General features: G+C 61.8%; 3 protein-coding genes across 5 annotated transcripts; 2 read left to right on the forward strand and 1 right to left on the reverse strand.

Moving 5' to 3' along the window:
- Window positions 1-12,779: 12,779 nt before the first annotated feature.
- LOC140903691 (beta-centractin) lies at window positions 12,780-32,900 on the reverse strand. 3 transcript variants are annotated; one of them, XM_073325386.2, is made up of 11 exons: window positions 32,718-32,900; window positions 28,019-28,083; window positions 26,776-26,851; window positions 25,594-25,719; window positions 24,702-24,826; window positions 24,005-24,221; window positions 23,619-23,711; window positions 23,135-23,309; window positions 21,717-21,778; window positions 21,162-21,202; window positions 19,594-20,843 (listed from the first exon to the last, which is right to left on the reverse strand). In XM_073325386.2, exons 1-11 carry the CDS (start codon window positions 32,763-32,765, stop codon window positions 20,741-20,743), a joined length of 1,131 nt encoding a protein of 376 aa, XP_073181487.1. In that variant the 5' UTR covers window positions 32,766-32,900; the 3' UTR covers window positions 19,594-20,740. The 3 variants fall into 3 exon arrangements, with proteins under 3 accessions (XP_073181488.1, XP_073181487.1, XP_073181486.1); XM_073325385.2 differs by lacking the exons at window positions 28,019-28,083; window positions 32,718-32,900 and adding an exon at window positions 27,709-28,012; XM_073325387.2 differs by lacking the exons at window positions 19,594-20,843; window positions 21,162-21,202; window positions 28,019-28,083; window positions 32,718-32,900 and adding exons at window positions 12,780-12,830; window positions 27,709-28,012.
- COX5B (cytochrome c oxidase subunit 5B) lies at window positions 13,867-18,217 on the forward strand. The gene is made up of 4 exons (XM_073325389.1): window positions 13,867-14,050; window positions 16,772-16,842; window positions 17,383-17,482; window positions 17,972-18,217. Exons 1-4 carry the CDS (start codon window positions 13,939-13,941, stop codon window positions 18,082-18,084), a joined length of 396 nt encoding a protein of 131 aa, XP_073181490.1. The 5' UTR covers window positions 13,867-13,938; the 3' UTR covers window positions 18,085-18,217.
- A 1,298-nt stretch (window positions 32,901-34,198) lies between the features above and the next one.
- On the forward strand, window positions 34,199-38,917 carry LOC140903692 (E3 ubiquitin-protein ligase MARCHF5). The gene is made up of 6 exons (XM_073325388.2): window positions 34,199-35,205; window positions 36,280-36,482; window positions 36,824-36,954; window positions 37,249-37,432; window positions 37,809-37,978; window positions 38,563-38,917. Exons 1-6 carry the CDS (start codon window positions 35,183-35,185, stop codon window positions 38,728-38,730), a joined length of 879 nt encoding a protein of 292 aa, XP_073181489.1. The 5' UTR covers window positions 34,199-35,182; the 3' UTR covers window positions 38,731-38,917.
- The last annotated feature ends 28,993 nt before the right edge of the window (window positions 38,918-67,910 follow it).

Consider the following 67,910-nt stretch of genomic DNA (forward strand, 5'->3'; position numbering starts at 1 on the left):
TCCGGTCACTCGATTTCTGACCTAAAAGTGGCAATTCTTCAACAAAAAAACTTCAGAAACAGACTCCAAGGAGAGACTGCTGAATTGGAATTCATTTGCAAACTGGATACAATTAACTTAGGCTTGAATAGAGACTGGGAGTGGATGGGTCATTACACAAAGTAAAACTATTTCCCCATGTTTATTCCCTCCCCCCCCCCCCACACTGTTCCTCAGACGTTCTTGTCAGCTGCTGGAAATGGGCCCCCTTGATCATCACTGCAAAAGGTTCCCCCCCACCCCACTCTCCTGCTGGTCATAGCTGACCTTCCCTGATCACCCTGGTTACAGTGTGTCTGGTAACACCCATTGTTTCATGTTCTCTGTGTATATAACTCTCCCCACTGTATTTTCCACAGCATGCATCCGATGAAGTGAGCCGTAGCCCACGAAAGCTCATGCTCAAATCAATTGGTTAGTCTCTAAGGGGCCACAAGTCCTCCTGTTCTTTTTGTGAGAGGAGAGCGCCCCCTAGTGAGCCCCCGGCTCCTTGCAGCACAGCGCCCCCTAGTGCGCCACTGGCGTTTAGAGCCAGCGCTCAGGGTGAGAGGAGAGCGCCTGAGCCCCCGGGGCCCCAAAGCACAGCGCCCCCTGGCGCCATACTGGGGGGCAGGGTCAACACCAACAGGCTGGTGAAATTCTCTGTGGGATTCGGAGCCCAGGGAAAATGCACCGAGGGCCGGATGCGAGATCCCCTTGGGAGTCTCCCGAGAACCCTTGGGGCCCTTCCACACGGAGCCAGGGGTGACTGCCCGGCGCTCCTGCCCCCTGCCTGGCCGTCTGACCCTGATCCTGCGCGCACTGTCCTCCCCACTGGCTTCACCCTCTGCCCCTGAGCCCCCCCACATCCACATGGGGCACCGGGGGGATAACCCAGCCGGCTGGCACGACCAGGGGGCCTGGGCAGAGCGGGGCAGAGCTGGCGTGAGTGCACATGTCAGATGCAGGTTAGCTCCGTGACATGCCCAGCGAGCCCTCGGGGTCCTTCCTGCAAAGCCTCCGGCCGCCCTCCCGGCACCCTGCCCAGAAACTACCCCCCAATCAGACAGACCTGCCATTGCCAGCTCCCCACCCTCCTCCAGCACAGAGTCCAGCCCCCAGGCCAGCTATGCACAGCGCTCCGGCCAGAACCCCCAGCCGTCAGCGCCAGCTACACACCCCTGTGACATTCGGTACCTCGGGGGAACGCCTGCCCCCCCCCCCCGGTGTTCATCTTTGTAACACGACTGTGTGGGATCCAATGCAAAGTTTGTCATGTCGGGTGTCTTCGGAAGACTCGTGATGCCCTGAGCATGGTTGTTCTAGTCATGTGACAGTGATTGTTGCTGCAGAAATGTTATAGTAAAGGTTGGAGCACTGGCCTGCTAAACCCAGGGTTGTGAGTTCAATCCCTGAGGGGGCCATCTAGGGATCTGGGGCAAAAATTGGGGATCGGTCCTGCTTTGAGCAGGGGGTTGGACTAGATGACCTCCTGAGGTCCTTTCCCACCCTGGTAGTCTGTGATTTCATGGATATAGTTAGGAGGCTGAAAATGCGTCCTCATGGCTTAAAGCAAGCCCAGGCAAAAACGCTCCAAGAGCAAAAAGAACAGGAGGACTTGTGGCACCTTAGAGACTAACCCATTTATTGGAGCGTGAGCTTTCCTGAGCTACAGCTCACAGAGGGGCAGTTCACACCTCATCAGGGCAGGTGTGAGACAGACCCGGCCCAGCCTCACAGGGACAAAGGACGCTGGCCTAGCCAGCAACAAAAGGATCAGTTGGACTCTGGAGTGAGTCACCCCCCTTCCTTTGGTCAGTCTGGGACTGTACATATCAATTTCTTTGTTAAATTGACGCGCTCATAAACGCTTGCAGCGTCCAGCGGGCACAACTGGACACGGCAAGACGGCGGTTCCCAGGGTTGTGTCTGGGACCGGAGATATTGTGTGTCATTCACTCGCAAGTAGCTGGGAGCCCCTTACATGGCAGAGGCTGAGCGTGAGCAGCCCAGGAGTGGGGGTTCTCCCAGCAGAGCAGGGTGAGGCTGGCTCCCAGAGTCGAGGATTGGGGGACCTAGCAGATCACCAGTCTGGATATCACCAGAGGGGAACGTCACAACCCCCCATCAAGCACAGAGGCCCCAGCCACCGGGGCCAGCTACACACCACCCTCCAGCCAGTGCCAGCTATACCCCTCCAGCACAGAGCCCCCAGTGCCAGCTACCCCCCACCCCCCGGCACAGAGCTCCGTGGCAGGCTGGCACCGGAGGGGCAATTCTGGAGTGAACTCTGGAGTGGAGGCTCCCTCAGAGGAGGCTCCCGGCTTGGCTCCAGCCCCAGCTCTTCCTGCCCAGGGCAGCCCCGAGCTCTGGCTGCCAGCCGCGGGGGAGAGGGGAGAATGCCAAGGGACCGCAGGACGTGGGCCTGCAGCGCCGAGACCTGGCCTCCCTGCCTGGGGCCCTGACGGCTTTGGGGACACTTTCCTGTGGCCTCCAGGGGCTGCAGGGGCACCCCCAGCTGCCAGGATCACACTGGTGGATTTCAGGGGTGCTCCGTGGGATCGGGGCCGCAGGGAGAACGTGCCCAAAGCAGCAGCGTCCCCAGCCCGTTCAGTTCTCTGCGAGCCGCGCGAGCAGAAACCCCAGCGAGGCGGGTTTGTGTTGGTGCATTAAGAGGACGATCAAAGCCCTGGGAGCAGCCGCTCACCGTGTTTCCACCTGCTTTTCAAGGGCAAACCAGGCTCGGCGGCTGCGAACAGAGCGAGGCAGCGGATGGGCCCCCGGGCAGGCGGCTTGCGTCCTATCCTGCCCGGGCCCCGGGAGCTGCGGCGTTTACTCCCACCGGGGCGCTCGGCATTTGCAGAAGAGAAGACTCTTTGTTCCCCTCGCTAGGAACAGCTCTTCTGTGTGTGCCCCGAGCTCCTTTGCTCGCACGCACGCCTGCACATGCCACACACTTCTGACACACACGTGCACACACACAGCCCCTCCCCCCACAACTATACACAACTCGTGTGTCCTGTGGGCTTTTGATTTCGGTGGGGATCAGTCCTGCTTTGAGTAGGGGGCTGGACTAGGTGACCTCCTGAGGTCCCTTCCAGCCCTGACAGTCTAGGATTCTGTGATTCTACAGGACAGACAGGCCGTGCAAATCCCTCGCACACACGTGCTCTGCACAAGGCACAAGTCCCAGGCAGGCCCCGTACAGGGAGATGCAGCCAGGAGGACGGGGGGGCTCTGCTGGGCCTGCTCCTGCATCCTGCCTGGGGCTCTCAATGGGCCGATTGACGCGCTCGGCTCCTGCCGGCCCGACTGCACCCCGGCCGGGGGTGGGGGGGCGCACCACTCCCCAAAGAGCTGCCTGTCCGGCTGGGGGGATGAGGCCAGATCTCTCCCGAGCAAGGGGGGAGGCACAGGAAGGGGGGGTCTGTCCCCTGCCACCGGGAATCAAGGGCGCCTTTGTCCCCTGCCGGAGACGACCCGGGGCTGACGAAGTGGGTTCAATCCAGACCAAGTCACAAGGGAGCTACGGGTGCTGGGTTGAGGCTAGTTGTCAGCCCCCCTCAGTCCAGGGGAGGCCCACAGCAGAGCAGGGAGGCCCTGGGGCTGGAGCAGAAGGGGCTGGGGGCGGGACTGACGGACATTAGCAGATATAGGGCAGGGGCAGCTGCTGCGTTACACCCAGGGAGTGTTTCTAGCAGTGCCCTGATTCCTGGGCAGCGCCAGTCACCCCGCACAGGCTCCGCGCGGGCAATGCCAGGCCCAGGCAGGGGCTGGAGCTGCGGTTCTGACGCTCCTGCGGCCGCGACAGTGGCTGGGGTGTTACCTGCACCCATTAGGGCACCCCACCGTTTCCCAGTCCATCGGGCTCCAGGCGAAAAGCACCCACCCTTACCCAGTGCGTAGGGCTCAGGATCACCCTTTCCCAGTGCGTAGGGCTCCGGGTGCAACTAACCTGGACCCACACCCCTTCCCAGAGCGTAGGGCTCAGGATCACCCCTTCCCAGTGCGTAGGGCTCAGGATCACCCCTTCCCAGTGCGTAGGGCTCCGGGTGTAACTACCTCTGCAGGTGTGCAGGTCCTGTTACCAGTGAAAGAGCCTTACGCGGTCATGCCCTACATCACCTCTATTGATTAACAATCACCCAGACCAGACGGCACACGCCCCAAAAACAGTGCTCACCACACCCAATAACTTTTCCTGCTGGCCAGGCAGGATCAGTCCATCCGGGGGACTCCAGTTTCTGCCCGGTGTCATTGGCAGGGTGTTGAAGTCTGGCAGTTCTGATCTTTGGGGCTGTGTCCTGGAGTTGATTCCCAAAAACTTCCTTTTGGACCCCATTTTATACAGTGAAATTTGAGTCCTTTTTAGGTGCACCTTGACCAGTCATTATACTGAAATTTTACTAACCAATCCTAACACAGTGTAACAAAAAACATCTGATGAAGTGAGCTGTAGCTCACGAAAGCTCATGCTCAAATAAATTGGTTAGTCTCTAAGGTGCCACAAGTACTCCTTTTCTTTTTGCAAAATTCTCTAGCCAATCCTACCCCACCACCTTAATTAACTCACACCTAGCAAAATTAATTATGTATCAGACAGAAACAATTCAAGAACCAGACAGAGACCAGACAGAGAAACAATGGGGGAGTGGGGACCATAAAGACAAAACAATGAAGCAATGAGGGTTTCACAACAGACGCCATCGAACTAAGTTTTCTTTAACCATCTTAAGAGCTGGGTCTTTATCTGGTGGTCGTGGGGGCCATTGGGACGGGGTCTCCTCCTCACCAGCCGGATCTGACATTGTTTTACTGTCATGTAGCTGGACCGTGCGGATCTGACTTCCTGCGTCTCAGCTAACGGCAGCTGCTTGGCTGCTCTTCGGATCTGGCTGCAGCCGAAGGCCGTAGGCTTTGAGCCTCACAATATGGCTACAGGAAAAGGCCTGATCCTTACGGGGGGCGGCAGGTGCCGAGCAGGACTAACCCTCCCCGAATCGCTGCCCGCTCAGCACTGTGGGAAGGGCTGGCTCAGCTCAGCGCCCCATTGCCTTGGCAGGCACGTGGCAGCACCTACGACGGGCCAGCCGCAGCACCAGCTCCACGGAGCGGTTGCGGGGCCGATGGATGGGCAGGGGAAGGAGCCCTGCGCATCACGGGGCTTGTGGTTAAGGGACAAGGCATTAGGACTCCTGGGTCCTAGTCACGGCTCAGTGCGACCTTGGCAAGTCCTGGCCCCTCTCTGTGCCTCAGTTTCCCCAGATGTACGTTGTTATTAAGCATTTACACTGCTGTGGGGCCTAGTCCAGCTCATTGTGCCAGGGGCTGTACACACCAACAGGCCACAGGCTGGGCTGCTGCTGCTCCCCTCCCCAGCGTCCGGGAGGCTCCACGGAGATCTCAGGACGCCAGGGCCTGGAGAAGGAAGCGTCGCTTGGACTCTGGGTGGATCTGCCCAGCGAGCGGCAACGAGTCCCAGAACCCGGGCTCCCCACTCTGACCTTCAGAGCCCCAGTCCAGGCCGCCAGGGCCACACAGTTGCTGGGGGCACCAGAGTATGAGCCTGGTTGGCCTGTCAACGTGGGGGCCAAGACGCTGCACGGACTCACTGCGGGGCCTGGGGCCCATTGATTTCAGCGGCAGGTGCGAGGCCCCGGGATCCGGGCCTCAGCCCCGTCCCTGTCCCTAGTGCGGGGAGGCTACATGCGGTAAGGAGGGAGCTGCTCAGATATGCCAGGCTGGGGCCAGATGAGCCTCAGTTTCCCCTCCCTGGGTCCATTTAGTGTGTGAGCTTTTCGAGAAAGGAGCTGGTGCTGTGGGCGAGATGCCACCATCGTGAGCGAGCCCAGTGGCCAGCGAACACCTTGGGTCCCTCCTGCTCCCCAGCTGGGGTAGCCAGGTGTCCTTCCCCCGCCCTCAGCTGTGCACTGCTGGCCTGCCCGCTGGGAGGGGCTGGGGGGGCATCAGCCCCCCAAGGGCCCAGGTCTGGGCTCTGCTACACAGCAACAGCTGCAGATTGAGAGCAGGGCTGGGCCCGTCAATTAGCAGCGCCGAGCGGGGCTGAGTATCAAGCAGGCGCCGGCGGGTGGCTGCCTCGGCCCGGGCCAGCCTCCTGCCCCCATGGCCGAGCCCAGCCAGCGAGCGACTCCTCGGGGACTCAGGAGCAGACCCCGCGCCCCGGCCCCACCCAGCACAGGCTGCCACAGAGCTGGTAACCTGCCTCACCCCCTGCTGGAGTAGTCATGAGTGTGCGCACACCGCCGCACACTTCCACACGCAGCCCGCATGCATTTACACACTTCCACACGCAGCCCGCATGCATTTACACACGCAGCCTGCATGCATTTACACACTTCCACACGCAGCCCGCATGCATTTACACACACAGCCCGCATGCATTTACACACTTCCACACGCAGCCCGCATGCATTTACACACACAGCCCGCATGCATTTACACACTTCCACACGCACCCCGCATGCATTTACACACGCAGCCCACATGCATTTACACACTTCCACACGCAGCCCGCATGCATTTACACACGCAGCCCGCATGCATTTACACACTTCCACACGCACCCCGCATGCATTTACACACGCAGCCCGCATGCATTTACACACTTCCACATGCAGCCCGCATGCATTTACACACGCAGCCCGCATGCATTCACACACTTCCACACGCAGCCCGCATGCATTTACACACGCAGCCCGCATGCATTTACACACTTCCACACGCAGCCCGCATGCATTTACACACGCAGCCCGCATGCATTTACACACTTCCACACACAGCCCGCATGCATTTACACACGCAGCCCGCATGCATTTGCACACTTCCACACGCAGCCCGCATGCATTTACACACGCAGCCCGCATGCATTTACACACTTCCACACGCAGCCCGCATGCATTTACACACGCAGCCCGCATGCATTTACACACTTCCACACGCAGCCCGCATGCATTTACACACGCATCCCACATGCATTTACACACTTCCACACGCACCCCGCATGCATTTACACACGCATCCCGCATGCATTTACACACTTCACACGCACCCCGCATGCATCTCCACGCACCTCCAAACACGCATCTCCACGCACCCCGCACACACCTACACACCCTGTCACACATGAGCACAGACACTCCTACACACACCAGCCTGTGCACATAGCCCCCGGGAGCCCCCAGAAGCACACACAGTCACACGGGTGCCCACTCAGACATGCCCACGCGGGACCATGCCTCCCACAGCCCCTCCCGTCCCCCCACTAAGCTGCTGCCAGGGGCATGGGGAAGCCAAAGGAGTGACAGGAGGAACGGCGCTAGGGGGCGCTGGGCTGCAGGGCGCGGGGGGCTCATCGGGGGGCGCTCTCCCCGCTCAATGAGCGCTGGCCCCAGCGTGGCACTAGGGGGTGCTGGGCTGCTGAAGGCAGCGTCCGTCAGACGGGACAAAAGCCAGAGCATCGGAGGATTCCCAGGAGAGCCTGGGACAGGCAGGGACCCTCCCATCCCCCTTCCCACCCTCCTTGCAGCCCCAGCAGCGTCCCCCGAGCCCAGGGGCAGCGGCACCCTCCATGCTCCACACCAGAGGTGGCTGCACCTGCCCCTTCCTGGCCTCGGAACTGCCCTCGGAGGGCGAAGGCGGGTTAATGAGCAGTCCCTATGTTCAGCCCAGGCCGGCTGGGGGCTGGGGCTCCCCCAGGGTACCCTGGCGCTGCGGGTCGCAGTGTGGGAAGGGGAGAGGACGTTGCACAGGGCCGGCACCGGGAGCTGACAGCAGTGTCGCCCCCGGGGGCTCCTGATCTACTGCGGGGGTGGGCAAGGGGGTCCTGGCCCTGGAATCTCAGTGCTGGCCCATGGGATGAACAGGTCTGGCGAGGTCACCGTGCCGGGGATCCCAGAATTAGGGTGTCTGCCTGTCCCTCGGCCCGGCAGCTGGGTGGCGCCTGGTGGATGCTCTGCTGGGTCAGCCCGACTGAGGGGCACAGCCACGCCCAGGAGGGGCTGGGCCCCTTTCCCACCGGGGCTAGCCCTGGAGCTGCGTTGCCAGGGGCGTGCAGACAGCACCTCCCCCTGCACGGCCCCGCTCAGACCTTGCCCGCACTGGGGAACTGGGCCGTTCGGCTCGGCCCCCTGCAGCGTGTCCTGCCAGCATCAAGCCGGACCTGCAAAAGCCACATGCATTGTGGGTAGGGGTCCCCTGCGCAGCCTTGTGGGCCGCTGTTGCAGTGTATTGTGGGACAGCCCCACCCCTTTCAGGGAACTGGGTGGGGGGGTTGGGGTCAAATGCCCACAAATCCCTCCGCTCCGTCCCATAACCTGCGGCCTTCTCGCCCCCAGACCTGGGGCTCCTGCACGGACCGGCGGGGCTCTCCGGCGAGGGATTCGTCCGTGTTTGCGGAAGCCAGCAGCCGGGCTGCGAGGGTGAGGGGCCCATGGAGACAGCGAGTGCTCTGGCCCACCTGCTGCAGGCGTTCACACCAGCCGGGCTGGGTCCCCACTCTGAGCCCCAGGCGGCGGGATCCCATCGAGATGCCAACCTGGGAGGAGCAGCTGCGGCTCCAGAGCCTGGGGATGCAGACGGCTGCGTCCTTGGAGCCAGGTGCCGAGCTCCAGGCTCTGCCAGGGGAGGAAGGGGGCGATGGGTCACTCTCTGGGTGCCAGCACCCCGGATCGCTACCGCTCTGTGAGCCATCGGTTTGGAGTTGGAACCCCTCCCGTGGGGGCAGTCGTCAGCCAGGCGTGCAAAGCCATTGAGCATCTCCAGCTGCTCAGCACTGTCCCCCTGGGGCTGGGCGATCCCCAGAAACCAATCGATGGATTCAAGGCAATGGGCTTTTCCCAGCCTCTGGTGGGCAATGAGTGCCCCTCCCCCTGGGCCGCTGGGGGGTGGTTACACGGAAGTCTCAGGGGTGGCTGCAGCATGGGTGCCCTTGGCTCGCACTAGCCCAGCGACAGATACCTCGGACGATCTGGCAGCACCGACGTGTTGCAATGCAAGGAAATGCTGCCACAGAAACGGCACCCGGGGCGCAGCTGGGCTACGAATCAGCCTGGCAGGAACCACTGGGGACGCTGGGCAAGACTCAGGGCAGTTCTATCCCGGCAGCTGATGCGTCCCTTGTCTTGTCTTCTGAGGCTGCCGGCAAGAGTGACCGACACCCACGGCCAGCGACCCGCCGACAGGTGGAACCAGGGCTCTGGGCCGATCCCGTCGGGCCATTGGGAGTCCCAGCATGGCTCTGTGGTGCCACCTCCTGGTCGCCATGCGTGGGACGGAAATAACAGGCTTTGAAATGTTCCTTTTTCCACGGACAGCCCCTCCAAAGCCACGGAGAGACCCCCGGTAGCTTGGTCCCACGCACTGATGGGGTGGGAAACCAGTGTCGCCTGGTTAGATGGAAACCAGTCCAAGCTAAGCGAGACTATGTCTAGGTCTTGAGAGGTGGACTACGGTGTGACGTTGCACTCCCATGCTTCATAAAAACAGGTTTATAAGTGTGAATATGATGGAACGGGAATAAGCTCCATGCAAAAAGTCTCTTGTAAGGTATCATTACAAAGCTTATGATCTACCGAGCATGGTCATCCTATTTGTATGTATGTATCATTCTTGTATCTAAAACTAGGAACATGAAGTATAACTCTGAGGTCCTATTGTAGTTATGCAAATTGTAGTACTGTAGTGGGCCATTAATGGTGGTTTAAAATCTTGATAGCTCCCATTGACTAGGACAACTGGTTGTAAATGGTTTATTTACCTGCAAGCCTTCCTGTGTACACGTGGGCCAGCCCTAGAAGAATGGAGGGGGGGTCTCACAGGACATGTGAACATGTCACCTGATACTGGAATCCATCTTAAACCTGGTACTTTTTAGGAGAGGTGGGAACCCAGAGAGACAAAAGGTTCCCACCTTGTGCCAAAGATATAAAAGGGGGTGGAAAAGAACCAAGTGGGGTCCCAGTCATGAGAAAACCCCTGCTTTTCACCTAAAATGCATGCTGGAACTAACAAGGACTGTACAGGGGAAAGTACTGGGCCCAGACTAGGAAGGAGTGTAGTCTGTGAAAGAAGCTTATTGGAATATCTCTAAGGGTGAGATTTACCTGTAATCAGTTTCTTAATGTATTAGGCTTAGACTTGCCTGTTTTGTTTTATTTTGCTTGGTAACTTGCTTTGTTCTGTCTGTTATTCCTTGGAACCACTTAAATCCTACTTTTTATACTTAATAAAATCACTTTTGTTTATTAATAGAATCGCAGAATCATAGAATATTAGGGTTGAAAGGGACTTCACGAGGTCATCTAGTCCAACCCCCTCAGATCTAGTCCAACCCCCTGCTCAAAGCAGGACCAACACCAACTAAATCATCCCAGCCAGGGCTTTGTCAGGCCTGACCTTAAAAACCTCTAAGGATGGAGATTCCACCACCTCCCTAGGGAACCCATTCCAGTGCTTCACCACCCTCCTAGTGAAAAAGTTTTTCCTAATATCCAACCTAAACCTCCCCCACTGCAACTTGAGACCATTACTCCTCGTTCTGTCATCTGCCACCACTGAGAACAGCCGAGCTCCATCCTCTTTGGAACCCCCCTTCAGGTAGATGAAAGCAGCTATCAAATCCCCCCTCATTCTTCTCTTCCGCAGACTAAACAATCCTGGTTCCCTCAGCCTCTCCTCATAAGTCATGTGCTCCAGCCCCCTAAGCATTTTCGTTGCCCTCCACTGGACTCTTTCCAATTTGTCCACATCCCTTCTGTAGTGGGGGGGGGGAACCAAAACTGGACGCAATACTCCAGGTGTGGCCTCACCAGTGCCGAATAGAGGGGAATAATCACGTCCCTCGATCTGCTGGCAGTGCTCCTACTAATACAGCCCAATATGTCATCGGCCTTCTTGGCAACAAGGGCACACTGCTGACTCATATCCAGCTTCTCATCCACTGTAATCCCCAGGTCCTTTTCTGCAGAACTGCCACTTAGCCAGTCAGTCCCCAGTCTGTAGCACCCGGTGCTCCTGCCAGGGCCCCGATGGCCAGTGACTAATCCGCCCCTGCAGTCTGACAGCTCTATTCCGAGTGGGACCTGCGGACGCTCGGTCTCATTTCGGGTTTGTCTCGGCTGTCGGCATTTTCACGTGACTGGATTGTCACTCGCTGTTTCTGACTCTGCTTGCTGGGACTTGCAACGCTCCGTTTGTGCCATGACTCCCGTGGCTTTGGGAACAGGACGCCGTCTGTTCAGATCCCTTCCCTTCATGCCATTGCTTGTGCCCATGGAATAGCGATGCTGGGTGTGGCATGAGATGCTCCCAGCCGTTTACCAACAAGAAAGAATTCAGCTCATCCAAGCGCCTTGCCATGGAGGGAAACACCTCAGAAAATGGAGGCACAGAGGGCCTGGGGGGGAATTTGCCGAAGGACACCCAGCGGGTTGTCCAAAGCCACGTAGATCCCAGGGCTCCTGGCTTCTTTTTCTGAGCGTTAGCCCGAATATCGAGAAGCCCAGAGTTTAAAGGGAGATGATCCCGCCACTGGTTACAGCTTAACAAAAATCCTCCCACGTGCTAATTACTTTAGATTCATCTTCAGTCCTGATCCTCCACAGTGTGGAGAGACGCTCTCAAACCCCTCTGGAGCCATGGGAGCTGACAAGGGGCTTGACACCTATTCCGAGGTGCAGGCTCGGGTCCTTCCAGCCCATGCAGCTCCCCTGTCCGATCCTCAGCGCCCGCAGTGCCCATGGATGGCAGTGGGTGCTTGGGAGTGGTGCCCCCTCTCAGATCGGCCCGGACAGTTGCACAGGGCGGGGATGAGAGAAGCGGTTTCTGTTTCTCCACGAAGAGCCAGCTGTGAACTCAAAGTCTCATGACAGCTCAGTCAGCAGCACGGTCTTCCAGCTCCGCCAGCTCCTAGCCGCGGCGCTCCGCTGCCTGCTGCTGGTGAGTGCGGGCTCGCTGGGGGAAGAGGTGGAATGGGGGTGGGCCGGGGGTGGAGCAGGGGGAAAGGCTAAGAGGTGGGGCAGAGGGGGTTGTCTGGAGCCCCACAACCCCCAGGGATGGCCCTGCCCCTTGCAGTGGGCGCAGCCCGCGTGGGGTCCGGCCAGGGGATAGGGCTGGCCGCCGAAGCTGGTGCTGCCATGTATGCCCCAAATTTTGTGGTGCCCTAAGCAGCTGCGTATTTTGTGTATGGCTAAGGATGGCCCTGGCTGGGGTAACTGGGACTGCCTGTCTGTGGCTAGCACAAGTGGGAAAGCCAAGGCCTGGCTTCACCGTGCCATTCCCACAGCTTCCCAGCAATCTCCATGGAGGCCCTCCAGTGTGAAACAAACGGGAGCAACCCAGAGGCCAACCCAGCCCTGGGTGTCAGCCCAGCCCAGCCCGTCGGCCTCGCAGCCCAGGTAAGAACGTCACTGAGGCTGCGTCTTCACTAGAAATGCTGCTGTAGCCACTCACTGCAGCGCTGGAGGGGTTCGCCCATCGGCGTAGGTGGTCTACCTCCCAGAGCAGCAGTACTGGGCGCTGTTTATGCTGGGGGCTAGGCTGGCTTAACTATGTTGCTCAGGGGGTGGACTTAGCCTCAAGCCAGTCTACAGCTAACAAGGAGACGAAAGCCTGGTCCAGGCTCCTGGGCGTGACTTATCACCAGTGTAGACAGCGCTCGGTACCGCCTCTCGGGGAGGTGGAATCATTACAGCAGGATTTCAAGCGTACACAAGCCCAGAGCTGCCAAAAGATCTGCTCCGGTTCAACGAGGAATGAAGTCAGGGAAGTGCTACGTTCGACAGGAGGGCAGAGATGATCCCAATGGTCCCTTCTGGCCTTGGATTCTAGGGACCTTTTACCAAGAATGATGATTTTGATTGTACTCTCAAAGCCACCTCTCGGAGGAAACAGCCACACTGGTCCTGTATTGGTCAATACTGCCCACGTGTCGCCTTCAGCTCTCATCAGTCAGGCCCCCCACAACGACGAGCTTGCCTCCCACTCAGTGTGGTGGTGCTGTCTATTGGCCTTCTGGTGTGGGAGCCGTCCAGGGTCGCCGTTCAAAGCTTTTCCCGCCAACCCCAGGCAACGGAACGAAAGCGAGCGAGCCCCGGGCGACCCGGTGACACCAGGAGCGGGGGCTGCGGAGACTTGCTGACTCTCGCACGGCTCTTGGCGCTGCAGGGCCCCAGGAGGGAGCCGGGAGGTGGGGCCCGGCCGGCCTTGGCCATGTCACTTGCGATACAGCAGAAGTGGCCCCGCGTCTCCGTCTCTGGGCCTCCGATTGCGGGTGCCTTGAGCCTGACTGAGCCCCTCGGCCCCGGCCGGTTGTCCTGGCGGGCCGGGCCGGGCCGGGCCTCGCTCTCCCTCTGCCTGGCATCACGCCGGGTCTCCCAGCGCCCGTCTCGACTGAACCTCGCCCCCCCCCGGTATTGCCGCAGCACCTCGGGGTGCCGGCCGGGGGCAGCCCCGGGTGCAGGGCGCTGCACGCAGACGGGCCGGGGACGGGTGCGAGGGGGGGGCCAGCGCTGCGCGGGGGGGCCATGTGGGGGAGGCAGCGGGGAGGCCCATCCCCCCCCCACTGGGTCCTCCTCGCCTCTGGGCCTCTCTGCCCCCCCCCTCGGGTGAGCGAGTGATGGACCTGCCGGGGGGCGGGTCACCCCAGCGGGGGGCGGGTCACCCCAGCGGGGGGCGTGGCCCGCGGGCCTGTCCCCGCCCATCCTCCATCACGTGGCAGGGAGCCGCCCGCCCGGCCGAGCCTCGCTTCCCGGTCACGTGACGGGCGGAGCGGCGCCGACCGGTCACGTGAGGCAGCAGGGGCGCGGGCGCTCACGTGCCCCGGAAGTCCCGCCCTGTTTCCGGCCATCTCCCGGAAGGAAGCCGCCGTCGGCGGGCGCCCGGCTCAGTCTGTCCGCTCGCGCCATGGCGTCAAGGTTACTGCGTGTGCGCGGCGCGCTGCGGGCCCTGCGCCGCCCCCCGCCCGGGCCGCTCCGCGCGCCCGGCCCCGCCCCCGCCCGCGGCCTGGCGGCTGGAGGTGGGTGAGCGCGCGCCGGGCCGGGGCCTCGCGGCGGGTCCCCCGGGGGCTGCCGGGTCAGAGCGGGCGGGGCTCCGCGGCCTGGGGCGCCCCCCCCTGGGGCGACGGGGCGGCCCCGCCTCTGGCCGGCCGGCTCATGACCCCCCCCCCCCCGAGAACAGCCCGAGCTCCCGGCCGGGCCCGGGGCTTGAGAGAGACTCGGTCGGCGGAATCGCTGGAGCCCGGGGCTGGCGGGGACGGGGCGCGGCGGGGACTGGAGGGAGGGGCCCGGAGGGGGAGCGGGGGGCCCGGAGGGGAGGCGGGACTGGAGGGAGGTGGGGGAGGGGGAGCGGGGGGCCCGGGGGGGAGGCGGGACTGGAGGGAGGTGGGGGAGGGGGAGCGGGGAAGGGGCCCGCAGGGGGAGCGGGGGGCCGGGAGGGGAGGCGGGGGAGGGGCCCGCGGGGGGAGCGGGGGGCCGGGAGGGGAGGCGGGGGAGGGGCCCGCGGGGGGCCCGGAGGGGAGGCGGGGGAGGGGCCCGCAGGGGGAGCGGGGGGCCCGGAGGGGAGGCGGGGGAGGGGCCCGGAGGGGGAGCGGGGGAGGGGCCCGGAGGGGGAGCGGGGGAGGGGCCCGGAGGGGAGGCGGGGGGCCCGGAGGCCCGGAGGGGGAGCGGGGGGCCCGGAGGGGAGGCGGGGGAGCGGGGGGCCTGGAGGGGAGGCGGGGGAGGGGCCCGGAGGGGGAGCGGGGGGCCCGGAGGGAGGCGGGGGAGGGGCCCGGAGGGGAGGCGGGGGGCTGGGAGCGGGGGCCCCCCTGGAGAGAGGCGGGGGAGGGGCCCGCGGGGGGGCGCACGTGGCAGTGCCGATCTCTACCCCGCTCCCCTGGGTTGATGCGCCGTTTGGCTCCTGACAGTGAGGCTGTTTCCGGGGGTCCAGGGCGGGGGTCCGGACAAGGGTCCTGGTGCCAGACCGGCTCAGCCCAAAGGTCCGTCCAGCCCCGTGTCCTGTCCGCCGGCAGCGGCCAGGGCCCGGCGCTTCAGAGGGAATGAACGGGGCAACTTCCGCTCCAGCTTCTGGCTCTCCGAGGTTTAGGGACACCCAGGGCACGGGGCTGCGTCCCTGCCCATCCTGGCTAATCCCCATCGGGGGACCTGTCCTCCGTGAACTTCTCCAACCTTTTCTTTAACCCTGTGATACTTCTGGCCTTCACAACAACATCCCCAGGCAAGGAGTTCCACGGGTTGACTGTGCGTTGGGTGAAGAAATACTTCCAGCAGATTTGTTTTAAATCTGCTGCCCCTTAATGTATCTGGGGCTCTGTATGCACTGCAGTCTGCGCTGGCAGACATTTTGTTGCTAATTTACACGGACCTGCATGGCGGTGGGTACGCACAGCGCTGCGTTGGCAGGAGAGCGTCTCCAGCCGACACAGCTGCTGCTGCTGCCCGTCGTCTTAGAGGGTCTGCACCAGCCATGACCGCGGCCACCGCTGTGAGCTCTGTGGTGTAGCCACAGCCTGGGTGACACCTGGTTCTTGTGTTAGGTGAAGGGGGAAATGACATTTCCCTAGTCACTTTCTCCTCCCCAGTCAGGATTTTATAGCCCTCTATCATATCCCCCGCTCAATCCACTCTTCTCCAAGTCCCAGTCTTCTTAATCTCTCCTCATACGGAAGCTTCCATACCCCTAATTTTTGTTGTCATTCTCTGTACCTTTTCCAGTTCCAGTGTATCTTTTTTTGAGATGGGGTGATTCATTACACACACTGAATCTATTTCCCCATGTTAAGTGTCCTCCCACCTTCTTGCCAACTGTCTGTATGGGCCACCTTGATCATCACTACAAGTTTTTTTTCTCAATTAGCCTTACTCCACCTTTGCATGTTCTCTGTGTGTGTGTATATATATGTGTGCGTGTATATTTTTTTTTACTATATGTTCTATTCGATGCATCCGATGAAGTGAGCTGTAGCTCACGAAAGCTTATGCTGAAATAAATTGGTTAGTCTCCAAGGTGCCACAAGTCCTCCTGTTCTTTTTGGAATAACATTGTTAGCTTTTTTTGATGGCTGCTGCACATTGAGTGGCTGTTTTCAGAGAACTATCCACAGTGACTCCAAGATCTTTCTTGAGCAGTAAGAGCTAATTTAGACCCCATCATTTTGTATGTAGAGTTGGGATGATTACTTTGTGCATTACTTTGCATTTATCAACATTGAATTTCATCTGCCATTTTGTTGCCCAGTCACCTGGTTTTGAGAGATCCTTGTGTAGCTCTTCTCAGTCTGCCTGGGACTTAACTATCTTGAGTAGAGCCTTCTCCTGTGTCACTGGTACCTACATGTACCACAACCACTGTCTACTCCCCAGCACTGCACATAGGCCTGTCTCGATGTCTTGAGAGAGCTGCACCCTTTACACCTGGGAGGCAAGTCCCGCTGCGATGCTCCCGGTCATCATAACCCAGCTAGATTTCTAATGATCAAATCCCTTGTTGCTATTTATTACCCATCTCTTTCGAATAACTGGGGGTCTCCTCAGTGTGAGAGGAGACAGTGACACGCCTGGAAGGAGGGTCCCAGCTATGGGATGGTTTCCCTCTGCTCCTGCCCGATGGTCTCCTGCCCTGGGACAACACCTCCCAAGCAGCACAGAGGTGTGCGTGGAGACCTGCTTGTGGGGTGGGAGGGATCCTGTCCATGACCAGAGGGTCATCACGCTCTGCTGTTGTCTTTATCTCCGATGCCCAGGTATCCCCAGCGACGAAGAGCAAGCGACAGGGCTGGAGAGGAAAGTCATGCAGGCCATGGAAAAGGGACAGGTGAGCAGAGCTACCCTGAAATGGGTCTCCTAATCCCAGTACCTTCCCACCGATACGCCATAGTCAGCCTCTTCTCTAACTCAGCTTCCTTCATCCACTGTTACCAAGCCGGTGAACCACTGCACCATCCTCTTCTTCCCCCCATGGTGCTCCTTACCTCCAGGCGGGGGGGGAGGGGCGGCCAGTCTCACTGTGCGACAGGCCGGTTAAATCACTGACAGCGTTTGGTGGAGTTTGGGGGTGCAGGGCTGGGGTTAGGCCATGAGGGGATCCTGGTTTTAGAATGACACAAGCTGAGCTAAGCAGGAGCTCCTCTGCCACCCATGTCCCTGGGGTAGCACCGTGCGGTGCCGAGTGGCATGGGAGCAGCTTCCTGAGTTGGGCTGGCGGTGCTGCTCCTGGGCGTGGGAGCAGAGCCAGGGCACGGTGCTGGGGGATGTGGGCTGGTGGCCCAGTCAAAGCTCGGGTCTGAGGCAGAGGAAGGTGCAACAGCAGACCGCCTCCCTCACTCCCTGGCTGATGATCCTGCGCTCCCTGCAGGATCCCTACAACATCCTCCAACCAAAGCGCTATGCTGGGACCAAGGAGGATCCCAACCTGGTCCCCTCCATCTCCAGCAAGAGGATCGTGGGCTGCATCTGTGAGTGACGCGTCATCCAAGGCGGGGGGGACAGAGGCTCTGGGCTGACCAGTGAACTGCCTTCTTCAGGGCACCCTGTGTGGCAGGAGGGCCTGGCCCTGCGGTGCTGCAGGGGAAGTGGGGAGCTGGCTGCTGGGTTCGGACAAGGCTTCACTCTGGTTTCCAGGGCCAATGGCTGGGCCTCTGAGCAGCCTGGGGGTTCCAGCCTGCTCCCAGAGCTGTGGGAGCTGGGCCAGCTGGAGTCGGTGTTTCCTGGCCTGAGGGGAGGGAGTAAAAGCCAGGATGCCTGGGTCCTGTTCCTGACACCTGAGCGTGGCGGCCTGGCTCGGGGCCTGGAGCGGAGTGTGCCAGGAGGGCACGCTGCACTGCTGGGGGGAGCCCATCTCCCTGATTAGCGGCTGCTGTCAGCCCCCATCCGGCCTGCTGATTAACAGCCCCGCACTCCACCCCGGTGACCTCAGACTGTCTAACCCCTTTCTCCCTGCCCAGGTGAAGAGGACAACAGCTGCGTGATCTGGTTCTGGCTGCACAAGGGGGAGCCCCAGCGCTGCCCCTCTTGCGGTGCCCATTACAAGCTGGTCCCCCACCATCTGCCGCACTGAGAGGGTGCCCTGACCCCCGTGGGACCATCTTGTCTCTGCTCTGTGGGACCCCAGGCCGAGCTGCTTGCTGCTTTACAATGTCGTGTTGTCTTGGAGCCAATAAAGAGTTGGTGTGTTAAAGGCGTTGCCTCTACCCATGTCTGGCCTGCTTCCTTAGCCCCAGTGTCCAGGCCAGCCTGCTGCTACGCTGGGCACCGGCTGGAGGGGCCCACTGGTGCTACTCTCCCCAGCAACCTCCCTCTGACCTGCAGCGGGGCATCTCCTGTGCTGGCCTCAGTGGGGCACTCCCCCCCAGCTGCATTCACTCATGGCTCTGCCAGAGGGTAAAGTGAGGCTCTTGCTGTGTGCCCTGGGGAGCCCTGGGTGGTGTCGCTCAGCAGGGGGAAGAGCCAGCAAGGGCCACAGTGCAGCTGGCCCAGGCTGGAGAGAATCGTAGGGGAGATGCCAGGCTGCCAATCCCTGCCAGGGCGAGTGGAGCTGTCCCAGGCCCTGCAGTAGGAGCTAGGTGGTTTCCTGGGTTGAGGGCAGGAAGTAGGCTCAGGCATGTGCCCAGGGCCTGGTGTTCACAAAGCCCCATGCCAGAGTTTGCACCCAACCCACTACACCTGTTTCTGCCCCCTGGAGATGGGCTCCCAGAGGCAGGGAGCTTGGCCCCAGTGGGTGCTTGAGAGAGGAGACCCCAGCCCTGCTTTGGCTTGACACCTTGTGTGTAGCCTCCAGCAGAGCCCCTGCTCTAAGAGCAGCCCCTGCCCCCTGGGCACAGCCTTCCTCTTCAGACTGCCCTGCTTACAGCAGGGGGCAGCCACTGTGCCCAGCCCCCTGCAGCAGTGGGGAGGGGGGCGTGTGGCTGATGGGAGTACTGCTGTGCCCTTCTTAGCCCCCCATGGCTCTCCAGCGCCTCGAGCAGGGCTAGGTATAGCTACCCAGTGGGCCCAGCACGGATGCAGCGTGTCGCTCAGGGTAGTGTGCCCTTGGCACAGGCGAGCAGCAGCCCCTCACCCCAGAGCTTTGGGGGGGCCCCCACTTGGCAGCAGCTGCTTGGACCCCAGAGACCTTCACCCACCCAGAGCTTGGCTCAGCAACCCAAGAGGAGGTTGCCCTCTTGTGGCAACTTTGACACTCCCCAGGGATGCACAATGGGGACATTTTGTGCACACCATCCCCCGTCAGGCATAGCAATTCCCCCGTCCCCCTCTGCTGCTCAGCACAGCCCTGCTGGGGGCAGCAGGAGAGGGGCACGTAGCCCCCGCCAGTAGTTCTGCTTGCTGCCAAGACAAAGGGGCAGGGGGAGGGATAAGGCCCTGGCCAGCACGCAGGAGAGCTGGGTGTAAGGCTCTGCTCTGTGCCAGGCACAGCTGGGCCCTAGAACCACAAGCCCCCAGGGCTACTCCTCATCCAGCCCCCCTTGAGCCTGTGAACAAGACCCATCTCCAGCCAAACCAGCTCCTCTTACTTCCCCCGCTGAGCTGGGAGGAGGGGCTCTAGGACAGGCACACAGGGCACGAGGGGTTAATTTATAATTATTACTATAATGAATTTACAAAAAAAAATACAGGCAACTGTGTTCAGTTTTGTACATTGCAGCTGGGCGTGGGCAGGGGCCTCCAGGGGGTCCGGGGCACCAGCAGCCGCTCAGCAGGGAGGTACCAGGAGAAGCCGAGATCCAGACACAGGCCACTAGCCCGGGGCAAGAGAGCTGAGCTCTGCCCCGCCAGGCACCCCACAGCCCCTCGCCTCGCGCTGGGGCAGGTGATTGAGTTGCTGCCCTTTAGGAAAAGTTCAGGGGTTCACCCCCTTTCCAATCCAGGGTTGGTACTTGCCCCACAGGGCCAGGCACGCCACTGCCCTGGCCCCAGAGACCCCCTCCAGGCACCGGGCAAGGGGCCCTGGCTACCAGCGGCTGTGGTGTGGCTAATGCCGGGGGCTAGTGTAGCACCACGAGGCAGCTGCTCTCCAGGCTTTGATCACACGGCTCTGGCGAGCTAGGGGCTGTGACTCCAAGGCTGCAGCCGGGGCCGGCAGCCACAGCCCTGCCTGGGCCAGAGCCAGCCGCACCCCAGCTCGCCTCCACAGCGGGAGGAATCTGCCCCCATTGGAAGGAGCTTGGCCCCAGCAGGGCCCAGAACGGGGGGGGCCGAGCCCACCCATCCTTGTGGCACCAGGGCTTTGCTCCAGGCCTCTGGGGGTGGCTCCCACCCCTCCTCAGCAGCAGGGGCTGAGGGCAGCCAGGGGGCGCTGGATCCATGTGCCCCAGGCAGGCTCTCCTAGGGCTAGAACTAGGAGCCCCATCTACCCTCAGGCCGAAGCCCAACTCCCATGGGGTCGCTGCCCCCAGATGCCCTGGCTGGGCTTCCAACGATCACTAAGCAGGCTAGGGCACTCTGGCCCCATCACACAAAGCCCCCGGCCACAGGGGCTCTGAAGGCCCCAAGGGGTCGAGGGCTGAGGCTGCCAGCCTCCCCACAGGTGCGGCCAGGGCAGCAGGGATCAAGGCCCTGGGGGCCGTGTGCGCATAGATGAGCGGCTCGGAGGGGTCCAGCTGAAGGGGGGAGCGAGGGGGCTGACGAGGCCCCGGGAGCGGGGCTGGTGCTAGCAGCCCTGGATTGGAAAGGGGTAACGGGAGGACATGCCCCCAGCTGCCCGCTGGCCCCACACCCTAGAACGTCTTGCGGTGGATGGCCCGCGCCCCGTCCTCCTCGTACTCCTTCTTGGACACCCACATCTTCTTGAAGGTGTCCAGCGAGGCCAGGATGGAGCCGCTGCAGGGGAGAGCCAGAGTCACCAGGGGCTGGAGGCACATGCCCCCGCCCCCCCCCCGCCCTGCGGGGACAGGGCCCAACCAGCCCCCGACCCACAGGGGGCAGAGGGGCTTGCCCCCCCCACTCTGGACAGAGCAAGTCTGCCCTGGGCCCAGCACGGCTCCCTCCCCCAGTCAGGGCTTCTCCTGGTCCCTGGGCCACGCAGAGGGCACCCACGCCAGGGGCCCCTCCCGCAGCGGCACTGGAGAAGTCTCCCCTTCCCACAGCGGGCCGGGCGGGTCCCAGAGCAGGGGGCCAGGCCCTGGGGCAGCCACTCACCCGATCCACGTGGAGTACAGCCGCTCCTGCGGGGCAGAGATCTGGAAGGAAGCAGAGAGTCAGCCCGGAGCCCAGCCTGCAACAGACCCCCCCCACCCCCCCAGGAATGGGGCTCAGCGCCCAGCTGACAGGTCTGCCCTGCTGTGCACACCCCCCATAACACAGCCCTACCAGGGCACCCCATCCTTGGGCCCACCCTGATCACAGGGGGATTCCCTCGAAGCCCCCTCCCTCCCCCCAGATCCAGGGGGCAGCGCCTCAGGACAGTTCCCAGCATGGCCCAGGAGGCTGAAGTCGCTCGGGGACGTGCAGGGAGCCGGGAGAGCAGCAATGAGCTGTGCCCAGGGGGCAGGACTGGCCCAGGCAGGAGGGTCCCAGGCTGTGGAGCAGGCAGGGGGTTGGACCCAGGGCAGTTTGCGCCATGCACACCGTAGCTTTGTGCCCTGGGGGAAGCAGCGGTGCCCGGGTAATCACAGCAGGAGGGGCTGGGCATGAGGGAGGGGATCCCAGGGGAAAGGGATGCTGGGGGGGCCCCTGGGCATTGCCAATCCTCACCTTAATTTTGACATCTTTTGGGGCGAGTTTCTTCACCTCGCTGAGCAGCCGGTCCCCAAACCCTGAAGGGGGAACACGGGCGTGAACCCAGCTGCCTCAGAGAGAGCCCCCAACCTGCCCCCACCCCACAGGGGTCCCCATGCAGCAGCTGGAAAGCTGGGCGCTAGGGCGCCACCCTATGGCCCTGGGGGAGCGGCATGGCAGCCCCTGGCTTCAGGTACCAACCTGGCCTCCCCAGGGACGAGGAACCAGGCAGCTGCGGGGGGACTGGCGAGAGTTACGCCTCCTGCTGCCTCCCACAGGGAATTACCTCGTTCGCGGCCTCGCCCCAGGGCTGCACAGCTGGGGCCTAGGGGTGAGGCTCCTGGAACACAGGCCGGGTCTGGGGGCAGGAGGGGGCTCCCCACCCCCAGGAGCTGAGCTGTGTGTCCGCCTGGAATGGGGGCTGAGCGCTCTGCTCAGCAGTCAGCACTAGGCCACGCTGCCCAGCAGAGGCTACCCCGAGGAGCCAGCTGGCCCACCCGCTTTCCACGCCGATTGCCCAGCGCTTGATGAGAGCCCAGCTCCAAACTGGCCAGCGCCACCCCAGTGTGCAGAGACCCCGGGCAGGGTAAGGGGCCTTGACAGATTCCACCCGGGAGCGCCAGGCACTATGGGAGGAGGGGCGTGGCCGGACCATTGCGTGGCCAGTCGCAGGCACAAGCTCAGGGAGTCCCAAGCTGAGGTGAGAGCGCCCTCTAGTGGGCAGAGCTGGGTCCTGACCTGGGGGAGCACATGACTCAGTTTCCCCTCTGGATGCTGAGGGGTTCCCTGCCTCCCCTAGGGACTGAGGGATCATCACTGCTGGGAAAGGCAGGGGGTGTCGGGGCCCTCCCACCATGCTATCTGAGCTCACAGGGGAGCAGGGGGGACGCTTCCCGGGGGGCCCTGATGACATCCTGCCTCCATGGGGCAGAGCTTGTGAGGTCATCAGAGACCCCACCCTCCTGGCTGCGCTGTCCCTAGCCAAAGGGTCAGGAGAGTTGGAGCCAGTTGCTCACTAGACGTGCAGAACGGATCCTTCTCAGCCCTGCTGGACGCTCTGGGAGGCCCCCACCCCCATCAAAATCCCTCAGCGGGGCAGAGGATCCACAGCACCCCCCCAGTCCCGAAGCAGGGGCCTCGCCCCAAAACCCTCCAATTACAGCAGGGGCAGCAGGGGAGCGGCATCGGCAGAGGCTCAGCCCGAGGGTCAGGAAGGAATTGCCCCCCTGCCTTGGAGGGCCGAGAGGGTCAGGGGACCCCTGCCACTGATGGCCAAGGCGCCAGGCTGGCCAGGCCACGGGCCGTGACCAGCCCCCGGGCGCCGTGCTGTCTGGGCCGGGGGAGGGAGAGCCCGGCTTGGCCCACGCAGAGAGGGCAGGGCGCCGCGGCCATACCTTTGAAGAGCGTGGAGCCGCCGGACAGCACGATGTTGGCGAAGAGTGTCCGCCGCAGGTCCAGGTCGGATTTCTGGATGGCAAAGGCCAGGACCTCATGGATCCCCTCACTCTCGTCCCCCACCAGGTCTGGCTGGAAGAGCAGCTCAGGGGCTCGGAAGCGGGCCGGGCCCACCTGCCAGAGAGTAACGTTAGTCCCGCGCCGCAGGGTAATGGGGCTGCGACTCTGGGCTCTCACCAGCTCCTACATCTCTGCCTTGGCTGCCCCAGGATCCATGGAGCCAGCCCCCAGGGAGAAGCTCTGCTCCCCGAGACACGGAGCACCGCGTGCCCAGGACACCACACTGCCTAGCCCCAGCCGCCAAGCCAGGCCCGGCTCCCGCAGGCCCCACACACAATCCACCGAACCCAGCCCCAGGCAAGGGGAGCTCCCGGCCAGCCAGCGACCGGAGCCACCAGGGCACAGAGATCTCCTGACACTTACCTCCAGCGTGCTCCCGTCTGGCAGGCTATAGTGTACCTTCTCCGTCTCCAGCGCCTCGTCCTTCTGGGGGTTAATGGACAGGTAGCAGGCCCGCTGTGCCGGGGGAGAGCAGGTGAGCGGCCGGTCCAGGACTTCCCTGCCCCCCTCCCCGCCCCAGCCATGAGGCTCAGAGCCTGAGCTGGCAGGAACCCCAGCCTCCGTGTCACGACTGGGGCACAGACAGGCAGGGTCTTGCCCCAGGACCCCCAGCAGGGCAGGTCGGAAAGCTCCAGCGCTGGGCTAGCCCTCCGGCCACCCGGCAGCGCTCAGCACGGAGAGCGAGATGGAGAGCAGCGCAGCCTGCAGCGAGGCCCAGCCCCAGGGCAGCTCCCTGGCTCCCCCCGTACCTCCTTTATCATCTTGACCACCTCGAACTCGGCCGAGGTGTGGAAGTCGTAGCCCTCCTTGCGCAGCAGCAGGCGGAGGTAGCGTGAGACGTCCCGCCCGGCCACGTCCACCCGCATGATGGAGTGCGGCATGGCGAAGCCCTCGTAGATGGGCACCGCGTGCGTGACGCCGTCCCCCGCGTCCAGCACCACCCCCGTCGTGCGGCCGGTGGCGTAGCTGGAGCAGAGGGAGACACCAGGAGCCCATGAGCTCGGCCCCGCCGGAGCTTTGCGATCCCCAGAAAGCGCCCGGCACGGTGGCGTACGTCAGATCGCCCCTTGCAGCCCGAGAGCGCCGAGACAGCACAGGCCCGGCGAGGCCCGGCTTCATCCCCCCACCAAGGGGCAGCCACCTCTGGGGAGCGACGGAGCAACTACCGAGCAGCACCCAGCCACGCGGTGCCGGCAGGCCGTTCAGGAGCCCGGATTAACTGCCATGGCAGAGGGTCGGTCCCAAGACGCTGCGGATTCTGGGCTGCTTCCAAACCATCCGGCAGGGCACACGCCCTGCTCCCTGCCGCCCAGCGCCCCCATCACCAGGTCAGGACCCAGCTCTGCCCACTAGAGGGTGGGGGCCGGCACTGCCTGTGAGAGGAGAGCGCCCCGGTGTTCCCGAGGGCTCCCCAAGTGCTGCAGGGGGGCAGGGCCCGGTACTCACAGGCTGAGGACGGCCTGCATGGAGATGAAAAGCGCTGGAACGTTGAAGGTCTCGAAGAAAACCTCAGCCGCCTTCTCGCGGTTCTTGCAGGGGTTTAGGGGGGCTTCCGTCAGGAGAACCGGGTGCTGGGGGGCAGGACACCCAGTTAGCAGAGACGGGGCTCCCGTGGGACAGGAGTCACCCCCAGGCTTGGTCCACAGCCACCCCCCACACCTTCCCTGCTGCCCAGGGAAGCGCCTCGTGGCCAGGCCTGGGCATGGGGTGCCAATGCTCCGGAGTCTGGGACCAGGTGCAGCTGGGGACCCACCTGGCAGAGTGAGCCCAGGTCAGCAGGGGGCCGGAGCCGCTCTCCTGCAGGTTGGCAACTCAAACCCAGCCCAGACGCGGGGGCTGAATTCATCTCCCCACAGTCACTCAGTGCCTGGGTGATGTGAGCTGGGGGGGGTCTCAGCCCAGGTGTCCAAGTCGCCACCCCCCATTGCACTAGGTAGCCCTGGCCATTGATCCAGGCAGCCAGGCAAAGGACAGAGGAGAGAGACTGAACTTGAGGGGGTGTGGGGAGAGAGCTAGGCCCCTCCAGGGCTGGGGGACAATGGCAGGGAAGCTGGGCCAGGTGCCAACTGGGTCGTGCTCACTCCGGGGCGGGGAGTCCAGCACGAGGCTCACGCTAAGGGGACTGTGTAGGGTGGATGGCCCCATGTCCCCCAGCACCCCACTGGGGTTCAGCTCAGGTCCCGGGGACAGTCCCTGCCCAGCCCCGGCTGGGACAGGTCTCATGTCTAGCCTCAGCCGCCCCAGCTGCGTCCACCCCAGAGACTCAGCCCTGGGCTGCCAGCAAGACACGTGATGGGGAGACACCCCCTGGGGATCTGGCCATCCCGCAGCCCGTTACCTCCTCGGAGAAGGTCTGCAGCTGGTCTTTGGAGTACACGTACTGCCAGATCCTCTCCATGTCGTTCCAGTCCCGGACGATGCCGTGCTCCATGGGGTAGCGGATGGACAGCAGGCCCCGGTGCTCCTGCCGGCAGAGGGAGCGAGCAGACCCGGGTCACGACACACCTGAAGCGGGATGCCAAGGCAGAGGCCTCCCCGGCAGCACAGCGCCCCCGAGTGCTGCCCTGGGGCATCGGGGCCAGCCCTGACTGAGGGGAGAGCGCCCCACTGAGCCCCCCGCCAGCACAGCACCCCCGAGTGCTGCCCTGGGGCACCGGGGCCAGCCCTGACTGAGGGGAGAGCGCCCCACTGAGCCCCCCAGCAGCACAGCACCCCCGAGTGCTGCCCTGGGGCATCGGGGCCAGCCCTGACTGAGGGGAGAGCGCCCCACTGAGCCCCCCGCCAGCACAGCACCCCCGAGTGCTGCCCTGGGGCACCGGGGCCAGCCCTGACTGAGGGGAGAGCGCCCCACTGAGCCCCCCAGCAGCACAGCACCCCCGAGTGCTGCCCTGGGGCATCGGGGCCAGCCCTGACTGAGGGGAGAGCGCCCCACTGAGCCCCCCGCCAGCACAGCACCCCCGAGTGCTGCCCTGGGGCACCGGGGCCAGCCCTGACTGAGGGGAGAGCGCCCCACTGAGCCCCCCAGCAGCACAGCACCCCCGAGTGCTGCCCTGGGGCATCGGGGCCAGCCCTGACTGAGGGGAGAGTGCCCCACTGAGCCCCCCAGCAGCACAGCACCCCCGAGTGCTGCCCTGGGGTCGGCACTGACGCTGAGCCACCACCGCACTCCCGCTAAGGGACACAAGCCCTGTCCCAGTCTGGCGTGGGTGGTGAGGCCGGGTGTGGGTGTCCTGGAAGACACACCCACCGGAGTCACTCTCCAGGCCGGGCAGCACCCCCGGTTCAGGCCGCAGGGGAAGGCAGGCTGGCCAGGGTGAGCCCAATGGGACGCACTGTCTGCACAGCTCCCACAATGCACCTGGCCGCTGTAGACTGTGGTGAGTGCTTGGGGAACTGGAACCTTTGCCCCCAGCAGCTGCCAGCTGGAGATGCCCCCTGCCTGTTCAACCTGTGTCTGAAGCCGGGGGGGGGGGAGCTGAGAGCCCCCAAGAGGCCGGAAGGGGCTGGGCTGCACATTTACCTCTGCTTTGGGGCCGATGAAGAGATCCCCCTCCAGCGCCCCCGCCATGACCCGGACGTGCTTTGGGCGCCCCACACTGGCGAGAGAGAGAGAACCAGTTAGTGGGGCTGCAGCTCACATGGTCCCCATCTACCCACCCCCGCCCCCACCCGCCCCAAGGGGAGGAGATGGGCCTCGCTGTTGCACTTGTGGGGCCAGAGAAGTCAAGGAGCCAACAGACCCCCAACACCCCCAACTCTGGGGGGCAGATCAGCCAGGGTGGGGCAGGGGAGGGGGTGAAACAGACGAGCCCCGGCCTAGGCGGGGGTGGCTGGTGTCCTGCCAGTGTCAGACAGGGGGAGCAGCATCCCAGGGATGACACCGGCTAACAGGCACCCAAGCAGGCCTGGCCCTTGGGGCCAACCCAGCCCTCCTGAGCCACCCTGGCAGGCGCGCCCCTTCTGGGGGAGCTCTGATCCTGCCTGGGGTGAGGGAGCCCAGCAGGCCCCGGGGGCCCAGAACAAGGCCAGAGCTGTGCAGAGACTGTGACACCCCTCGGCCCCGGAGCGGCTAGTCCCCTCCACGGGAGCAGAGCCTGGCAAGGGATGTTTCCAGCATTTAGTTGCAATGGGGGGACCTCAGGCTTGGTGCGTGAGATGTGTCAGGTTCCCGGAGGCGGAGAGGGGCTGGACAACTGCAGTCAAAGCCTAACACGTCCTGGCTCTGCTCCAGCACCGCCCCGGGGGGCACTGCATGTCCCTCCCGCGCCACACCCCGGTTCTGGGCACAGCCCCCCGCTGGCAGGGCGTGGCCAGAAGTGGCCCACACAGAGTTCTGGGCCAGGAAGCCGAGGGCAGGGCGGCAGGCGGCTCCCCTCACAGGGGCCCTGATCTGACCCAGCCTGGGCGAGAATCCCAGGAGGCCCAGCTCAGGATGCTGGTGGAGACGACTCACCGTAACACACCAGCTCTTTCCGACACAGCCCCGTGCTGGGCGGCAGACAAGCAAAGGCATCGGGGGGAAGTGCTGAGAGCCCGACTAGGGGCACAGCCATAGCTCTGCTGACACATCCGTCCGCGGAGATCCCCACTCAGCTCTCGAGGGAGGGGCTAGGATGCCCCACCCCCCAGGTTTTAGGGCCTGATGCTGCTCCCGCTGCCTTTGCTGTAGTCTGTGGTGTGACCCCGCTGTGGATCACTCGCCTGGCGCAGGGATAATGGCCAGACGCTGCCAGCAGAACCCCCGTCCGGGCGGAGATACTCACTAGTTCGGGAAGCAGTATTTCGGGATCTGGTCGCCAGCAAAGCCAGCCTTGACAACCCCGGAACCCTGGGGAACACACAAACAGCTGTTAATAAACCCCTTTCTGTGCACCCAGCTCAGCCATCATGGGTCCCAAGACCTGTGAACGGGGACCCCCAGGGTACGGCCGGCCCAGGGGTCAGAGCGCTCGCCCGCCGCTTGGGAGCTCTGGGCCCAACTCCCAGCTCCGCCAGAGGCTCCCTGCATGTCCCTGAACAAGGCCTTTATTCTCCCTGGGTCTCCGCTGGAGAACAGCCCGGCCTGCAGGCGTGTGAGGAGGAACACATCCGAGATCTGAGGCACTCAGCTACCACACTGACAGCGCCTAGCAGCCCTTCCGCTCGTTAGAGCTGAAGCTAATGATGTTTCTCCATCCAGGCAGGCTGCTTTGGGCACTTCCCTCCTGCTCCTAGTCAGTTTAACTTCTGTGGCTCAGGGACCACAGCAGGATCCCGCAGCCCCTGGGTCACCCCTTGTGACGCTTCTCGGGGCTCCCCGAGGTGCCTCACCACCCCCTGCTCACAGCAGGAGGGAGCCTGGCTGTGCCCACCAGGGGAAACCCCCTGGAGGACACCCCAAACCTTGTTCCACTGGCCCGCCCGGTCCCTTGTCCCCATGGCACCCCCATGGCACAGCAAGCTGCTGCCTCCCTGGAAGCTGGGCCCACAGCACTGGTGGGCCCTAGTCCAACCCCCGCCTTGCACGAGGCTTCACTGTGTCTCTGGGAAAACCAAACTGAGGCTAGTTAACAGAGCCTGAGCTAGAAAGTCCCAGAGAAGCCAGTGTAAGGGGCTGGAAACTAGAGCTGAATTACGTGTTCTCCTTCACCGGTAACCTCCAGCCCACACCATCCATCTACCCAAAACCCTGTACGCCAGGGCTCGGCATCAGACGAATCCCTGCCCTGTGCCCCAGGTAGCCAGACAAGAAAGGGATTCTGATGAGCTGGGTTCACATAATAGAGCAGACCCCCAGACTGTGAGGAGGGGGAGGATGAGCCCCTGGCCGCAGGGGAGGCCCCCCTGCTGCTGTACAGCTCCTGGGGCAGCCCCGGGGACCCTCGGCAGCTCCAGTCACAGGAGTGAGTGAGTGGGGCTGTGATGGTGGGGCTGCAGTGGGCTCCCTGCACGGCTGGCGATGCCTGTCCTTGCAGGCATAGGGTAGGCTGTAGTCTTGGTGGGTCTCCGTTCTGCCCCACACCTTGTGCCTACAGGGCTCAGGTGCCACTGACCCTGCGGCAGCCCAGGAAGCCCTCGGCAGCCCTGCTGTCACAGGAACGAGTGAGGGGGGCCAAGCAGAGACCCCCAGCCAGGACTGAGAGGAGGAGGCAGATATGGCCCATGAGACCCGGCTCTCCAGTTGATCCAAATGCTTGTTTAAAACCCATAAGCTAAATGGATACTCTCGGGCTCAGTCGTCCCAAGTCTGTCCACGGGCAGTTGTCATGTTGTCAGTGACCAGAAGAAGAGCCCTAAGTCCTGATGGGCCTGGTAGCATTCCTTCCCCTCTGCAGTGCCAACCACTCCAGCAACGCACTTTCCCAGTAGGCGGGTCAGTCGCTATTCTCACTTCCCAAATGGAGAAACTGAGGCACTGAGAGGGGAAGCGACACACCCAAGGTCACATGGAATCAGTGGCGGAACCAGGAGTAGAATCCTCTAAGTGCCAAGAACATAAGAGCGGCCAGACTGGGTCAGACCAATGATCCATCTAGCCCAGTATCCTGATGAGTGGCCAGTGCCAGATGCTGCAGAGGGAATGACCAGAACAGGCAATCAGCAAGTGATCCATCCCATCATCCAGTCCCAGCTTCTGGCAGCCAGAAGCCTAGGAACACCCAGAGCTTGGGGTTGTATCCCTGCCCATCCTGGCTAATAGCCATTGATGGACCTATCACCCATGAATGTATCTAGTTCTTTTCTGAACCCAGTTATAGTCTTGGCCTTCACAACATCCTCTGGCAGGCAGTTCCACAGGTGGACTGTGCGTTGTGTGAAGAAATGCTTCCTTATGTTTGTTTTAATTTATGCCTGTTAATTTAATTGGTGACCCCTGGTTCGTGTGTTACGGGAAGGAGTAAACAAGCAAAGACCACCCCTGCCCCACTGAGGGGGTCCCACCAGTGGAGCTGGCTAAGGACAGAGGTTTTCTGCAGCTGCAGCCCCGGGGCTGGCTGCACCCACCCGCCCGGAGGAAGACAAACCCCACAGCACACTTCCTGGAAGCCAAGCCTGTGCTGAAACTCCCTTTGAATGAGGAGGTTAAGCTGAATGTTGCGTCTCAGCAGCAGCCGCTGCAAAACGCTACTGTAAACTCAGCAGCCACCTCTCTCCTGCCAACCTCCCAGGAACGGCTCCAAAATCCATCTCTGGCTCGCCCGCTTCTCCTTGCCCCATTACAAACGATTCACAGCATGAGCAAGCAAGAACTCTTCCCCAGCCACACCCTGTCCCTACACACGCACAGTGCAAATCCAGCTGTCTGACACCTTCTGGGAACAGGAACACAGGGAGAGCCACACTTCCAAAGCAAATCAGCCAGAGTTAGCCTGCTCTGTGTCCCTGCTGTCACATGCAAAGGAGAAACCAGGCACATGGTATGCTACAGGCAAGGAAGTCTTCACCCCACCCAGGTGACATGGGAATGTCAGAGGACTTTGTTTGACATATACAAGTTTGCCACCCTGTCTTGTAGCACCAGGTGTCATAGAAGACCTAAGGATTAGATGCTTTAGATTAAGGCTTGGCTGGCTCTAAACACCCGATGCATTGTAACCCAGAGCATTGGGATCCACAGAGGCAGAAGATCAAATGACAGCTTCTCCAAGGCAGCGTGCAGCTGGGTCTCCAGAGCTGCAGATCCAGTGGCCCACAGACTCCAAAGCGAGGACACATCAGTGCTTGCTGCTCTGAAAGCCTGGCCAGATTTCTCTCGCCAAATTCCGCAACTGAAACGCGCCACAGACTCTGACCCGGTGCGGCTCTGGGGAGCCGCACACAGCAAAGAGCTGCTCGCAGCAGGAAAGCAGAGGCCATTCAAAAAGAGAGGATGGTTCTAAGCCAAGGGACCCGCCACACTGAAGTGAGAGAACTGGACGGAAAAGTTAGCTCAGCGTAATCAACTATTCAGCAGCAAGAAGAAATGGCCCCGAGGCTTGACAGGACAGGGAGGAGGGTGTTACACTGCCACAGGGCAAGCCCCCCGTCCCCCAACCAGAGGCTGAATGCTTCGGGAGGCCAGGGGGAGCAGCGTGGGCAGAAAGCCCTGGCCCCCCGGCTGTGGCTGAGGGGCTCTTAGAGATCTGTGGAATGGGGTATTTCGAGAGGCAAGCAGGGGTGCGGCCTGGGGGAGGCGATGGGGCCTCCTGTGTAGTGAGCCCTGCACCAAGGCCTTGGCGAGTCTGTAGGGCAGAAGCAGCATTTTGCTTTGGGGTCTGAACGGCGACACGGCCAGGCCTTTCCGTGCAAGGCGCTGTACGCGACAGGGGTCGGGCCACCAACGTGCTGCCGGCGCAGACCGGAGAGCGGCAGGAGAGTGGTTAACGCCAGGGGCTTCAGGTGGGGCCAGCTGGGTCGCAGCCGCCTGGCGCTCCCCGCGCTGGGAACCCCCCCGAGCCCCTTCCAGCGCAGCCACACCAGGCCCCCTCCCCCATCCACAGTCCCTGCCCCAGAGACCCTGCGAGTCCACAGGCGGCGGGGCGGGGCAGGGCGCGTCCGATGGGGCAGGGCCCCGGGGGGGGGGGGGGGCGTCCAGACATGCTCAGAGCCTCCCAGTCCTCCCGCATCGTGCCCCAGCGACCCCCCCCGGCCCTGCCCCACCCCCAGGGCCTGACCCCCCCAGCCCTGCCCCTCCCCGCAGGCCCTGACACCCCCCCCCGGCCCTGCCCCACCCCCAGGCCCTGCCCCCCCCCGGCCCTGACCCCCCCAGGCCCTGCCCCACCCCCAGGCCCTGCCCCCCCCAGGCCCTGCCCCACCCCCCAGGCCCTGCCCCACCCCCAGGCCCTGCCCCTCCCCGCTCCACCCCCCCGGCCCTGACCCCCCCCCGGCCCTGAACCCCAGGCCCTGCCCCCCAGGGCCTGACCCCCCCCCGGCCTTGCCCCTCCCCGCTCCACCCCCCCGGCCCTGCCCCACCCCCAGGCCCTGACCCCCCCAGCCCTGCCCCTCCCCGCTCCACCCCCCAGGCCCTGACCCCCCCCGGCCCTGACCCCCAGGGCCTGACCCCCCCGGCCCTGCCCCTTCCCGCTCCACCCCCCCAGGCCCTGCCCCACCCCCAGGCCCTGCCCCCCCCCGGCCCTGCCCCTCCCCGCTCCACCCCCCCGGCCCTGCCCCACCCCCAGGCCCTGACCCCCCCGGCCCCTGCCCCTCCCCGCTCCACCCCCCCGGCCCTGCCCCTCCCCGCTCCACCCCCCAGGCCCTGACCCCCCCCGGCCCTGCCCCCCAGGCCCTGCCCCTCCCCGCTCCACCCCCCCCGGCCCTGCCCCACCCCCAGGGCCTGACCCCCCCGGCCCTGCCCCTTCCCGCTCCACCCCCCAGGCCCTGACACCCCCCCCCGGCCCTGCCCCACCCCCAGGCCCTGCCCCTCCCCGCTCCACCCCCCCGGCCCTGCCCCACGGGGCCCCCAGGTCACTCGCAAGCCCCCCCCAGGCTGCCCCCCCGGCTCACGTTGTCGATGACCACGGGCTGGTTGGCGATGATGTCGTAGGACTCCATGGCGGGGCCGGGCCGGGGCGGGGCGGCGCCGCCGGGCGGGGGACGCGGCTCCGGGCTCGGCTCAGTCACACTCGACGCTGCAGCCCCGCAACCACCCACCCTGCGCAACCGAACCGGCCCTCGGGAGCCGCGCAAGGGGCGGGACCCCGCGCAGCCAATCAGCGCCTCTCTTGGGCCCGAGTGACAGGCGGAAGCCGAAGCAGACCGCGGGAGAGGCGGGGCGACAGGTTTGACAGCCGTCCAATGGGACGCGGCGGCGGGGGCGGGCCTTCCGCATCAAGCCTGGTTGCCCGGCGCAGGGAGGGTGACGTCATGGCCCCGCTCTTAAGGGGCCAGTGCGCGGTTCCCGCCCCTCCCCGCCGGCTTGGAGAGTGGGGAAGGGGGAGAGCGCGGAGGCGTTTGCGCATGTGCGACCCACCCCCCCTCCACCTCTTCCCCGCCTACACCCACCCCTGGGTGGCAGGAGCCGCTGTCCCGTTGCATTGTGGGTATCGGGTCAGGGTCAGGGTCCTGAGCCGGGTCCGGGGTCTGTGCCCGGCTCGCGGGGTGCATGGGCTAATGGCCGGATCCCCATGGCAGGAGGTGGGGGAGGGGCCGTGGCCTGCCAGGGGCAGGGGGTCCGACTAGATGATCATGATGGTCCCCTCTGACCCCACCTCCCCGCACATCAGGGAGCCTTTCTGTTCCATATTTGTACAGCCCCTGGCATGACGGGGCCCTGCTCCATGCCTGTCCCCGGCCACGCCTGGGCACCACAGCGAGACAAACCAATTCTAGTAACTGGCTGAGCAAAGCAAGGCCCTACACCTCTTCACCGCCTGACCCCAACAGCTATGTGGTGTTCCTGTGCTCTGTTAAACGTCTGTTGTGTTCCACTCTAGAGGTGGCTGCATTTCAGTATATCGGTTGGAACACAATATAGAAATATAAGCTACTGTTCTAATACCTTCAGCGAAAGGGCAAAGCCTGGAAACACCAGCTGGGTCTCTGTTTATTTTCTAGGCGGATCCATAGGTGAGGATTAATCCTAGAGCGTAGACAGCAGAGAAGTTTCCTGTGCTGGTCCTGGGGGGATGGGACCTCGTGTCTCTTCGATCATTTCTCTTCTGATTCCTCATCCCAGACTTGCATGTCCTCCTTCCTGGAGCAAGAGATCACTGGATGCCCCGAGAGGCTGCAGCGCTGATGGCCTGGGAAGTCCATGGTAGTTTCACAGGAAGGCCTCGGTCCTGCAAGCTCCTCCAAGTTCTCAGGATCGGGGCCTAACCTGGGAAAGTCTTTCAAAGTGTCATGGGATAGAAAGGAATCTCTGGGAGCTCAGGATCAAGTTTCCAGCACACCTTTCTCCATCCCATAATGCCATCCAGAGCTCATAGTTTTTGCACTTTTTTTAGAAATCCCGCAAACCTGCGTGGCACGTCTCGCTGTCCGCCATCTCGACAGAAGACTTTGCTAGCCTTGGGAAACCCTGGATGCTCACTTCTGGCTTTGCAGACCCACAGGACGTCCCGCACCAACGGGGGCCGTGACGCTGTCTTCCAGGACTGTTTGCGGGGGATGTTGTGAGAAACAGTTCAAGCCGTGGGTGGTGTTCATAGCGGGCCCGGAAATTGAGCACCGATGGGTGGGATCGTGGTGTAATGCAGGCTTGGGATGTGGCTGCAGAAGTTTCGGGTGCGAAAGGCCTGGACCGGGTGCATGGGCTCCAAGGGAAGTCCATGGCGGTTTTTGCCATCAAGCCCCATGTTGCTTTCAGCCGGTGATACAAACAGGCGATGTTTGCGCCAGGTGGCCATTCCAGCCAGGACGGGCCTCCCTGGCACAAACCTGGCACTTTAGGGGCAGTGTAGCCTAAGGGATAGTGCACTGAGCTGGGCCTGGGGAGCGCAGGCTTCTGGGCCAAACTCTGCCACCTGGCCTGCTGTGTGGCCATGGCCAAATCGTAGCCCTCGTCGTGCCTCAGTTTCCCCATCTGCAAAATGGGCATAAAGCTGCTGACCGAGGAGAGCTGTATGATGGCACCCCCAGAAGAGCCAGCTGCGATTAACCCTCCTACCGGGGGCCTCTAGACGGGCGGGGCTGTGCGCGCCCTGCCCGGGCTGGACCCGGGACTGGGCTCCGCACCCCTGGGCCTGTTCACGACCAGGCAGCGCCGGGCCCTGGGTCTGCGGGGCGGGCTCAAGGCTGCGGAACCGCCCCAGAGCCGGGCCAAGCTCCGCCAGGGCCGGGAGCGGAGCGAGGCGCAGCGGAGCGGCCGGGGGGAGCCGGAGCCGGGACCGGGACCCGGACCCGATCCAGCCAAGTTCGGCGCAGGGGCCGCGCCCCGCGGATCGCGGCTGGCTGCGCGCTCGCTCGGGCCGGGGGCCGGCGATGGCCGGGCCCCGGGGCCGCCCGGGGGTGTGACCGGCCCGCCCGCCATGGCCGAGCCGGCCGAGGAGAGGTGAGCGCTGGGGGGGTCCCCGGCCCGAACCCCCCCCTCCCCCCCGGGCCGGAGCCGAACCGAATCCCCCGGTCCGAACCCCCCCCTCCCCCCGGCCCGAACCGCCCCTCCCCCCGGGCCGGAGCCGAGCCGACCCCCCCGGGCCGAACGCCCCCCCCCCGCCCCCGGGCCGGAGCCGAACCGAATCCCCCGGTCCGAACCCCCCCTACCCCCGGCCCGAACCGCCCCTCCCCCCGGGCCGGAGCCGAACCGAATCCCCCCGGGCCGAACCCCCCTCCCCCCGGGCCGAACGCCCCCCCGCCCCCGGGCCGGGGCCGAACCAAATCCCCCGGTCCGAACCCCCCTCTCCCCCCGGCCCGAACCGCCCCTCCCCCCGGGCCGGAGCCGAGCCGACCCCCCCCCGGGCCGACCCCCCCCCCCTCCCCCCGGGCCGAACCCCCCTCCCCCCGGGCCGGAGCCGAGCCGACCCCCCCGGCCCGAACCGCCCCTCCCCCCGGGCCGGAGCCGAACCAAATCCCCCGGTCCGAACCCCCCTCTCCCCCCGGCCCGAACCGCCCCTCCCCCCGGGCCGGAGCCGACCCCCGCCCTCCCCCCGGGCCGACCCCCCCCCCCCCGGGCCGAACCCCCCTACCCCCGGGCCGGAGCCGACCCGATCCCCCCCGGCCCGAACGCCCCCCCTCTCCCCCGGGCCGGAGCCGAACCGACCCCCCCGGCCCGTCCCGAACGCCCCCCCTCTCCCCCGGGCCGGAGCCGACCCGAACCCCTCCCCCCGGGAACGCCCCGCGGGTTTCCCCTCCCGCCGCCTCCCTCTTTGGCCTGGCTCTGGGGGCGCTTGGGAGGCGGCTGGGTCCCGGCGGCCCTGCGCTGAGCCTGGGCCCGGAGGGGGGACGGGATCCGGATGGGGGTGGGACTGGAGAAGGGTGCTGGGGCAGGGGACCCGGCAGTTCAGGGGCGCTGGGTCCCCTAGGGATCCCCCTGCCTGGGGTGGGGTGGCCCAGAGTTCGGCCCTGCCACCCGCGGGGCACTGCGGTGCCCGGGGGCGCCCGGGGCCCTGACGGACTCTCTGCTCTCCAGGCACTGCTGGGTCTGCTTCGCCACGGAGCGCGAGGACCGGGCCGCCGAGTGGGTCTGCCCCTGCCGCTGCAAAGGCTCCACCAAATGGATCCACCAGGCCTGCCTGCAGCGCTGGCTGGACGAGAAGCAGAAGGGCAACAGCACGGGCAGCGTGAGCTGCCCGCAGTGCGGCACCGAATACCGCATCGTCTTCCCCAAGCTGGGTGAGCCCGGCGGGGCCCGTCCGGGCCTTGCTTTGCCTGGGAGCACGGGGTCGCTGGGGTCAATGCGGGGCAGCGTGGAGGGGTCTGGGGAGGCTTTGCCTGGAGCATAGAGGTTGGCGCAGTGCCCTGCCCTGGCATGTCCCTGGCTCCTGACCTTGTGCTCCACCCACTAGCCTCTGATATGGGCCGGGGGAAATTCCTGGCCTGGGGGGAAAGGCTGAGAGCCCTGGGATCCTCCCCGTGAGCGGGTGGGGGCCCGCTGGAGTCTCCCCCGCGGCCGGCTGGGCCAGGGAACACGGGGGGTGTACATGGCGTGGCCTGAGTTTCTGATCTCCCTGCAGGGCCCCTGGTCTATTTCCTCCACCAGGCAGACCGGATCCTGTCCAGAGCCAGCCCCTTCGCCATGGCCGGCATCGTGGTGGGAACGGTGTACTGGTCGGCTGTCACCTATGGGGCCGTCACGGTGATGCAGGTAACGTGTTGGGGGGGCCCCGAAGGGGGCCCGAGCTGAGCCGGGGCTGCTGCTTCCGCCAGGCTCCGCAACAGAGGCAATGGGGTGACTGCTCCAGTGGGAGCTGCCGGGTGCCAGGCTGGCTGCGGCAGGGCACGGCTGGGGCCATGGAGGAAGCTGGTGCTGCTGGGAATTGCCCTGTGACCCCAGCCTGAGAGGGCCCATGCCCCGTGCTGCGGGGTGCGGCCGGCCCAGCCAGCACGGGGAGCCCCGCTCTCGGCACGGGCTCTGAGCTGCCTCCTCCCCCGGCTGCAGGTGGTTGGCCATAAGAAGGGGCTGGATGTGATGGAGCGGGCGGACCCCCTCTTCCTGCTCATGGGGCTGCCCACCATCCCCGTCATGCTGGTGCTGGGCAGGCTGATCCGCTGGGAGGACTACGTGCTGCGCGTTTGGCGGAAGTACGCCAGCAAGCTGCAGGCCCTGCAGGCCCTGGTGCCAGGTGCGGGGCATCGCCGCCGGGGGCGGGCGGCTTGGCGGGGATGGCCTGGGGCTGCTCTGGGGCTGCCCTGGGTGGGGCCGGTGGGTGGGCAGGTTGGTGCGGGGTGGGCACGGTTGCCAGTGAGCCGAGACAGGGGCGGGCTGGCAGCGAAGGGGGCAGAGCTGTGGGGGGAGGGGAAGCTGGGCAGTAGCGCCATCAGCGGGTGGCCTGGCGGGGGGAGGAGAGACCGTGACGAGGGGCAGAGCGCTGGGGGGGGTGGGGGACAGACACTGGGGCAGAGGCGGGTGGTGTGGGGAGCGGTTCAGGTCTGAGCCCCCTGGCCAGGTGGCAGTGACCAATCGCTGCCTCAGTTTCCCCTTCCTTCCCATTTCCCCAGGGATTGGGCGCCCGGTGGCCCCGGGGCCGCTGGCTGAGTCCCGCCCCCAGAGCGACCACACGTCCCTCTCGCGCTCGCTGTGCGGGGCCCTGGTGTTTCCTACCATCGCCAGCCTGGTGGGCAGGCTCCTCTTCCGGCGGGTGGACTCCAGCCTGCAGCGCACCATCCTGGTGAGTCTGGGGCCGGGCTGTGCCAGCCACTGCGGGGTGCCCAAGGTGCGGCTTGCGGCCTGTCGCACCTGGAGCTGGAGACTCCTGGCCTGAGAACCCCGGGCCCAGGGAGTCCGAGCTGGGAAACCTCGGCGGTCTGTGATCTGCTCGCTGCCGTGGAAATGGCAGGCCAGCCTGGCACCGCTGCCCGCACTGTGCTCGTGGGAGGACCGGTGCTGCGGGGCGGGAGTGAGGGGCACCGGCAGAGCTGGGGGGAGCTGGGGCTGGGCTAGCAGGGGGCTGCGGGTCGGGAGTGAGGGGCACTGGCAGAGCTGGGGGGAGCTGGGGCTGCGGGTCGGGAGTGAGGGGCACCGGCAGAGCTGGGGGGAGCCGGGGCTGTGGGTCGGGAGTGAGGGGCACCGGCAGAGCTGGGGGGAGCCGGGGCTGCGGGTCGGGAGTGAGGGGCACCGGCAGAGCTGGGGGGCGCCCCTGTCTCTGGTGCTCAGTGGGGGGCGGCAGCTGGCTGGGGGGCTGTGCTGCTAGGGTTTGCCCAGAGCCATGGGACTGGCACAGCAGCTGGCTTCATCTCCGCCCCTCCTCCGCAGGGCGGCATCACCTTTGTGGCCATCAAGGGGGTGCTGAAAGTCTACTTCAGGCAGCAGCAGTTCCTGCTCCAGGCCGACCGGCGCATCCTTGACTACCTGGAGCCGGGCCTGGAGCGGGGCCCCGTGCCCCCGGACGAGGACAGCGGCACCGAGGGCAACCTTAGCTAGGCCTGGAGCCTGGCCCCTGCCCCCTGCCCGCAGCTCCTTGGCCTGTCGGGCTGTGCCCTGCAGTCACAGCAGGGGGGCAGAGCCTTGCCCTGGGGCCCCCCGGCGGGAGGCTGTCTCCTGTCTCCCACGCCTGGCCCTGCCCCCTTTATAAATAGCCACTGGAAATACAACCCTTGTTTGAATGGCGCAGGGTGTGTCTGGGCGTCGTTCCTGGGAGCGGTTCTCCCTGATGCTGTATGACTTGATCCTCTGCCCGTCTCCCCCAGGCGTGCGGAGCTGGGAGCATTGCCAAGGGGGCTACCCTGGGAGCCCGGCCCCTCAGTGGCCCCTGGCTGCTTCTGGCCTGGGAGAGCTGTGAGCGGCTGGCCCCCGGGGCATGCAGCCTGCACTTGGCCTGACAGCCCCCACCCTCGCTGCTCTGCTGCCCATCCCCAGAGCTCCCTGGCGAGGGGGCACCAAGGTGCCGGCTGCAGCTTATTTATCCTTCTGCCAGCTGAGCTGCTGCCTCCTGCCTGGCCTGGGTGGGGCAGCTGCTGCCAGACCAAACCTCAGCCCCCTTGGCTGGCTCAGCTCAGGGCACAGCTGGAATTTCTTTAAGACTTGGGGTCCCGCCAGCTTGGTACCCGGCTCTGGGACACTGTCTGCAGCTGGTCCCCAGAGGGACACGCCCCAAAGAAGCAGGTGCCCATCACCTCTCCGCGTCCCTGGTACTTGTCAAGCCCCCGTCCCCGCAGTGTCTGGGCACCTGGCACTCAGTCCGGTTATCCACAGGGCTGTCGCCCCGCTTTGCCGAAGGCCACATGGGCACTTCCTGTGGCCGGGAGGGGTTTTCTCCTCCACCTCCCTGAGCGGGGACAGAGCCGTCCCCGGCCCCCCAGCTCCACAGAGCGGGGGGAGGGCGGTGGGGCTCCGCCCTGCGGTGTGAAGTTTTCACCCCCCTGTAGCCAAGCTCCCTGGGGCCTGGGGTGGAGCAGGGATCATACCTGGGGCTTGACTCCCACGGCCCCTGCGGCTGATGCAGGCCTGAGCCTGGATTGTCCTGGTGCCCGTGATTTTGGGTTGTGCCTTTCCCGGGTGCTTTTCGGCTCCTTGGCTGCGGCTCGAGAGGTGCCACAACCGCTCGCTACGCTGGCCGCCACGTTACCCCCGGGGATCCCCCGGCATTTCTCCCCGGATCCCCCAGCTGGATCGAGCGTGAGCCGGGGCGCTGGAGCTGGGAACAGCCCCCGGCAGCTGCCCACGGGCAAGCTGCAGGGGGGCAGCAGGTGAATGGGCTGAGCTCCCTTGGCGCCCCCTGGAGGTGGGTCGCATCCATGTGAGGCAGTGTCGTCTGGGGCCGGGGGAGACTTCCTGGGGGCTTGGAGCAACCCAGCCTGGGCGCCTGGCCCAGAGAGCCCGGCAGGGAGCAGCTGCCAGGCTGTTCTGCCGGGGGCGCTGGTGAGCGGGGTACAAAGGGCTTTGCTGGCCAATGAGGGCGGGGGGTGGCAGTGTGCCTCACCAGGCTGTGTTTGGGGCCCGAGCCCACGGGCCACGCGTCAGTCCTGGCCCAGGGCAGGGTGCCCCAGCACGGTGCCCTCTCCCAGGGCGGGCAGGACTTTTAATCCCTTTGGGGAAGCATCGCTGGCGGCTCCTGGAGATCACTCCTGGGCATGGGGTGGGGCTGAGGGAGCGTCTCGCTGGAGTCAGGCGGGGCTCTGCACCCCCCTCTCGGGTCCCCAGGACTGGGACTATGGCCCCAGCTTCAGAACTGCCTCTGGGAGTCCCCCGAGGGGTCCCACTCTTCCTCCATAGTGAGCCCACAGGTGCCTCAATGGCTTCCCCCAGCCCACGCTTAACTCCCACCTTCCCCCCAACCCCCATGTCCTGTGTCCGCGAGCTGAGGGAGATGCTGTGAGGTGGGGCCAGGTGGGGTTGGTTGCCAGGTTTGATGTCCTGGGGATGGGATTTGCCGTTGTCTGGATTCTCCATGGCTATGGAGATCAGGCCTCCTAAGGACACCTGGGTGGCCTCTCACACCTGTGTCCTAACCTGCCCCCAGAGCAAACAGCCCTTCTCCCACTAGGGAACAGTGTAGCAGCTGGGGAAACTGAGGCACACAGGCTTCATAACAATATTACAGAGAATTCTCACTTCCTCCTAGCCCCTGACCTCCAGGCTCTGCTGCCTCAGTCTGGGAGCCGAGAAGCTGCCCTGCTCTGGCTGCTGCCTCTGGGCTGAGCTCTCTGCCGGTGCAATTGCGTTGGGCTGGGAGCCGCTGCACCCCAGGGACTCAAACCAGCCTGGCGGAGAGCACTCAGCCTCGCCCGGAGGTGCCCTGTTCCTATTGCAGTAGCAGGGGTTGGGGTGCTCAGCCCCTGGGGGCTCATGCTGGCCCCCGAGACCAGAGGCCTCTTGCGAATGAGTTGGCCTGGAGCTGGTGTTACGGTCTGAGAGGTGGCTGGGGGCAGAGCTGCATCCTTCTCCCAGCTCAGCTTTGCTGCTGGACGTGAGCCAGGCGCTTTGCTCCTGGTGGCGCCGGGCTAGGGTTGGGGTCTCTTTTGGCTTGTGCCCCAGCACAAGACCCTTCCCCCAGTTCCTAAAGCAGGGCCAAGGGCTGCCCCCCGCCAACCTCCTTGGTGGCCAGCTTTACTGCCGGCTACAGCCCAGCTCCCCTCTCTGGTCCCGGCGCCGGCAGTTCAAAATCACTGGGGCTTGTGTGAAAGGAGGGTGAGATCTGCAGGCCCCATAACACACCTGGCCCCCCTAAAGGGGCTTGTAGTCACATCTCTGGGGCAGCATCACTCTCCCCACATCTGCTCCCAGCACGGGACATGCTTCCCCCTCCGCCGGGGACAGTCGCCCCGAAGAGCCACGGTTCAGCCCTGCCCCATGCCTGGGTCCGTCCCGTTGCCACGCTGCCAGCCAGCTTTGAACCCGGGGCGCAGGGTGGGGGAAAGGACCATGGAAGGCCAAAAAACAACTGGAGTTGCAGCGAGCAAGGGATTTGAAGGGTAACAAGAAGGGTTTCTACAGGTACATTAGCAACAAGAAGAAGGTCAGGGAAAGTGTGGGCCCCTTACTGAATGGGGGAGGCAACCCAGTGACAGAGGAAGTGGAAAAAGCTGAAGTACTCAATGCTTGTTTTGCCTCAGTCTTCACAGCCAAGGGCAGCTCCCAGACTGCTGCACTGGGCAATGTTGTCAGATGCCACCGGTGTGGTGCTCTGCTCTGTTCGATGGCGATACCAGTCGGCTGCGTGCGCGTTCCCTCTGTGTACTGCCCCGGCTCTGTGCGTATCGCTGACGCAGCAGACCCCGAGAGAACCTCCAGAGACCACAGACTCTAGTGAGGTACGAAGGCACCCGGGCAGGTTTATTGTCGAAGAGAAACACAGTCTCTAACTCCCCGATTCATATAACTTATATACGGTTTGTTGCTAGTCCCTATGTGCTCCCTGACAACGGACACAGCTCAATCAGTGGTGGGACTTTCCACTGCCCCCTAGGCCGGACAAAGACATCCACTCAGGGATGTATCTTATACACAGGTACAAACCAGTTACAGAACACCCGTGACGTAGTGAGATGCAACCCCGCTACGTAACAACGCACCACGCTTCTACTGCCACCTCTCGCCTTGTACATGTTGGTTCGAACAAAACAACTCTCTCCATCATCCTAGCCCTTTGCCCCTGTCCTTGTTATCTCTGTGGACGGTATAAGAATGTTCTTGTACCATTCATGTATGGCTCTGGTATCCAGCCCCCTTTAGATATATGTTTATGCAACATCAGCCCTCTCCTTGCCAGCGTCTGTGAGCAGGGCCAGCCTCTGGCTCACAGCTTAACTGTGCTTTATGTCAGCAAAGTCTTGACCATTACTTTAGCCCAGGCCTTAGGCCTCCTACTGGGCCTCTGATACCAAGGGTTTATGTTTCAGGGCCTCATCTTACGACAGGCACACAGCATGGGGAGGAGGTGAGCAGCCCTCAGTGGTGGAAGAACAGGCTCAGGACTTTAGAAAAGCTGGACATGCAGAAGTCCATGAGTCCAGATCTAATGCATCCGAGGGTACTGAGGGAATTGGCGGATGTGATTGCGGAGCCATTGGTCATTATCTTTGAAAACTCATGGCGATCGGGGGAAGTCCCGGACGATGGGAAAAAGGCTAATGTAGTGTCCATCTTTTAATAAAGGGAAGAAGGAGAATCCGGGGAACTACAGAGTGGTCAGCCTCACCTCAGTCCCTGGAAAAATCATGGAGCAGGTCCTCAAGGAAACCCTTTTGAAGCACTTGGAGGAGAGGAAGGTGATCAAGAACAGTCAACATGGATTCATCAAGGGCAAGACCAACCTGATTGCCTTCTATAATGAGATAACTGGCTCTGTGGATACAGGGAAAGCGGTGAACATGAAATATCTTGACTTTAGCTAAGCTTTTGACACCGTCTCCCACGGTATTCTTGCCAGCAAGTTAAAGAAGTATGGGCTGGATGAATGGACTAGAAGGTGGATAGAAAGCTGGCTAGATTGTCGAGCTCAACGGGTAGTGATCAATGGCTCCATGTCTAGTTGGCAGCTGGTATCAAGTGGAGTGCCCCGAGGGTCGGTCCTGGGGCCGGTTTTGTTCAACATCTTCATTAATGACCTGGAGGATGGTGTGGATTGCACCCTCAGCAAGTTTGCAGATGACCCTAAACTGGGAGGAGAGGGAGATATGCTGGAGGGTAGGGATAGGATACGGAGGGACCTAGACAAATTAGAGGATTGGGCCAAAAGAAATCTGATGAGGTTCAACAAGGACAAGTGCGGAGTCCTGCACTTAGGACAGAAGAATCCCTACAGGATGGGGGCCGACTGGCTAAGCAGCAGTTCTGCAGCAAAGGACCTGGGGGTTACAGTGGACAAGAAGCTGGTTTGAGTCAGCGGTGTGCCCTTGTTGCCAGGAAGGCCAATGGCATTTTGGGCTGTATTAGTAGGAGCGTTGCCTTCAGATCGAGGGACGTGATCGTTCCCCTCTATTCAGCACTGGTGAGGCCACATCTGGAGTAGTGTGTCCAGTTTTGGTCCCTCCACTGCAGAAGGGATGTGGACAAATTGGAGAGAGTCCAGCGGAGGGAAACGAAAATGCTTAGGGGGCTGGAGCACATGACTTAGAAGGCGAGGCTGAGGGAACTGGACTCATTTAATCTGCAGAAAAAAAGCAGGGGTGCGGGGGCGAGGATTTGATAGCTGCTTTCAACTACCTGAAAGGGGGTTCCAAAGAAGATGGATCTAGACTATTCTCAGTGGTGGAAGAGGACAGAACAAGGCGCAATGGTCTCAAGTTGCAGTGGGGGAGGTTTAGGTTGGATATTAGGAAAAACTTTTCCACGAGGAGGGTGGTGAAGCACTGGAATGCGTTACCTAGGGAGGTGGTGGAATCTCCTTCCTTAGAAGTTTTTTAGGTCAGGCTTGACAAAGCCCTGGCTGGGATGATTTAGCTGGGGTTGGTCCTGCTTTGAGCAGGGGGTAGGACTAGGTGACCTCCTGAGGTCCCTTCCAGCCCTGATAGGCTGTGATTCTATGTGCGATGCCAGCTGGCAGATTCACGGACCAGCCGGTAGAGGGCACCGACGGCCAGCGCTTTCCTAGCGCCGGTTCTGCTGGCACATGGGGGTTCCCAGGATCTGGTGTGGTTACAGCCTGACCCTGCATAGCACAGGCCAGAGACCTGCCCCACAGTCATTCCTGGGCAGGTCTGCTAGAAAACCAGCCCTTGATGTACCGGCTCCGGGGCGGAGAAGCCTCCGGCCCGGGGGAGTCGTCCCAGGGGTTCGTTACCCTCCAAGCCCAAGGTTGGTGCCCTATTTTAGTCTAAACTCCTCTAGCTTCGCGTTCTGGCCCCGGCTCGCGTTCGGCCTTGGCCGTGCAGCGTGAAGAGCCCGTTTGCAGGGGTGTGAAGCAGGAGCAGCCGCCTCCCGGCTGTGCTGAGCGCGAGGGGTTTCCTCGAAAGCCGAAGGGAGGCTGGGAGCCACCGGCTCCCCACTGACCGCTGGTGGCAGAGGGAGCGTGGGCTAGTGGTTCCATCAAACCTGGGTCCCTCCCGCTAGTGGGGGTCAGGGAGGGTCCCCCCCCCATTGTGTTCTGGGAGGTTTTTTTTAAGTCGCTGGCCTCTGAAGCATGGGGGTGGTGCCAGCTGGAGATGGGCCCGTGGGGAGGGCCGGGCTCTGCGGGGGCACCGGGCTCTCTCTGTCTCAGGCCCGTGGCTGGCCGGCTCTGGCTCACACCCCCGGGTCTCCCTGGTGGCCTGAGACGGGACAGGAAGAAATTTCCCCCAGGTCAGACGCAGGGACCTTGGGGGCTTGTCACCTTCCCCTGCAGCGTGGGGGGTGGGTCCCTTGCCAGGGTGTATCTCACGTCATCGTTCCCTGCCACTGCGGGGCACCGGGCACCTCAGCCCCTCCTGTTCTCCGCCTGGGGCACATGCCAGCCTGGGCTCCCGAGGGCTGGGATCTGTGGTTGTTGGGTCCATGGGTGGGGGTGGTCTGGGATATACAGGGGGGTCAGACTGGGTGAGCTGTTCCCTTCTGATCTTGACCCCTCCGACTCTAACCCTGCTGCGCTATGTAGTCTGGTCAGAGGGGGAGACCCAGGCTCTGTTCCGTTCACTGCATGACCCTGCTCCGTGCCTCAGTTTCCCCACCTCTAACATGGGGATAACGACCTACCTTGAGAGGCTCAGCAGATGAAGGTGAGGGAGACTGTCACGGAGTGTGGGGGAGTCCAGGCCCTGCACCCCTCTTCCTGGGATTCACTGAGACTCTCAGCCAGCCAGTAAAACAGAAGGTTTATTGGACAAGAGGAACACAGTCCAAACCAGAGCTTGTGGGTACAACCAGGACCCCTCAGTCAAGTCCTTCTGGGGGAGCAGGGAGCTTAGACCCCAGCCCTGGGGTTCCCTGTGTTCCTCCACCCAGCCCCAAACTGAAAAGGAGGACTTGTGGCACCTTAGAGACTAACCAATTTATTTGAGCATAAGCTTTCGTGAGCTACAGCTCACTTCATCGGATGCATACTGTGGAAACCAGCCCCAAACTGAAACTAAACCCCCCCCAGCAGGCTCTCTCCTGCAGCCTGTCTTCACATTCCTGGGCAGAGGTGTTACCTCCCCCTCCCTCTCCTGGCTCAGGTGACAGGCTCTCAGGTCTCCCCTCCCCAGGGCACATTCCCAGGTCAACACTCCCCCCTCCCTGCTGCGTCACATCGTCACATCTCTCCCCCCTTCGAGACTCAACTGAGCGGGGTCACGCTGACCAGTGACCTGGGGAAGTTCGGGGCCCCCTCTCCGGGACAGTGCGTCCGCTATCAGGTTGGCACTTCCCTTCACGTGGACCACGTCCATGTCGTAATCCTGCAGGAGCAGGCTCCATCTCAGGAGCTTGGCGTTGGCTCCTTTCATCTGGTGCAGCCAGGTCAGGGGAGAGTGGTCGGTGTAGACGGTGAAGTGTCGCCCGAAGAGATAGGGCTCTAGTTTCTTGAGGGCCCACACCATGGCCAGGCACTCCTTCTCGATGGCCGCGTAGTGTTGCTCCCGGGGCAGCAACTTCTTGCTCAGGTACGCGATGGGGTGTCTCTCCCCCTTTTCATCCTCCTGCATTAACACCGCCCCCAGTCCCGTGTCCGAGGCGTCGGTGAACACCACAAAGGGCTGGTCAAAGTCTGGGTTTGCCAGGACTGGGCCACTGACCAGAGCCTCCTTCAGCGCCCGGAAAGCCTCCTGGCACTGCTCGGTCCAGACCACCTTGTCTGGCTTCCCCTTCTTGCATAGCTCAGTGATGGGGGTGGCTATGGCGCTAAAGTGGGGCACAAATCTTCGGTAGTATCCTGCCATCCCAATAAAGGCTTGGACCTGCTTTTTGGTGTGGGGAGCGGGCCAGTCTCTGATCACCTCCACCTTGGCTGGTTCCGGCTTTAGGTGGCCACTCCCCACCCGATGGCCCAGGTAAGATACTTCCGCCATCCCCACCTTGCACTTCTCTGCTTTTACGGTCAGCCCAGCCCCCTGGAGTCGGTCCAGCACTTGTCTAACCTGGGACACGTGGTCCTCCCAGGTCTGGCTAAAGACACAGATCTCATCAATATATGCCATGGCAAAACTCTCCATCCCCCTCAGGAGCTGGTCCACTAGGCGCTGGAAGGTGGCCGGTGCTCCCTTGAGGCCGAAAGGCAGGGTCAGGAACTCATAGAGCCCCAGAGGGGTGATAAAGGCCAATTTCAGCCGGGCATCTGCATCCAGGAGCACTTGCCAGTAGCCCTTTGTAAGGTCCATGGTGGTGAGGTACCGAGCTCCTCCCAGCTTGTCTAGGAGCTCGTCCGGCCTGGGCATGGGGTAGGCATCAGATACTATCCCTTCCGATAGTCACGGAACCGGACCGACCCGTCCTTTTTGGGGACCAGCACCACCGGCGAGGCCCAAGGGCTGGCAGAGGGCTGGATCACCCCCAAAGCCAGCATGTCCTGGACCTCTCTTTCCAGGTCCTGAGCAGTTTTCCCTGTGACTGGGAACGGGGAGCATCTTATCGGCGGGTGCGACCCGGTCTGCACCCGGTGGACAGTCAGATTAGTGCGTCCAGGCTGGTTGGAAAACAGCTGTCGGGATGGATGCAGCACCCCCCTGACCTCAGCTTGCTGGGCAGGGGTTAGCTGATCCGAGAGGGGAATTGTTTCCAGGGCGGAACCAGCTCTGGTCCCAGGGAATAGATCTACTAAAGGGTCATCTCCCTGCTCCTCCCACTGTCCACACACGGCCAACACCACATTCCCCCTGGCATAATATGGCTTCATCATATTCACATGGTACACCCGGCGGTGGTGCGCCCGGTTTGACAGCTCCACCACATAGTTTACCTCATTGAGCTGCTTGACGACCTTGAAAGGGCCCTCCCAGGCGGCCTGTAGTTTGTTCTTTCTCACTGGGATGAGAACCATCACCGGATCCCCGGGGGCGTAGGCACGGGCCCGCGCCGTGCGGTCATACCAGACCTTCTGCTTCCTCTGGGCTCTGGCCAGATTCTCCCTGTCCAGGCCCATGAGTTCAGCCAGTCTCTCTCGGAAGATCAGGACATACTCCACCACTGACTCTCCATCGGGAGTGGCCTTCCCCTCCCACTCGTCTCTCATCAGGTCCAGGGGGCCCCTCACCCTCCTGCCATATAACAGTTCGAAAGGCGAAAATCCGGTAGACTCCTGGGGCACCTCCCTGTATGCGAACAGCAGGTGCGGTAAGTACTTGTCCCAATCCTGTGGGTGCTGGTCCATAAAGGTTTTCAGCATCATCTTTAACGTCCCATTGAACCTCTCCACCAGCCCATTGGACTGGGGGTGATAAGCTGAGGCCCAGTCGTGCCGGACCCCACATTTCTCCCACAAGCACCGGAGCAGGGCCGACATGAAGTTGGAGCCTTGGTCTGTCAAGACTTCCTTGGGGAACCCCACTCGGCTGAAAATGGTCAGGAGCGCATCGGCCACGGTGTCGGCTTCAATGGAAGCTAAGGGCACTGCCTCGGGGTAGCGGGTGGCAAAATCTACCACCACCAGAATGTATTTCTTCCCCGACCGGGTCGTCTTGGTGAGAGTCCCCACGATGTCCATGGCCACCTTCTGGAAAGGCTCCTCTATGATGGGCAAAGGTCTCAAAGCCGCTTTCCCCTTGTCCCGGGCCTTCCCCACCCTGTGACAGGGGTCACAGGATCGGCAATACTGCCGGACCGTGGTAAAGACCCCGGGCCAGTAAAAGTTCTGTAGCAACCTCTGCCGGGTGCGCCGGATTCCCTGGTGCCCTGCGAGGGGGATGTCATGGGCCAGGTACAGGAGCTTGCGGCAATACTTCTGGGGGACCCCCAGCTGCCTCCTGATCCCACAGGACTCCACTTCCCCTGGGGGAGCCCATTCTCGGTACAGGAACCCCTTCTCCCACAGGAACCTCTCCTGGCAGCCTCTCCTCATGGTCCGTCCCACACCGAAGTCGGCCAGGTCCCTGAGCTTCCGCAAGGAGGGATCTTTCCTCAACTCGGCCTGGAACTCAGCGGCTGGGGAAGGGATGGGGACTGGTTCCCCCTCAGTGGCCAGGTCTGAGGCCTCCGCCTCTCTGAGCCGTGCCCCTCGGCACTCCCTCCCCACCAGGGTAGGGTCCTGCGCCTCCGGTGTGGTACCCTCAACAAGGTCAGGGAGCAGTGCCCCTCGCCGGCTCTGGCTACAGGTCACAACCAGGGCGGCCTGGGGCTTGCTTGGCCAGTCCTCTAGGTCTCCCCCCATCAAAACCTCAGTGGGCAAATGGTGGTGTATCCCCACATCCTTGGGGCCCTCCTTGGCCCCCCATTTCAGGTGTACCCTTGCCACGAACACCTTAAATGGGGTCCCGCCCACCCCTGTCAGGGTCAGGTAGGTGTTGGGCACCACCCAATCTGGGGCCACCACCTCAGGCCGGGCCAGCGTCACCTCCACGCCCGTATCCCAGTATCCATTGACCTTCCTCCCATCCACCTCCAGGGGAACAAGGCACTGTCTCCGGAGGGACAGCCCCGCGCCCACCCTGTAAACCGAGCACCCTGAGTCCAGAGCCTCCAGCCCTCTGGCGGAGCTGGCCGGGGGTACTCTTCCCTCCTGAGCAGGTGGTAAACTGGCAGCCCCCCTTGCCTGGGCCGTCTGCCCCTTGTCCAGCTGAGTCCCTACCCAGTTAACCCTGGGTAGGTTGGGTCTGCTCAGTCTGTCCCTGAGCCCGGGGCACTGGGTCCGTACGTGGCCTCTCTGGCCACAGTGATAGCAGCTCAGGTCACGTTGGTCCCCTCGAGCGGGTCGGAGGGGCCCGACGCCAGGCGTTCCCCGTGGGAGGGGGTTCTCCCTATTTCCCCGCTGGGAGGCCCCCTGGTGACTCTCTCTCTGCATCGGGGGGGGCCTGTTCTTTTGGGACTCCTCCCGGCTACCCCCTGACCGACTGTTCACAAACTCGTCGGCCAGCTGCCCTGCGTGCTGGAGGTTCTCTAGACATGGAGCCATTGATCACTACCCATTGAGCCCGACAATCTAGCCAACTTTCTACCCACCTTATAGTGCATTCATCCAGTCCATACTTCTTTAACTTGCTGACAAGAATACTGTGGGAGACGGTGTCAAAAGCTTTGCTAAAGTCAAGAAACGATACATCCACTGCTTTCCCTTCATCCACAGAACCAGTAATCTCATCATAGAAGGCGATTAGATTAGTCAGGCATGACCTTCCCTTGGTGAATCCATGCTGACTGTTCCTGATCACTTTCCTCTCATGTAAATGCTTCAGGATTGATTCTTTGAGGACCTGCTCCATGATTTTTCCGGGGACTGAGGTGAGGCTGACTGGCCTGTAGTTCCCAGGATCCTCCTTCTTCCCTTTTTTAAAGATTGGCACAATCTTGTGAAGAGTTGTTCACAAACTCGTCGGCCAGCTGCCCTGCGTGCTGGGGGTTCTCGAGCTGTTTGTCCCCCAGCCACAGCCTCAGGTCGGACGGGCACTGATCATACAGTTGCTCCAGTACGATTAGGTCAAGCAGGTCCTCTTTAGCTTGGGCCCCAGCTGCCCACTTGCGGGCATACCCCTGCATCCGGTTGACCAGTTGTAGGTAGGTGACCTCAGGCGTTTTACGCTGACTCCGGAACCTTCTCCGGTACATCTCGGGGGTCAGCCCAAACTCACGGAGCAGGGCCTGTTTGAACAGTTCATAGTCCCCTGCCTCCACCCCTGTCATCCGGCTGTACACCTCCACGGCTTTGGGGTCCAGTAAGGGGGTGAGGAACTGGAGCCTGTCTGCAGGGTCAACCCTGTGCATCTCGCAGGCATTCTCAAAGGCCGTCAGGAAGCTATCCATGTCCTCCCCCTCCTTCCGCTGGGCCAGGAAGCACTTATCAAAGCTCCTTGCAGTCTTGGGTCCCCCCTCACTCACCGCAGCCGGGGCCCCACTGCTCTTCAGCCTGGCCAGCTCCAGTTCATGCTGTCTCTGGTTCTCCTTCTCCTGACGCTCCCTCTCCTTCTCCTCCTGCTCATGTTGACGTTGTTTCTCCTCATGTTGACGTTGTTTTTCATGATCCTCCAGCTCCCTCATTTTCATCTCCCTCTCACATTCCAGCCGCCTCCGCTCCAGGGATGGGGAGCTCCGCCGGGAGGATCCCCTGCTGGGTGCCGGGGTCAGGGTGCCCTCGGTATTCACTGGGCTTCCCCCAACCCCTCCCCCAGGCCTAGGTAGGAAGGGTCTCGGGATGTCCTCGGCAGCAGTCTGACCCCTCCCAGCCCGGTCAGGCCCCAGGGCCCATGCTGCGTCCCCCGGGCAGCTTCCCTCAGGGACAGGGATCGGGTCATCCAAGCGATCCCTCTCCTCCAACTGGGCAATCAGCTGTTCCTTGGTGGACCTCCCGATGCGCAGCCCCCTCTGCCTGCACAGCTCCACCAGGTCGCTCTTAAGGCGTTTAGCGTACATCTCCCTGCTGGCCACTCGCAGGCCGGGCAGCTTCCCACGGTTTCCAGGAAAAACCCTTAGTGTGCCAGTCCTTCTTGAGGTCACCACCTCTTTGCCAGGGTCGAGCTGCAGACTCCTCCGCCCCTGGGACCGCTCGCTGCAATCCCCCGGGGGACCCTGTTACTGCAAAAGTCCTTCTCTCTGGTCACACACTCCCAGGGGTTAACTGCCCCCCGAAACCGTCTCTCTCTGAATCTTCAGCACGCCTGGTCCCCGTCAATCCCCCTTCGTTTTACTGTTCCCCAGTCACTTACTGCAGGAAGCGCCGTTCACGGGGTGCAGTACATCCCACCGCTGCCACCAGTTGTCACGGAGTGTGAGGGAGTCCAGGCCCTGCACCCCTCTCCCAGGGATTCACTGAGACTCTCAGCCAGCCAGTAAAACAGAAGGTTTATTGGACAACAGGAACACAGTCCAAAACAGAGCTTGTGGGTACACCCAGGACCCCTCAGTCAAGTCCTTCTGGGGGAGCAGGGAGCTTAGACCCCAGCCCTGGGGTTCCCTGTGTTCCTCCACCCAGCCCCAAACTGAAACTAAACCCCCCCAGCAGGTTCCCTCCTGCAGCCTCCCTCCACATTCCTGGGCAGAGGTGTCACCTCCCCCTCCCCCTCCTGGCTCAGGTGACAGGCTCTCAGGTCTCCCATCCCCAGGGCACATTCCCAGGTCAACGCTCCCCCCTCCCTGCTGCGTCACATCCTCACAGGTTTCAGAGGAGCAGCCGTGTTCGTCTGTATTCGCAAAAAGAACAGGAGGACTTGTGGCACCTTAGAGACTAACCCATTTATTTGAGCGTGAGCTTTCGTGAGCTCCGATGAAGTGAGCTGTAGCTCACGAAAACTCAGGCTCAAATAAATGGGTTAGTCCCTAAGGTGCCACAAGTCCTCCTTTTCTTTCCTTTCCTTTCCTTTCCTTTTCACATCATCACAGAGACACTTTGAGATCCTCAGAGGAGAGTGATTGGCCAAGGCCAGAGGATTACAGCAAAGCAGGAGACCCGTAGAGCCCTCTGCCATGCTGAGATTTCCCCACCCTGGGGCCCCATGTCAGGTAGCCGGGGCTCATCCCCGCGGCCAGGCTGCATGGCAGTGCACTAGAGGTGCTGTGTCCTAGGCCTGGCCTAGGTAGCATAAATCAAAGTGACCCTCAGCGTAACCCAGACTTGGCCCCTCTGGGCTCTCCTCCCCTGGGAAGCTGGGGGCCGGATGGCCCAGTGGGTGCAGCTGGGAAACCCTGCGTCAGTTCCCTGCTCTCCCCCAGCACCTTGGTCATCGCTTTGTCCGACTCTCAATGGTATTTAGGTGTCGGACTCCCACTGACCCTCCTCAAGCCCTTGTGGCTCAGGCTCTCCATGTCAGCTGCCCGTGGGGTCCGGGGGGGAGAGGGGCTGCCCTGCCTCCCCAGCGGGTGGCGAGATGCCCAGCCCCTAGGGCTGGGGAAGTGCCTCAGAGAGACATGCCCGGCACATAGCCCAAGGGGGCTTACGCCACTGCAGGGGAGGGAGTGTCGCCTAGTGGGTAGTGTGCACTGCCCAGGGAGGGGGATCGGCGTGGCCTGTCCGCACTGATGTCCTGGGGGTTGGACCAGCCTGGCTGTGGGGGACGCCCTGTGGGATCCAGGGTGGGGCCTCAGGCAGCTCCCTGGCTCAGCTGCCCCAGGCTCTGGGCTGCCTTGCTCGGGGTACCCGGCTGGGAGAAGCGAATTGGGCCTTGGCCCTTTGAATGGGGCTGGTTCCACAGGCCCAGTGAGGGGCCTGGAGGAATTGCCTGCCCCCCTCCAGCCCACTTCAGCGCCGTGCCCCCCCTGCCCCCCACCCACAGCTCCTATTGCCAGCTGGCCCTTGGCAAGGGAAAGCAGAACGCAGGGTTGCTATGGAAATGGCACCGTTTCCCTGGCAACCCTCACTATGGAGACTGGAGGCTCTGGTGGGACCACGGCTGGCTGCGTCTCCCAGCGGGGCTGGGGCCGGGGCAGAGCTCTCTGCAGCGGGGGGCACCGGGGTGTGGTGGGACCCCATGGCAACTACACAGGCACCATGGCAACCTCTCCCCAGGCCCGGGTGGGGCAAGGCAGCTCCTGAGGGGCTATCAGCCCCCTTGCTCCTCTGGGGGACACCCCCAGCTTCTCCGGCTGGTCCTCCCCCAGCCACCTGCTGGTCCCACCCCAGAGCACAGCCAAGGCAGAGCCCAGGACATCTTCCGCCGCCTGGCTCCCAACGCCCTCCAGGGCTCCCACCCACTGTGGCCAGGTTCCCAGAGACCCCGCGAGGCCAGGTCGCTCTCCAGCCATGCCCAGAAACATTGGGTCTGATCCCCCCATTGGAGTTACCCTCCTGTCTCCAGGAGTGAGGGCTGCGCTCCCGGCCTGACTGGTGGGTGGGGAAACTGAGGCCCCGAGAGGGACAGGGAAGTGGCAGCTCAGGGACTAGATCCCTGTTGTTGCTCTGCCCAGTCTCTGTGCGCGGGTCAGTCACCGGGATGCGCGGCACGGCCCTGCGGAGCAGGGGGCATGTTAACCTGCCTGCTGAAGCGACGCCCAGCACAGCTTGTCGGCTGGGTGTCGCTGGGCTGGGTCTAACGAGGATTCTCCGCTGAGCGGGCGTGGAAGGGGCGTCCGGCTGCACACAGGGGCAAAACTCCCCAGGCCCGACCCAATGGCCACTGACTCCAGTGGCTCAGCTCGGGCCCCTTTCATTCCCAACGATCAGTGCCCTTTGCCAACATGGGCCCCACCTCCACCCAGCTGGGTGTTATCACCCCCATTATACAGCTGGGGAAACTGAGGCACAGAGCGGCCTCCGCAAGGCACATGGAGAGTCACCGGTGGAGCTGGGCTGCCCTGACCCCCTCTCATGCTCTGACTCCTAGGGCATGCTCCCCTCCCCCTGCGACGCGCCGGGTGCCCTTCCCAGGGCACGATTTTCTGTGGCCGTGAAACACAACGCTGCTGGGGGTGACACCGCTGTGGAGGAAGCCTGAGTGATCCGTGCGCCAGGGCAGACGAGAACCCAGCCCTGGAGAGTTGGCTGGCCAGACGGGCTGGTGGGTCGGGGAGCCGACCCCCAGGCTGAGGCTAAGAGGGGTGCGGGAGGGACTCCCGATGCTGGGCAAGCCATCCCTACGCCCCCTCGTTAAGGTTCCTGCACGAGGCCCCACAGTGGGGGGCCCCCACAGATCTCTGGACATGGCCATTTGGCCAAGGGGCCAGCGTGTCCCGCAGCATTCGTGGCAGAGCAAGGGCGGCTCTGGGGTCAGGGCGCCCCCATTGTTCTCTGCTCGGGGCATAGCCTGGGTCTGCCCACAAAGCCGAGGGCGGTTAATGGGCAGCCACCCTTGCTTCTGCGCCAAGTCCCAGGATGCATTGCTGCGGGGCTGCTCAGGTTGAGAGAGAGACGTCTGGTCTCTGTGGGCCGCCGGACCATCCGCAAGATCCCTCGTAGGCCACGTTGTGGGAGCCCTGGGCTGCATGAAAGGAACCAGAGATCCATGGGCCAGGGAGAGAACCCAGGAGTCCTGGCTCCCAGCCCCCTGCTCTAATCACTAGACCCCACTCCCCTCCCAGAGATGGGGAGAGCTCACCAACCACAAGCTGCGTGCTTAAACGGTGAGAGATTCGGGCTCTGGCTAGTGGCCACCTGAATTCTGAGCCATGCCGGGGGGGACGGGATGGGACGTTTCCAAGCCTTCCTCTGGGTTATTTTGAAATGAGCGCTGGGATTCTGACATGATCATGGGACTCCGGGCGCTGGGGCTTTGTGGCCATAGAGCTGGGCTCACAGTGGAATCGTTCAACCTGGCAGTGTTGCCCCTTGCAGAGAGACAACCACACGGCTTCCCAGGACCGGTGCAAGGATATTTTGTGCCCTAGGCGAAACTTCCACCTTGAGCCCCCCCCCAAGTTTTTATCAACTTCGCTCACCACTGGCCACAGAAAGTGGGAGAGTCAAGAGGATGCGAGGAGCAATAGCTGTGTTGGGGACACTGTCTGTCAGCTTATCTTTCCATACGAAGTTCAATACCTCCTGCGGTGATGCACTCCTCTCGACTCGTCTTGCAATAGCTTGCAACTCACTGCACAAGTCAAAGGCTTCGATATCTTTGGATTCACCATGTGGCAAAGCTTGCTCCCGATTCAAGCAATGTTCCCTAATTTGCTCTGGTGTTGTATTTTGCAACCTAAACATCATATAGGAAGCCAAATACTGAACTCATTTGCTGCATCACTGTGACTCTTTCTTCGGCCCAGTGTATTGGTGTGTCGACGGCTGCAAAGTAAAAGTTCACGTTGAATGTTGCTTTCGGGTTCGTCAGCTGCTTCGTGTGTGAACTGCTTCCTCTCTTGTCCAATACGGCTTGGATCTGGCTGAAAAAGTGCCAGTAGATCCAATTCCTCCGCAAGCTCCCCGGCATCTGCCAAGAGTTTCTCAGCATCTGTGTCATCACCTGATTGATGTAAACATGGCTTAAGAGATCACGATGACGTTTCCTGACAATTAAGCAATGTTGATTGTAATCGGAAATACATCCTTTTTAGTCACCTTACGTCCTTCCCTCGTTCTTTCATACCAAAATCTACTATGTTTTATTCTACCTTTATAATATCCAATTATTGTTATTAATAAAATTTATAAAATTAGAATGGTGGATACTCCTGGCGGATCAGGTTTGGTGGGGAAGGGGAGCAGACCGGATTCAGTCAGTGGGGGATTGGGTTTGGCTGGGGAGCGGAAGGGAAGAAGACCCGGTTGAGTCAGTGGGGTATCGGGTTATGTGGGGAAGGGAAGCAGACTGGGTTCGGTCAGAGAGGGAATCGGGTTTGACGGGGAGGGGAAGCAGATTGGGTTTGGTCAGAGAGGGAATCGGGTTTGATGGGGAGGGGAAGCAGACTGAGTTCGGTCAGAGAGGGAATCGGTTTTGATGGGGAGTGGAAGGGAAGCAGACCGGGTTTGGGTGTGGAGGGGGGAAGAGGGCGCAAGCTGGGTTTGGCCGGGGAGGAGGCGGGGGTAGGATTCAAAGAGCTGCAAGGTGAAATGGGTGCTCTCCTCTCCAGTCCCTGGCATGCAACAGCGGGCCAAGTGCAATTGCAACAGGGCAATGGGAGCGTGTCGCCGGCTTTGCCTTCACGAGTCCGTCCTGCACCAGGCCGGGGAGTTGAACGCTGGGCTCTCGCTCCGGCAGGCGGGCATGGGCCAGGCAGGCCTGTGAGGCAGAGTCGGGAGGGTAGAAAGCTGGGGTGCAGGGAGGTGGGTTAAAGCGGCTTAGCCCCTCCACACGAGAGAGCCTGCAGAGCTGCCAGCCGCGGCCTCCCTCCCTTCTCTCCCCAGGGAGCAGAGCCTCTGCCTGGAAATGCTGCAGCCCGCTCTCCGAGCATGCCATGGGCAAGCCGGCCCCGGCCTGCACCGCCCGGCCCCAGCGGGGCCTTACACTTCCCGCCGCAAGCTGCTCCACTCTCCTCCTGGCTGCTGTGCAAGCTGCGAGACAGAGGACTGTGACCGTGATGTCCCCACAAACAGCAATATCTGTGCAATTATCCATTCACAAGCAAAGGTCTTCGCTGCCTTTCTAAATGGCGGGAGAGCAATTCATTGGGCGCGTGGTTCTTATCAGCTACGGCCTCCCGACAGTCTGCGATCTGCAGCCAGCATCTTGATTGCTATCTGGTCCTATTTTGGGGCACCGCTTTTTGGCGCCCCCAAATCTTGGCGCCCTAGGCGGCCGCCTAGTTCGCCTAGTGGTTACAGCAGCCCTGCGGCTTCCCCAGCATTAGGGACCCAGCTGGCCTGAGCTGGCCCGAGCCAGGATGTAAAGGGGCAATGTCAGGCAATCCTACATTGGCCCAAGGAACGGGGGAAGGGAGGTGTGCCAGCCCTGGGGAGGGGGTTGCATGGGTTCCCTCTGGGCCCACTGCTCACAGCTAGACTTTGGGGTACTCTCAGGCACTCTAGCGCCCAGCCTGTGCTGCCCGGTGTCCCCACATGGGGATGCAGCAGTTCTGGAAGGGGTCAGCCCCGGAAAGCTGGGCGAATGTAGACTGGCATCCGATGGGTGGACACTTGGCTTGAGCCCCTTGTAGCGACAGGAGTGACACTGGGACCTGGCTCTGGAATGCAGTGTCAGGGTCTGGGGCAGACCTGCCTCTCAATGTGGGGGGCCCCAGAGCCCCCTGCACGGGGCACAGCACCACACCCCACTGCTCAGGCAGCTCCGGCAGGCCCTGGGCACCAGGGCTGAGCAGCGAGAGGGCTGGGATGAGGGAGAAGGCTCTTGTTGGGGGAAGAGTCCCCCATTTCTGCCTGTCCTGCCTCAGTTGAGGGGGTGACATGGTCAGTACCAGCCGCTGGGGAGCTCAGAGCCCAACTGCTCCCCGCCATCACCCTCCCTCCTTCCAGGCCCCAGGATGCAGCTGGCTCTGCGTGCCGTGCCCGGCAGGAAGCAGGGAGTGGGAAGTGAACATTCCCCAGTGCAGCTGCCCTGGGAGAGGAAAACACCCTGGCCCAAAATACCCTGTGCCAGGGAGCTGGTGCCCCACGGAGCAGCAGGGATGGCAGTCCCTGCAGGATTGGACCCTCCCATGGGGAGATTCCTTCTCTGGGACTCCTGGCTCTGGGCCACGGGGATGAGCTGGTGGGCCAGATGGGCGAGGGACCAGGTCGGGAACTCTGTGTAAAGGGCCACTCTGCACAGGGCTCGAAAATCCATGTGCTGTGCTCATGGTGGTGAGGGGGAGAGTTGGTGATCCAAACTGGGGGTCATTTGAGCCAGGGACTTCTGAGATACAGCCCCCCAAAAACACCAGTTCACAGATTCCACAGCTAGTACCCACTTCTGTGCACATGTAGGGCTCAAACCACGGCTGGGCTCACCCCCAAATGATCTCCGTCCCGGGACACCGATCCCTGCTGGCGCGAAGCCCCACAGCCCCTTGGATGGGCAGATACTGAAATCCTTCCCGTGGGAAGAGTTGGGGTCTCTAGACTAGCATGTGCCAGACACAGAACGTGGACAGTAGAACCTGTCACAGCACCTGGGGGCTTTTTTTGATGAATTCCCAGGGTGGCCGATCAAGCGCGTTGCGGTGATGTGAAGGTGTCTGGCTTGGTACCACTTGACATTTTGATTAAGAAATTAGAAAGTGATAAACTCCATGTGGCACATGGAAAATGGATTGAAAATGGCCTAAGTGCCAGGTCTCACTGAGCAGGTGGGTGTGACGTTCCCCTGCTGTTATCCAGACCGGTGATCTGCTAGGTCCCCCAATCCTCAACTCTGGGAGCCAGCTTTATCCTGCTCTGCCGAGAGAACCCCCACTCCTGGGCTGCTCACGCTCAGCCTCTGGCATGTAAGCTGCTCCTTAGATTGTGCAACCGAATGACACTAGCCAATATCTCCGGTCCCAGACACAACCCTAGGAAACTCCGTGTCCGCTGGACACTGCAAGCTTCTATGAGTTCATCAGTTTAACAAAGAAATTGATATGTACCAGGCTTGTTCTCCCAAGGGGAGTCTCTGACAAATGTCAAACCAAATGCACTGCTTCAGTGTCAGTGGGGGAGGTCTAGGTTGGATATTAGGAAACACTGTTTCACAAGGAGGGTGGTGAAGCACTGGAATACGTTACCTAGGGAGGTGGTGGAATCTCCTTCCTTTGAAGTTTTTAAGATCAGGCTTGACAAAGCCCTGGCTGGGATGATTTAGTTGGGGATTGGTCCTGCTTTGCGCAGGGGGTTGGACTAGATGACCTCCTGAGGTCCCTTCCAACCCTGATATTCTATGATTCTATGATTCAGGTAGAATAAAACAGATTAACTACAAAGATAAATTTTAAGTGATTATAAGTCAAAGCATAACAAGTCAGACTTGGTCAAATAAAATAAAAGCAAAACGCATTCTAAGCTGATCTTAACACATTCAATGCCCTTACAAGCTTAGATGTTTCTCAGCACACGCTGGCTGGTTACTTTTCAGCCAGGCTCTCCTCTTTGATCAGCGCTTTACTCCCTTGGTGGTGGTGGCTGTAGATGTAGGTGGAAGAGAGAGAGAGAACCTGGCAAATGTCTCTCCCGTTTATCATGTCCTTTCCTCCCTCTTGACTTTGCTCCCACTGCCCTTCAGGGTCAGGTGAGCATTATCTCATCACAGTCCCAGACTACCCAGAAGAAGAGGGTGACTCACTCGAGAGTCCAACGGATCCTTTGTTGCTGCCTAGGCCAGCATCCTTTGTCCCTGTGAGGCTGGGCTGGGTTTGTCCATACATACCCTGATGAGGTGTGAACTGCCTCTCTGCTCTTGGAGAGTTTTTGCATCGGTTGGCTTTAAGCCATGAGGACACGTTTTCAGCCTCCTAACTATATACAAGAAATTACAAGCTATAACATCACTATAGCAACACTGCTCAGTGTATCATGAGCCTTCCAAAGACACCCACATGACAAACCTTGCATTGGATAGAATCATAGACTATCAGGGTTGGAAGGGACCTCAGGAGGTCATCTAGTCCAACCCCCTGCTCAAAGCAGGACCAATCCCCAATTTTTGCCCCAGATCCCTAAGTGGCCCCCTCAAGGATTGAACTCACAACCCTGGGTTTAGCTATCCCGCCCCCCAATGATACCACACAATCATTTTATAAGGATGAACATGGGGGTGCAGGGGGTTCCCCTGAGGCCCAGAGTGTCACAGTGAGTTTTTAGCAGGGGCCCACAGGGATCAGTTCTCGGCCTTCCACTATTTAAATCTTTGTCAATGACCTGGAAGAAAACATAAACTCATCCTTGATGAAGGCTGCAGAAGACACCAAGTTTGGGGCAGTGGTGAGTGAGGACGAGGACAGGTCACTGACATGGAGCCACCCGGATCGCTTGGTAAGCTGGCTGCAAGCAGACAATATGGGGTTTAATACGACCAGACATAAATGTACCCGTGAAGGAACAAAGACTGCAGGCCGCGCTTACCCAGTGGGGGCCTGGCTCCTGGGAAGCAGGGACGAGGAAAAAGACGTGAGGATCATGGTGGAGAATCAGCTGAACATGAGCTCGGGGGTGATGCTGTGTCCAGAAGGGCTAATGCGACTGTTGGGGGCATAAATGGGAATCTCAAGGAGGAGAAAAGGAGGACTTGGGGCACCTTAGAGACTAACCAATTTATTTGAGCATGAGCTTTCGTGAGCTACAGCTCACTTCATCAGATGCATGCCGTGGAAAATACAGTGGGGAGATTTATGCTCAAATAAATTGGTTAGTCTCTAAGGTGCCACAAGTCCTCCTTTTCTTTTTGCGAATACAGACTAACACGGGTGTTACTCTGAAAGCTGTCAAGGAGGAGGGAGATTTTCCCTCTGTATCTGGCATTGGTGCGACCGCTGCTGGATCCAATGTCCTGGTGCCCACAGTTCAGGAAGGATGTTGATAAGTTGGAGAGGGGGCAGAGAAGAGCCATGAGAATGATTCAAGGATTAGAAAACCTGCCTGAGAGTGAGAGACTCCAGGAGCTCCATGTATTTCGCTTACCCAGGAGAAGGTGAAGGGGTGATGCTACAGTCTGTCCCTTCCTACCGGGGGTGGGAACAAAGGGTGGATACCAGAGGGCTCCTTAGACCAGCCGCAAACGTGGAACGTGACGATCCAGTGGCTGGAAGCTGGAGCTGGTCAGGAAATCAGACGTCCCTTTGTACGAGGAAGGGAATTAACCAGTGGGACAATTCAGCACGGGCCGGGGTGATATTCTTCTAACAGCTCCGTGCTAGTCAAACCAGGATTGCTGCAGGGCGCTCTCTGGTTACGTGGGGGTCAGACGAGATGCTCACCAGGGTCCTCTCTGGCCTAGAGATCGGTGAATCGCCAGGCACATTCCCCAGACCAGGGCAGAGGCGGCTCCAGGGCACTGACCCTGCCCCACACCCACAGGGCCACGCGGAGGGTCTGTAGGGGCCAGGGCAAAATCTGAAATTGAGCCTCCCCCTTCCAAAAACATCACAGAAAAGGTGAAAGAGTGTAGGAGGAGGGGAGGGGCTGGGGGACTCAGAGCGGGCTGGGGGGGGTCACTGCCCTGCCTGTGGGGGTGGGGGGTGTCACAGACTCACAGATCGTGCCCACTCTTGGCCCCCTGTGGTCCATGGGGGGGTGCCCCTTTCAGTGAGAGAGCCCTTCCTGGGGGTCCACTCTCTCTCGGGGTTAAGGCCCTCCACCTCCTGAGCCACACCTGTCGGAGCCTTAGCACACCCGTCTCTGCCATGGGCCCCCTCAGGGAGTCCCCTCGCTCTGGACCCCCGGGGCCTCCACCCCCTGAAGGGGATGTTGCCCCCCTGTTCTCTAGACTGGAGAGTTTATTGAGCATCTGAACCCAGCACAGGAAACTCTCCGGCCTCAGGCCTGGCCTCCCCCAGCCCAGCCCACCCCTGTCTCCCCTGCATCCGGGGGGGCTCTGCCTGCTCCCTCCCTCCAGCCCCGAGCCCCCCTGCTTCCCAGCTGGGCATCTGAGATCCCCGGCCCCCAGCCCCCCCTCTGTCCATTGTCTTCTCTCCAGGTAAACAGGGTCACCTGGGCCTCCTCTCCCCTCTTCGCAGCCCATTGTCCTCCCGCTGGCCAGACCCGGCTGGGACTCCCAAGCTGGGCTCCGGGTCACCAGGTCCCCAGTCGCTGGGGTCTCCATTCTCCATGCCAGTGGCTGGGGTCCCAAGTTCCCTCGCTGGTCCTCTGTAGCAACAAACTCCCCCTCCCATCACCTCCGTAGCACCTAGGGAAACTGAGTCCCACCCCCTCTGCATGCAAGCCATAGGAAAACCAAGAAAATCCCCCATAGGAAACAAGGGAAAACAAGAAACTCCCCCACTTCGTCACAGGGGGCCAGGGAGGGGCTGAAGGGAGGGCCCAGCCTGCGGGTCACTGTCCTCCCATGGGGCTGGGGGCGCTCTGCTCTCCAGGCAGCCATGCGGGAGGGGACGGGGGGACATCCCGCCTCTCCCCCCTGCGGACTCGTGGCCTGGCACGTGGCTTCGGGCCCAGCCCCACGCTGCCAATGGTGGCGACAGGGGGATCTGGGCCCTTCTGGGGCAGGCGAGTCGCTCCTGCCCTATCGCTGGCTGGCACCAAACTGGAGCGGTGCCGGGACCCCACGCACCGGCTGCAACACTCGCTCACACGGGGCCCAACTGCCCCGCTGTCACTTGGGGGGCCCTCTCGACTGGGGGGCCTGGGGCAAACTGCCCCTTCTGGCCCCCTCTGGGCAGCCTTGCCAGGCCCCATGACCAGTTCGGAGCCTGAGCTGCAGCCCCGTTGGGAGGATCCGGCCTCGCCATTGAGGGGTGTGTAGTGCTGGACAGCAGACCCTGGGGTGTGGGGGCCAGGAGCGTGGCCGGGGGGAAGGAGTGGGGGCACTGGGGAGGGGTTTGGGGCTGTGGAGAGGGAGAAGGTTGGGGGTTCAGGTCAGGTGGAGGGAGGACTATTCACTGGGGTGGGGTGGGGGGGTGTGGCTGGGGGAGTGGAGAGGATTATGGCTGGGGGGAACCTGTTGGCCCCACATTCTCCCCTCCCAAGGATGTTCCAGGGTCTGGGGAGGCCCTGCCCCTCTGGGGGTCTGAGCCCATCTGAGCCTGGAGCTGGAGGAAGAGGCTGAAGGGAACATGAATTTAAACCTCTGTGGGTGGAGAGTTGGGGGGTGTTGGGTCAACTGGGGGCCTGGGGCCTGGCTCCGCGCCCAGCTTGGGCTAGGTACCTAGGGCAGCCTGTTGCCCCCCAGTGTAGGGCTGCCCCCGATGTGCACTCAGCAGCATGGGGCACCAGACTCAGAGATTCACAGAGTCATTGGAATCATTAAGAAAGGGGTAGAAAATAGGACAGAAAATATCATGTCGCCTCTCTACAAATCCATGGTACGCACACATCTGGAATACTGCGTGCAGATGTGGTTGCCCCATCTCAGAAAAGATCTACTGGAATTGGAAAAGGTTCAGCAAAGGGCAACAAAAATGATTAGGGGGATGGAACGGCTTCTGTATGAGGAGAGATTAATAAGATGGGGACTTTTCAGCTTGGAAAGAGACGACTAAGGGGGGATATGATGGAATTCTATAAAATCATGACTGGTGTGGTGAAAGTAAATCAGGAAGTGTTATTTACTCCTCATAACACAAGAACTAGGGGTCACCCAATGAAATTAATAGGCAGCAGGTTTAAAGCAAACAAAAGGAAGTATTTCTTCACACAATGCACAGTCAACCTGTGGAACCCCCTGCCAGTGGATGTTGTGAAGGCCAAGACTACAACAGGGTTCAAAAAAGAACTAGATACATTCATGGAGGACAGGTCCATCAATGGCTATTAGCCAGGATGGGCAGGGATGGTGTCCCAAGCCTGTTTGCCAGAAGCTGGCAACGGGCGACAGGACGGATCACTTGATGATTCCCTGTTCTGTTCATTCCCTCTGGGGCACCTGGCATTGGCCACTGTCGGCAGACAGGACACTGGGCTAGATGGACCTTTGGTCTGACCCAGTCTGGCCGCTCTTATGAGTCCAAGGGCAGAAGGGACCATTGTGATCATCTTGTCTGACCCCCCGCCCCACCCCATGTAACACAGGCCAGACACCTGCCCCCCAATAGGCCCTAGCACAGAGCTGTTAGAAAGCCAGCCAATCTGCATTTGGAATGGCCAGGGATGGAGAATCCACCACGGCTCTGGGTAAGTTGTTCCCATGGTTAATTACTGTCACTGGTACAAATGTCCACCTCGTTTCCAGTCTGTTTGTCCAGCTTCAACTTCCCACCACTGGATGGTGTCAGACCTTCCTCGGCTAGATTGCCGAGCCCGTCATTCAGTCTTTGCTCCCCTGTAGGTCCTGACAGAGTGGGATCACATCCCCCCTTCACCTTCTCTGTGCTAAGCTAGAGAGATGGAGCTCCTGGAGTCTGTCGCTCTACGGCAGGTTTTCTAACCCTTTAGTCAGTCTTGTCGCTCTTCTCTGCCCCCCTCTCCAATGTATCAACACCCCTCCTTGAACAGTGGGCACCAGAAGTGGGCATGGGATTCCAGCAGCGGTCGCACCCAGTGCCAAACACAGAGGTGAAATAACTGCTCTGCTCCTACCCGAGATTCCCGTTTACCCATCCCAGGAGCCCATTAGCTCTTTTAGCCACAGCGTCACACTGGGAGCTCAAGTTCAGCTCATTCTCCAACATGCCCCCAAGTCTTTTTCAGAGTCCCTGCGTTCCAGGGCAGAGCCCCCAGGCATAGGCATGGTTCCTAGACACACACATTTATGCTTACCGTTTGCCTGTGCTCAGCTCACCAACCCAGCCCGGTCTCTCTGTAGCAGTGACCTGTCCTCTTCATTTCTTACACTCTCCCAGGTTTTGTGTTGTCGGCAAACTTCATCAGGGATGAGTTTATGGTTTCTTCCAGGCCATTGAGAAAAATGTTTACTAGCACAGGGCCAAGAACCGATCCCTGTGGGCTCCCACTGGCAACACCCATCCAATGTCAATTCCCTGCTTACAATGATATTTTGAGACCTGTCACTTAGCCAGTTTTCACTCCATGCAGTTTTCACTTCCATGGTCATTTTATATCATTCTAATTTCTTAATCAAAATGTAATGGGGGACGCAGTCGAACGCCTCACAGAAGTCTAAGTATATTACATCACCACGATTTCCTTTATCAACCAAACTCAGAAAAAAACCCTGTCCCCTTGCGGGAGCTCCTTGTGATGTCATCGTATCGCTGGTGATGTCACATGTCACCAGTTCGCCAGTCACCATCGCGTCCCCCAGGGCAGACAAGATTCGAGCATCTCCCGGCACAACGTCCCCCCTCCCCTGGCGACTGTTCCCCGCCAGCCCCTGCCCTGGGCTGGCAGAAGAGGAGGTTTCCCATGCTGCTCTATGCCTCCCATTGCACCCCGGTCCTGGGGATAGCCCCGGGGAGGGGAGGACATGCTGGTTACCTGCTGCTGCGATGGGCCTGAACCGGGAAAACCAGATTAGAGGGGATCCAAACTCTTCCCCGCGCTGACTCCCCCCAATGGTTTCCTTCCGTGGGCATTTGCCCGGGACCAGTGCCAGCCAGCCAATCATGGGAGCTGCCAAAAGGGCTAGAAAATGCCACCCTGTCCCTGCAGCAAACGAGACGTGGCCGCAGCTGGGATCTGCGCCGGCAGCCGAGGAGCAGGGTCAGAGCCCAACCTGGCTGCTCCATCCTTCTGCCCACCGGCCTGTCACCGGGATGCTAGATCTCCCCTGGGACCACCCCAGTGTAGATTTGGGGTGTGGGGTGGCATGGGGTGAGGGGTTGTGTGTGGGGTGGGGATGTAGGGCTGTGTGTGGGATGAAGGTGGATATGGGGTGGGGTGGCCAGGCCATATTTGAGTGAATGGCATTGCAGCCTGGTGTGCTGGGTCATTATGCCACAGAGGTTTGGCCTGGCCCCCCCTCCATCATGAGGGGGTGCAGGGGCTCATGGGCTGGGGGTCTGGCTGCTGGTGGAGGAGGGAGCCTGAGAAGGGAAGAGGAGGGTCAGATGGGGGAGCAAATCTCTGCCCCCCTTTAAATGGCGCTCTGCAGCCCCTCATTAGAGTCACTTTAAGCATGTAACAGAAGACTGGGGTGTCGCTCTCCTTCTGCACCCCATGCCCCCATCCCCCACAGCAGAGCACCCCCCCAGCATTTCCAGCTCCTCCTCCCATCCCATTAGCACTCAAGAGGTTGCTCCTTGGTTAGAGTTTTTTAAGTATATTTGGAACAAAAAGAGGCCAGACGGAAATGGCAGAATTATTAATAATAATGCAGAAAAGGCAGAAATATTCAAGAAATATTTCTGTTCTGTACTGGGGAAAGAACAGATGACATCATTGTATTATATAAGACTCTTCCCATTCCACTCTTAGCTCTGGAGGATGTTAAAGAGCAGCTACTAAAGCTAGACATTTTAAAATCTGGTCCAGATAACATGCATCCAAGAGTTTTAAAAGAGCTGGCTGAAAGCTTGCTGGGCCATGAGTGGTGATTTTCAATAAGTCTTGGAACACGGGGGTAGTTCCAGAAGACTGGAAGACAGCTAATGTTGTTCTAGCATTTAAAAAGTGTAACAGGGATGACCCAGGTAATTATAGGCCTGTCACTCTGACACCAATCCTAGGCAACACAGGCTGATACAGGTCTTAATAAGAATTAAGGGAGGGTAATATAATGAATGCCAATTCACATGGTCTTATGGAACATAGATCCTGTCAAAGTCACTTGATAACTTTTTTTGATGAGGGGACAGGGTTTGCACTCGGACTGTTTCGTCTCGGGCCTGGGTTTATATCGCCAGGGATTCTACTGTGATGCCCAGCCAGGGCCGGCCTTAGGGCAAATGGGTGCCCTGGGCAAACTTGTATTCTGGTGTCCCAGCCACCCCTAATCCCCGCACTGATCCACCTGCACCCACAGCCCCTGCACCCCCAGCCCCTGCCCTGATCCACCTGCACCCCTACCCACTGCACCCCCATCCTGCACCCCGAGCCCTGCCCTGATCCACCTGCACCCCTACCCACTGCACCCCCATCCTGCGCCCCCAGCCCTGCCCTGATCCACCTGCACCCCTACCCACTGCACCCCCATCCTGCGCCCCCAGCCCTGCCCTGATCCACCTGAACCCCTACCCACTGCACCCCCATCCTGCACCCCCAGCCCTGCCCTGATCCACCTGCACCCCTACCCACTGCACCCCCATCCTGCGCCCCCAGCCCTGCCCTGATCCACCTGCACCCCTAACCCACTGCACCCCCATCCTGCGCCCCGAGCCCTGCCCTGATCCACCTGCACCCCTACCCACTGCACCCCCATCCTGCGCCCCGAGCCCCTGCCCTGATCCACCTGCACCCCTACCCACTGCACCCCCATCCTGCGCCCCCAGCTCCTGCCCTGATCCACCTGCACCCCTACCCACTGCACCCCCATCCTGCGCCCCCAGCCCTGCCCTGATCCACCTGCACCCCTACCCACTGCACCCCCATCCTGCACCCCCAGCCCTGCCCTGATCCACCTGCACCCCTACCCACTGCACCCCCATCCTGCACCCCCAGCCCTGCCCTGATCCACCTGAACCCCTACCCACTGCACCCCCATCCTGCACCCCCAGCCCTGCCCTGATCCACCTGCACCCCTACCCACTGCACCCCCATCCTGCACCCCCAGCCCTGCCCTGATCCACCTGAACCCCTACCCACTGCACCCCCATCCTGTGCCCCCAGCCCTGCCCTGATCCACCTGCACCCCTACCCAATGCACCCCCATCCTGCGCCCCGAGCCCCTGCCCTGATCCACCTGCACCCCTACCCACTGCACCCCCATCCTGCGCCCCGAGCCCCTGCCCTGATCCACCTGCACCCCTACCCACTGCACCCCCATCCTGCACCCCCAGCCCTGCCCTAATCCACCTGCACCCCTACCCACTGCACCCCCATCCTGCGCCCCCAGCCCTGCCCTGATCCACCTGCACCCCTACCCAATGCACCCCCATCCTGCGCCCCGAGCCCCTGCCCTGATCCACCTGCACCCCTACCCACTGCACCCCCATCCTGCACCCCCAGCCCTGCCCTGATCCACCTGCACCCCTACCCACTGCACCCCCATCCTGCGCCCCCAGCCCTGCCCTGATCCACCTGCACCCCTACCCACTGCACCCCCATCCTGCACCCCCAGCCC

Source organism: Lepidochelys kempii, chromosome 26 (assembly GCF_965140285.1).
Source record: "Lepidochelys kempii isolate rLepKem1 chromosome 26, rLepKem1.hap1, whole genome shotgun sequence".
Classification (NCBI taxonomy): domain Eukaryota; kingdom Metazoa; phylum Chordata; order Testudines; family Cheloniidae; genus Lepidochelys; species Lepidochelys kempii.

Coding starts and splice junctions, on each gene's coding strand:
- COX5B (XM_073325389.1), top strand. CDS start 13,939: ATGGCGTCAAGGTTACTGCGTGTGCGCGGCGCGCTGCGGGCCCTGCGC. Junction 14,051..16,771: donor CCGCGGCCTGGCGGCTGGAG/GTGGGTGAGCGC, acceptor TCCGATGCCCAG/GTATCCCCAGCGACGAAGAG. Junction 17,483..17,971: donor GAGGATCGTGGGCTGCATCT/GTGAGTGACGCG, acceptor CTCCCTGCCCAG/GTGAAGAGGACAACAGCTGC.
- LOC140903691 (XM_073325385.2), bottom strand. CDS start 27,824: ATGTGTCAGCAGAGCTATGGCTGTGCCCCTAGTCGGGCTCTCAGCACT. Junction 26,852..27,708: donor GAAAGAGCTGGTGTGTTACG/GTGAGTCGTCTC, acceptor CTCTCTCGCCAG/TGTGGGGCGCCCAAAGCACG. Junction 25,720..26,775: donor TCATCGGCCCCAAAGCAGAG/GTAAATGTGCAG, acceptor CTCTGCCGGCAG/GAGCACCGGGGCCTGCTGTC.
- LOC140903692 (XM_073325388.2), top strand. CDS start 35,183: ATGGCCGAGCCGGCCGAGGAGAG. Junction 36,483..36,823: donor CATCGTCTTCCCCAAGCTGG/GTGAGCCCGGCG, acceptor ATCTCCCTGCAG/GGCCCCTGGTCTATTTCCTC. Junction 36,955..37,248: donor GGGCCGTCACGGTGATGCAG/GTAACGTGTTGG, acceptor CCCCGGCTGCAG/GTGGTTGGCCATAAGAAGGG.